The sequence below is a fragment of the Chenopodium album genome, chromosome 19 (genome assembly GCF_948465745.1).
Source record: "Chenopodium album chromosome 19, dcCheAlbu1.1, whole genome shotgun sequence".
Lineage (NCBI taxonomy): Eukaryota > Viridiplantae > Streptophyta > Magnoliopsida > Caryophyllales > Amaranthaceae > Chenopodium > Chenopodium album.
This window is the reverse complement of record NC_137852.1, coordinates 24,279,330-24,351,418: the sequence shown is the minus strand read 5'-3', so window position 1 is coordinate 24,351,418 and position 72,089 is coordinate 24,279,330.

The following is a 72,089-nucleotide window of genomic DNA, read 5'->3' as shown; positions in this document are numbered from 1 at the left end:
GTTTGACTTTCATTTGACTCAATTAGCTTTGTTGGATTCATTTGATTTTCATTTGATTCAAAAAGCTTTGTTTGAATGTGTTTGACTTTCATTTGATTCTAAAAGCTTTGTTGAAAGTGTTTGACTTTCATTTGACTCAATTAGCTTTGTTGAATGCATTTGTCTTTCATTTGAATCAAAAAGCTTTGTTTAATTGTGTTTTACTTTCATTTGACTCAATTAGCTTTGTTGAAAGTGTTTGACTTTAGTTTGACTCAATTAGCTTTGTTGAATGCATTTGACTTTCATTTGATTCAAAAAGCTTTGTCTCAATGTGTTTGACTTTCTTTTGACTCAATTAGCTTTGTTGAATGTGTTTGACTTTCATTTGACTTAATTAGCATTGTGGAATGCAATTGACTTTCATTTGATTCAAAAAGCTTTGATTGAATGTATTTGACTTTCATTTGATTCTATTTGATTCTAAATGCTTTGTTGAAAGTGTATGACTTTCATTTGACTCAATTAGCTTTGTTTAATGCATTTGACTTTCATTTGAATCAAGAAGCTTTATTTGAATGTGTTTGACTTTCATTTGACTCAATTGGCTTTGTTGAATGCATTTGACTTTCATTCGATTCAAAAAGCTTTGTTTGAATGTGTTTGACTTTCTTTTAACTCAATTAGCTTTGTTGAATGTGTTTGACTTTCATTTGACTCAATTAGCTTTGTTGAATGCATTTGACATTCATTTGATTCAAAAGCGTTGTTTGAATGTGTTTTACTTTCATTTGATTCTAAAAGCTTTGTTTAAAGTGTTTGACTTTCATTTGACTCAATTAGCTTTGTTGAATGCATTTGACTTTCATTTGAATGAAGAAGCTATGTTTGAATGTGGTTGACTTTCATTTGACTCAATTGGCTTTGTTGAATGCATTTGACTTTCATTTTATTCAAAAACCTTTGTTTGAATGTATTTGACTTTCATTTGATTCTAAAAGCTTTAATAAAAGTGTTTGACTTTCATTTGACTCAATTAGCTTTGTTGAATGTATTTGACTTTCATTTGAATTAAGAAGATATGTTTGAATGTGTTTGACTTTCATTTGACTCAATTGGCTTTGTTGAATGCATTTGACTTTCATTTGATTCAAAAAGCTTTGTTTGAATGTGTTTGAGTTTCATTTGACTCAATTAGCTTCGTTGATTGTGTTTGACTTTCATTTGACTCAATTACCATTGTCGAATGCAATTGACTTCGATTTGATTCAAAAAGCTTTGTTTGAATGTATTTGACTTTCATTTTATTCTAAAAGCTTTGATGAAAGTGTTTGACTTTCATTTGACTCAATTAGCTTTGTTGAATTCATTTGATTTTCGTTTGATTCTAAAAGCTTTGTTGAAAGTTTTTGACTTTCATTTAACTCAATTAGCTTTGTTGAATGTATTTGACTTTCATTAGAATCAAAAAGCTTTTTTTGAATGTGTTTGACTTTGATTTGACTCAATTAGCTTTGTTGAAAGTGTTTAACTTTCATTTGACTCAATTAGCTTTGTGGAATGCATTTGACTTTCATTTGACTCAATTGGCTTTGTTGAATGCATTTGACTTTCATTTGATTCAAAAAGCTTTGTTTGAATGCATTTGACTTTCATTTGACTCAATTAGCTTTGTTGAAAGTGTTTGACTTTCGTTTGACTCAATTAGCTTTGTGGAATGCATTTGACTTTCATTTGATTTAAAAAGCTTTGTCTGAATGTGTTTGACTTTCATTTAACTCAATTAGCTTTGTTGAATGTGTTTGACTTTCATTTGACTTAATTAGCATTGTGGAATGCAATTGACTTTCATTTGATTCAAAAAGCTTTGATTGAATGTATTTGACTTTCATTTGATTCTAAACGCTTTGTTGAAAGTGGTTGACTTTCATTTGACTCAATTAGCTTTGTTGAATGCATTTGACTTTCACTTTATTCAAAAAGCTTTGTTTGAATGTGTTTGACTTTCATTTGACTCAATTAGCTTTGTTGAAAGTGTTTGACTTTCATTTGACTCAATTAGCTTTGTTGAATGCATTTGACTTTCATTTGAATCAAGAAGTTTATGTGAATGTGTTTGACTTTCATTTGACTCAATTGGCTTTTTTGAATGCATTTGACTTTCATTTGATTCAAAAAGCTTTGTTTGAATGTGTTTGACTTTCATTTGACTCAATTAGCTTCGTTGAATGTGTTTGACATTCATTTGACTCAATTAGCATTGTGGAATGCAATTGACTTCGATTTGATTCAAAAAGCTTTGTTTGAATTTATTTGACTTTCATTTCATTCTAAAAGCTTTGATGAAAGTGTTTGACTTTCATTTGACTCAATTAACTTTGTTGAATTCATTTGATTTTCATTTGATTCAAAAAGCTTTGTTTGAATGTCTTTTACATTCATTTGATTCAAAAACCTTTGTTGAAAGTGTTTGACTTTCATTTAACTCAATTAGCTTTGTTGAATGCATTTGACTTTCATTTGAATCAAAAAGCTTTGTTTGAATGTGTTTGATTTTCATTTGACTCAATTAGCTTTGTTAAAAGTGTTTGACTTTCGTTTGACTCAATTGGCTTTGTTGAATGCATTTGACTTTCATTTGAATCAAGAAGCTTTATTTGAATGTGTTTGACTTTCATTTGACTCAATTAGCTTTGTTGGATTCATTTGATTTTCATTTGATTCAAAAAGCTTTGTTTGAATGTGTTTGACTTTCATTTGATTCTAAAAGCTTTGTTGAAAGTGTTTGACTTTCATTTGACTCAATTAGCTTTGTTGAATGCATTTGTCTTTCATTTGAATCAAAAAGCTTTGTTTAATTGTGTTTTACTTTCATTTGACTCAATTAGCTTTGTTGAAAGTGTTTGACTTTAGTTTGACTCAATTAGCTTTGTTGAATGCATTTGACTTTCATTTGATTCAAAAAGCTTTGTCTCAATGTGTTTGACTTTCTTTTGACTCAATTAGCTTTGTTGAATGTGTTTGACTTTCATTTGACTTAATTAGCATTGTGGAATGCAATTGACTTTCATTTGATTCAAAAAGCTTTGATTGAATGTATTTGACTTTCATTTGATTCTATTTGATTCTAAATGCTTTGTTGAAAGTGTATGACTTTCATTTGACTCAATTAGCTTTGTTTAATGCATTTGACTTTCATTTGAATCAAGAAGCTTTATTTGAATGTGTTTGACTTTCATTTGACTCAATTGGCTTTGTTGAATGCATTTGACTTTCATTCGATTCAAAAAGCTTTGTTTGAATGTGTTTGACTTTCTTTTAACTCAATTAGCTTTGTTGAATGTGTTTGACTTTCATTTGACTCAATTAGCTTTGTTGAATGCATTTGACATTCATTTGATTCAAAAGCGTTGTTTGAATGTGTTTTACTTTCATTTGATTCTAAAAGCTTTGTTTAAAGTGTTTGACTTTCATTTGACTCAATTAGCTTTGTTGAATGCATTTGACTTTCATTTGAATGAAGAAGCTATGTTTGAATGTGGTTGACTTTCATTTGACTCAATTGGCTTTGTTGAATGCATTTGACTTTCATTTTATTCAAAAACCTTTGTTTGAATGTATTTGACTTTCATTTGATTCTAAAAGCTTTAATAAAAGTGTTTGACTTTCATTTGACTCAATTAGCTTTGTTGAATTCATTTGATTTTCATTTGATTCAAAAAGCTTTGTTTGAATGTGTTTGACTTTCATTTGATTATAAAAACTTTGTTGAAAGTGTTTGACTTTCATTTGACTGAATTAGCTTTGTGAATTGCATTTGACTTTCATTTGAATCAAAAAGCTTTGTTTGAATGTGTTTGACTTTCATTTGACTCAATTAGCTTTGTTGAAAGTGTTTGACTTTCATTTGACTCGATTAGCTTTGTTGAATTCATTTTACTTTCATTTGATTCAAAAAGCTTTGTTTGAATGTGTTTGACTTTCTTTTGACTCAATTAGCTTTGTTGAATGTGTTTGACTTTCATTTGATTCAATTAGCATTATGGAATGCAATTGACTTTAATTTGATTCAAAAAGCTTTGATTGAATGTTTTTGACTTTCATTTGATTCAAAACGCTTTGTTGAAAGTGTTTGACTTTCATTTGACTCAATTAGCTTTGTTGAATGCATTTTACCTTTCATTTGATTCAAAAAGCTTTGTTTGAATGTGTTTGACTATCATTTGATTCTAAAAGCTTTGTTGAATGTGTTTGACTTTCATTTGACACAATTAGCTTTGTTGAATGCATTTGACTTTCATTTGAATCAAGAAGCTTTATTTGAATGTGTTTGACTTTTATTTAACTTAATTGGCTTTGTTGAATGCATTTGACTTTCATTTGATTCAAAAAGCTTTGTTTGAATGTGTTTGAGTTTCATTTGACTCAATTAGCTTCGTTGATTGTGTTTGACTTTCATTTGACTCAATTACCATTGTGGAATGCAATTGACTTCGATTTGATTCAAAAATCTTTGTTTGAATGTATTTGACTTTCATTTTATTCTAAAAGCTTTGATGAAAGTGTTTGACTTTCCTTTGACTCAATTAGCTTTGTTGAATTCATTTGATTTTCGTTTGATTCTAAAAGCTTTGTTGAAAGTTTTTGACTTTCATTTAACTCAATTAGCTTTGTTGAATGTATTTGACTTTCATTAGAATCAAAAAGCTTTGTTTGAATGTGTTTGACTTTGATTTGACTCAATTAGCTTTGTTGAAAGTGTTTAACTTTCATTTGACTCAATTAGCTTTGTGGAATGCATTTGACTTTCATTTGACTCAATTGGCTTTGTTGAATGCATTTGACTTTCATTTGATTCAAAAAGCTTTGTTTGAATGTGTTTGACTTTCATTTGACTCAATTAGCTTTGTTGAAAGTGTTTGACTTTCGTTTGACTCAATTAGCTTTGTGGAATGCATTTGACTTTCATTTGATTTAAAAAGCTTTGTCTGAATGTGTTTGACTTTCATTTGACTCAATTAGCTTTGTTGAATTTGTTTGACTTTCATTTGACTCAATTAGCTTTGTTGAATGTGTTTGACTTTCATTTGACTTAATTAGCATTGTGGAATGCAATTGACTTTCATTTGATTCAAAAAGCTTTGATTGAATGTATTTGACTTTCATTTGATTCTAAACGCTTTGTTGAAAGTGGTTGACTTTCATTTGACTGAATTTGCTTTGTTGAATGCATTTGACTTTCACTTTATTCAAAAAGCTTTGTTTGAATGTGTTTGACTTTCATTTGACTCAATTAGCTTTGTTGAAAGTGTTTGACTTTCATTTGACTCAATTAGCTTTGTTGAATGCATTTGACTGTCATTTGAATCAAAAAGCTTTTTTTGAATGTGTTTGACTTTGATTTGACTCAATTAGCTTTGTTGAAAGTGTTTAACTTTCATTTGACTCAATTAGCTTTGTGGAATGCATTTGACTTTCATTTGACTCAATTGGCTTTGTTGAATGCATTTGACTTTCATTTGATTCAAAAAGCTTTGTTTGAATGCATTTGACTTTCATTTGACTCAATTAGCTTTGTTGAAAGTGTTTGACTTTCGTTTGACTCAATTAGCTTTGTGGAATGCATTTGACTTTCATTTGATTTAAAAAGCTTTGTCTGAATGTGTTTTACTTTCATTTAACTCAATTAGCTTTGTTGAATGTGTTTGACTTTCATTTGACTTAATTAGCATTGTGGAATGCAATTGACTTTCATTTGATTCAAAAAGCTTTGATTGAATGTATTTGACTTTCATTTGATTCTAAACGCTTTGTTGAAAGTGGTTGACTTTCATTTGACTCAATTAGCTTTGTTGAATGCATTTGACTTTCACTTTATTCAAAAAGCTTTGTTTGAATGTGTTTGACTTTCATTTGACTCAATTAGCTTTGTTGAAAGTGTTTGACTTTCATTTGACTCAATTAGCTTTGTTGAATGCATTTGACTTTCATTTGAATCAAGAAGTTTATTTGAATGTGTTTGACTTTCATTTGACTCAATTGGCTTTTTTGAATGCATTTGACTTTCATTTGATTCAAAAAGCTTTGTTTGAATGTGTTTGACTTTCATTTGACTCAATTAGCTTCGTTGAATGTGTTTGACTTTCATTTGACTCAATTAGCATTGTGGAATGCAATTGACTTCGATTTGATTCAAAAAGCTTTGTTTGAATTTATTTGACTTTCATTTCATTCTAAAAGCTTTGATGAAAGTGTTTGACTTTCATTTGACTCAATTAACTTTGTTGAATTCATTTGATTTTCATTTGATTCAAAAAGCTTTGTTTGAATGTCTTTTACATTCATTTGATTCAAAAACCTTTGTTGAAAGTGTTTGACTTTCATTTAACTCAATTAGCTTTGTTGAATGCATTTGACTTTCATTTGAATCAAAAAGCTTTGTTTGAATGTGTTTGATTTTCATTTGACTCAATTAGCTTTGTTAAAAGTGTTTGACTTTCGTTTGACTCAATTGGCTTTGTTGAATGCATTTGACTTTCATTTGAATCAAGAAGCTTTATTTGAATGTGTTTGACTTTCATTTGACTCAATTACCTTTGTTGGATTCATTTGATTTTCATTTGATTCAAAAAGCTTTGTTTGAATGTGTTTGACTTTCATTTGATTCTAAAAGCTTTGTTGAAAGTGTTTGACTTTCATTTGACTCAATTAGCTTTGTTGAATGCATTTGTCTTTCATTTGAATCAAAAAGCTTTGTTTAATTGTGTTTGACTTTCATTTGACTCAATTAGCTTTGTTGAAAGTGTTTGACTTTAGTTTGACTCAATTAGCTTTGTTGAATGCATTTGACTTTCATTTGATTCAAAAAGCTTTGTCTCAATGTGTTTGACTTTCTTTTGACTCAATTAGCTTTGTTGAATGTGTTTGACTTTCATTTGACTTAATTAGCATTGTGGAATGCAATTGACTTTCATTTGATTCAAAAAGCTTTGATTGAATGTATTTGACTTTCATTTGATTCTAAATGCTTTGTTGAAAGTGTATGACTTTCATTTGACTCAATTAGCTTTGTTGAATGCATTTGACTTTCATTTGAATCAAGAAGCTTTATTTGAATGTGTTTGACTTTCATTTGACTCAATTGGCTTTGTTGAATGCATTTGACTTTCATTTGATTCAAAAAGCTTTGTTTGAATGTGTTTGACTTTCTTTTAACTCAATTAGCTTTGTTGAATGTGTTTGACTTTCATTTGACTCAATTAGCTTTGTTGAATGCATTTGACATTCATTTGATTCAAAAGCGTTGTTTGAATGTGTTTTACTTTCATTTGATTCTAAAAGCTTTGTTGAAAGTGTTTGACTTTCATTTGACTCAATTAGCTTTGTTGAATGCATTTGACTTTCATTTGAATGAAGAAGCTATGTTTGAATGTGGTTGACTTTCATTTGACTCAATTGGCTTTGTTGAATGCATTTGACTTTCATTTTATTCAAAAACCTTTGTTTGAATGTGTTAGACTTTCATTTGACTCAATTAGCTTCGTTGAATGTGTTTGACTTTCATTTGACTCAATTAGCATTGTGGAATGCAATTGACTTTCATTTGATTCAAAAAGCTTTGTTTGAATGTATTTGACTTTCATTTGATTCTAAAAGCTTTAATAAAAGTGTTTGACTTTCATTTGACTCAATTAGCTTTGTTGAATTCATTTGATTTTCATTTGATTCAAAAAGCTTTGTTTGAATGTGTTTGACTTTCATTTGATTATAAAAACTTTGTTGAAAGTGTTTGACTTTCATTTGACTCAATTAGCTTTGTGAATTGCATTTGACTTTCATTTGAATCAAAAAGCTTTGTTTGAATGTGTTTGACTTTCATTTGACTCAATTAGCTTTGTTGAAAGTGTTTGACTTTCATTTGACTCAATTAGCTTTGTTGAATTCATTTTACTTTCATTTGATTCAAAAAGCTTTGTTTGAATGTGTTTGACTTTCTTTTGACTCAATTAGCTTTGTTGAATGTGTTTGACTTTCATTTGATTCAATTAGCATTATGGAATGCAATTGACTTTAATTTGATTCAAAAAGCTTTGATTGAATGTTTTTGACTTTCATTTGATTCAAAACGCTTTGTTGAAAGTGTTTGACTTTCATTTGACTCAATTAGCTTTGTTGAATGCATTTTACCTTTCATTTGATTCAAAAAGCTTTGTTTGAATGTGTTTGACTATCATTTGATTCTAAAAGATTTGTTGAATGTGTTTGACTTTCATTTGACACAATTAGCTTTGTTGAATGCATTTGACTTTCATTTGAATCAAGAAGCTTTATTTGAATGTGTTTGACTTTTATTTGACTCAATTGGCTTTGTTGAATGCATTTGACTTTCATTTGATTCAAAAAGCTTTGTTTGAATGTGTTTGAGTTTCATTTGACTCAATTAGCTTCGTTGATTGTGTTTGACTTTCATTTGACTCAATTACCATTGTGGAATGCAATTGACTTCGATTTGATTCAAAAAGCTTTGTTTGAATGTATTTGACTTTCATTTTATTCTAAAAGCTTTGATGAAAGTGTTTGACTTTCATTTGACTCAATTAGCTTTGTTGAATTCATTTGATTTTCGTTTGATTCTAAAAGCTTTGTTGAAAGTTTTTGACTTTCATTTAACTCAATTAGCTTTGTTGAATGTATTTGACTTTCATTAGAATCAAAAAGCTTTGTTTGAATGTGTTTGACTTTCATTTGACTCAAATAGCTTTGTTGAAAGTGTTTAACTTTCATTTGACTCAATTAGCTTTGTGGAATGCATTTGACTTTCATTTGACTCAATTGGCTTTGTTGAATGCATTTGACTTTCATTTGATTCAAAAAGCTTTGTTTGAATGTGTTTGACTTTCATTTGACTCAATTAGCTTTGTTGAAAGTGTTTGACTTTTGTTTGACTCAATTAGCTTTGTGGAATGCATTTGACTTTCATTTGATTTAAAAAGCTTTGTCTGAATGTGTTTGACTTTCATTTGACTCAATTAGCTTTGTTGAATGTGTTTGACTTTCATTTGACTCAATTAGCTTTGTTGAATGTGTTTGACTTTCATTTGACTTAATTAGCATTGTGGAATGCAATTGACTTTCATTTGATTCAAAAAGCTTTGATTGAATGTATTTGACTTTCATTTGATTCTAAACGCTTTGTTGAAAGTGGTTGACTTTCATTTGACTGAATTTGCTTTGTTGAATGCATTTGACTTTCATTTTATTCAAAAAGCTTTGTTTGAATGTGTTTGACTTTCATTTGACTCAATTAGCTTTGTTGAAAGTGTTTGACTTTCATTTGACTCAATTAGCTTTGTTGAATGCATTTGACTTTCATTTGAATCAAGAACCTTTATTTGAATGTGTTTGACTTTCATTTGACTCAATTGGCTTTTTTGAATGCATTTGACTTTCATTTGAATCAAGAAGATATGTTTGATTGTGTTTGACTTTCATTTGACTCAATTGGATTTGTTGAATGCATTTGACTTTCATTTGATTCAAAAAGCTTTGTTTGAATGTGTTTGAGTTTCATTTGACTCAATTAGCTTCGTTGATTGTGTTTGACTTTCATTTGACTCAATTACCATTGTGGAATGCAATTGACTTCGATTTGATTCAAAAAGCTTTGTTTGAATGTATTTGACTTTCATTTTATTCTAAAAGCTTTGATGAAAGTGTTTGACTTTCATTTGACTCAATTAGCTTTGTTGAATTCATTTGATTTTCGTTTGATTCTAAAAGCTTTGTTGAAAGTTTTTGACTTTCATTTAACTCAATTAGCTTTGTTGAATGTATTTGACTTTCATTAGAATCAAAAAGCTTTGTTTGAATGTGTTTGACTTTGATTTGACTCAATTAGCTTTGTTGAAAGTGTTTAACTTTCATTTGACTCAATTAGCTTTGTGGAATGCATTTGACTTTCATTTGACTCAATTAGCTTTGTTGAATGCATTTGACTTTCATTTGATTCAAAAAGCTTTGTTTGAATGCGTTTGACTTTCATTTGACTCAATTAGCTTTGTTGAAAGTGTTTGACTTTCGTTTGACTCAATTAGCTTTGTGGAATGCATTTGACTTTCATTTGATTTAAAAAGCTTTGTCTGAATGTGTTTGACTTTCATTTGACTCAATTAGCTTTGTTGAATGTGTTTGACTTTCATTTGACTTAATTAGCATTGTGGAATGCAATTGACTTTCATTTGATTCAAAAAGCTTTGATTGAATGTATTTGACTTTCATTTGATTCTAAACGCTTTGTTGAAAGTGGTTGACTTTCATTTGACTCAATTAGCTTTGTTGAATGCATTTGACTTTCACTTTATTCAAAAAGCTTTGTTTGAATGTGTTTAACTTTCATTTAACTCAATTAGCTTTGTTGAAAGTGTTTGACTTTTATTTGACTCAATTAGCTTTGTTGAATGCATTTGACTTTCGTTTGAATCAACAAGCTTTATTTGAATGTGTTTGACTTTCATTTGACTCAATTGGCTTTTTTGAATGCATTTGACTTTCATTTGATTCAAAAAGCTTTGTTTGAATGTGTTTGACTTTCATTTGACTCAATTAGCTTCGTTGAATGTGTTTGACTTTCATTTGACTCAATTAGCATTGTGGAATGCAATTGACTTCGATTGGATTCAAAAAGATTTGTTTGAATTTAATTGACTTCCATTTTATTCTAAAAGCTTTGATGAAAGTGTTTGACTTTCATTTGACTCAATTAGCTTTGTTGAATGCATTTGACTTTCATTTGACTCAATTAGCTTTGTTTGAATGTGTTTGACTTTCATTTGATTATAAAAGCTTTGTTGAAAGTGTTTGACTTTCATTTGACTCAATTAGCTTTGTTGATTGCATTTGACTTTCATTTGAATCAAAAAGCTTTGTTTGAATGTGTTTGACTTTCATTTGACTCAATTAGCTTTGTTGAAAGTGTTTGACTTTCATTTGACTCAATTAGCTTTGTTGAATTCATTTTACTTTCATTTGATTCAAAAAGCTTTGTTTGAATGTGTTTGACTTTCTTTTGACTCAATTAGCTTTGTTGAATGTGTTTGACTTTCATTTGATTCAATTAGCATTATGGAATGCAATTGACTTTCATTTGATTCAAAAAGCTTTGATTGAATGTATTTCATTTGATTCAAAACGCTATGTTGAATGTGTTTGACTTTCATTTGACTCAATTGGCTTTGTTGAATGCATTTGACTTTCATTTCATTCAAAAAGCTTTGTTTGAATGTGTTTGACTTTCATTTGACTCAATTGGCTTCGTTGAATGTGTTTGACTTTCATTTGACTCAATTAGCATTGTGGAATGCAATTGACTTTCATTTGATTCAAAAAGCTTTGTTTGAATGTATTTGACTTTCATTTGATTCTAAAAGCTTTGATGAAAGTGTTTGACTTTCATTTGACTCAATTAGCTTTGTTGAATTCATTTGATTTTCATTTGATTCAAAAAGCTTTGTTTGAATGTGTTTGACTTTCATTTGATTATAAAAGCTTTGTTGAAAGTGTTTGACTTTCATTTGACTCAATTAGCTTTGTTGATTGCATTTGACTTTCATTTGAATCAAAAAGCTTTGTTTGAATGTGTTTGACTTTCATTTGACTCAATTAGCTTTGTTGAAAGTGTTTGACTTTCATTTGACTCAATTAGCTTTGTTGAATTCATTTTACTTTCATTTGATTCAAAAAGCTTTGTTTGAATGTGTTTCGGGGTTTTTTGAGTCCCTCGGGAGAGTTACAACTCTAAGTCTGATCGCTCCACTTGGATGCCTGTACCTGCAAAACAACGAGCCACCGAATGGTCGGTGGTCCGCCTCCGAAGCTTAAGTTAGTCAAAGTCCAGAGTTTAAGGTGCGGAACGTAAAGGATATCTGCTCGGGTTCCGAGCTCAAGTGTACTGTACCCTTGGGGGTGACAGTTCTAACAATGATTGATAATCACTGAGTGTAAAACGTTAAACGTCAGAGTCAACGTCAACGGGTCAAAAGGTGTTTTGGTGTATCCGAAGTTCTGAATCATCCCCCCCCATAAATGAGGAGGTCAACTCCTACTTATAGGTTTCTCGAAAAGCGTGCACTTACTAGGGTTTCGTGCAGCTTAGCAGACCTCGGGATTTGGGCCTAAAAGCCGCCAATCCCAGATCCTTTTATCTGTCTGCCACGTGTCATTTCCTGATTGGTCCATGGTGGCGCCCCTTTCAGTGACACGTGGCGGACTCTGAGTGGGCCAACTGGCCTTGGGTATTTTTACCCAAATCATTTGCCCCTCACAGGTAACACGCGCTTGCCACGTGCTGCCTGTGACAGGTGTCGTCATCCGGTTGGTCGGATTCAAAAAATTACTGAGAGGGAAAATTTTTAGGGTTTTTAACCTTTCTATAAATAGAAAGTTTTCACCCCCCTGGAAATATTACACCGTTGCGAATCTTTGGAGAATCTCTGACTTTTGACGTTAAGAATCTCAAAATTCCCCAAGTATTCATCTTCCAAGCATCCGACACTCGGCCTATCTGTCCGACCGTTCTTCAGTCGACCAAACGTCTCTTTTACCCTTCTTCTAAAGGTAACGCCTGTTTCTTCTTTTATTTTTCATTTTTTCTTTGTTGTCGAAAAAATGGTTTCCTAATCGCATGCGGCACAGTATAGGATAGTGATCAGCCGGTCACCGGGGACGGCTGAATCTAGAACTTGCAGTGCCGACTGCTTGGCCAGCGACTGTACTTTGCGAACTTCTCCGAATCCGACTGGTTTCGTGTCTGTGCAGGACACAATGGCCAGAACAAAAAGAACAGCAAGATTATCCGACTCTGACAGATCTTTTTTCCCGTCAGACGGATCAACTCTATATTCTGACGGCTCCATGAGGGTACCTCGAAGTGAGGTGTCAGAAAACCCTGATAGCCCTTCTTATCTCCCTCCTACCCCCACCTATTACCATTCGTCCACTTCAAGCGGTACTCCTAGTGATAGGATACTGGAGGAGGCGGATGAAACTTATGCAGCCGGGCCTTCTGGACAGGCGCCGGAAGAGAGTCTAAGGGAGGACCCTGTCGGCCCTATCTGGCAGTCCCTTAGCTCTGATGACAATTCTGATGACGGGTCGGCCTCGTCATCTTCTTCAGATAATGCTCCTGCCTCTTCAGGGGAGGCAAGGTCTAAATTACATGATGCAAGGGAATCCCTGGCAGCTGAGAAGGGGGAATCTTGGGCCGAGCCGAGCGCTTCCAGGCGCTTGGAGAAAGCCCCCTATTATCATCATGTTTCGCAGAGCAGGCGGAACACCATGGCGAACAGCCTTGCAAATTTTAGACGCAAGGTTGTGCTGGGCCATGGCTTTACTTTGTGCGTCCCAAATAAGGACGACACTATTACTTGGCCGAGCATGGCCAGCTACCAAGACCGAGCATTCGGTTGTTATGAGGCGGCCTTTCAGGCTGGCTTGCGCTTCCCTCTCCATCCGGCTGTGGAGAAGATTTTGGATGGATACCAACTTGGTATCTGGCAACTTGTACCCAATTCCTGGATAAACATTCTGGGGTATGTTGCCGCCTGCGAGATGCTAGAGGTGGAGGCGAGCTTTGAAGCCTTCGCCCATATGCATTATCTTAGTAGGGCGCCTGCTAGGGGTGGCGAGGGCTGGTACACCTTGACTACTTGCAAGGGGTACATGATGGCTGTCGGCAAAGAGAATAAATGGAAAGACTGGAGAACTAAGTTCTTTATAGTCAAAGCTGCCGACTGCCGCCTGAACCAAAAGTATAACAGGTGGAACAAGGATCCACCTCTCCTAGCAGGCAGGGGTGCATTGCCAGCTCTTCCTAGACGAGCAAAGGAGGAGATCATGGATGCGGGTTTGTTTACCGTATCTGTGAAGACGAATGATGTGGGGGACAAAATAGTCACCCCCCAAAGCTATCTCCCTTTGTACAAATGGTTTGAGGAAAGGACATTCTTGGCCGCTTGTGGGCTAAGCACTGAGATGCCGAGAGGTAGTCGGCCGTCTGTTTAGTATGCCGCATGTTATTTTTCTTGTCTTCACGTCTCATGTTTCTAACACTTGATTCTTTTTGCAGATAAAGCAATGGAGAAACTCTCGGCCTCCAGGAAGCCGGCTGTATCTGCTGCCAGATACAGATCAAATGCCCTTAACAGGGCGGATGCCACCACTGCAAGGGTGGAAGGGCAGCAACCAGCCGGTACCCCAGGGGTGAGATTTTGCATACTCAGCACCCATCTTGATTAATGCCAAGTTTGTGCCGAATGTTATCTGACCTTGTTTTGTCTTCAATGATACAGGGTACCTCCTCTAAATCCCCGTCCAAACCATCCGACCCTAAGCTCCAAAAGACTAGGGCGGGTGATGTGAGCGCCTCCGGCCTGGGTGGCCGGAAGCACGTTGCTCAGAAGCCCAAGAGGCCCTCAGATGCCCCTGCTGGTGAGGCGAGGTTTTTGGGGGAAAAACCCCCCTCTTCTGGTAAGGAGAGGTTTCTGGGGAAAAGACCCGCCTCTTCTGCTGGTCAGAAGAGGTCTCTGGGGGAAGAGGAGTTGGACGAGGGCGACGGTAAGATCATTCGTCCTCCCTTTCTTTTATGTAGGTTATGCATAGTATTTTTTCTAACTCTTTCATGTTGCAGTTCCTGTGCAGAGGCCGACTGTAGTTCAAATGGCCAAGTCCATGCTGAGGGCGGTTGATCCGGATGATAAAGCATCCGTCAGAGGAGTCGGCACCCTAGACCTTGATGGCATCCTAGGGAACCTTTGTGAGGTATAGACTTAGCTTTGAATCTCTTTTTTCATTCGGCTTTTTCTGTTATCCGTCTGGTTCTCAACCATCCGGCTTCATTTTTGCAGGCTATGCTACGCGTCCAAGGACTTGGACGACCCCTCAAGGAGAAGTCCAAAGAGGTAAAAGCTGCTAAGGCTCAGGCCGAGTCCGCCTTGGATAGAGCTCAATTTGATATTGCTCAGAATGAATTACTGACGCTTGATATGATGTATTCGCAGTCGGAGGCCAACCTGCAGGTGAAGAAGGACCTGGACTCGGCCAAGCTTCAGATCTCCCACCTTAAGAAGGAGATTAAGTCTCTTAAGGAGGAGTTCGAGCCTCTCAAGGAAGCCAAGGACGAGGCCGAGAGAGCCAAGCAGATGGTGACCCGCCTGAAACAACACCTCTCAAATCAGGAGCATCAGCTGAAGGCCAAGTATGAGTCCCTTGCTGAGCAAGAACGGTCTGACCTGGTCAAGCAAATGATCAGGGATAATGAGGTCGTCATGCGGGACACTTGGGCGGCTGTTCAGCCAGACTTGGATTATCAGGTTTGGAAATCCAAGTTTGAGGAGCTTAGCAAAGCTTTCGACGATCGCCTCCTTGAGGAGATGGAAGAAGCTTCCAAGGCTGATGCTGAGGCCGAGGCTGCTGAAGGCTCTGGGTCCGACTCTTCTGAGGAGTCTTCCTCTGGGGAGGAAGAGGAAGATCAGGCGGAGGAGCGAGAGGAAAATGCTGAAGAGCAGCCGAAGGGCAACAGTCCGGCTGCCAACAAAGAGGCTCTCCCCTGATCACTTAAGCTTTTTATTGTTGTTTCTGCGGCCGAATGGCCAAGTACCTGCTTTTCCGGCCTGTGTGCCGAGTATTTCTGTATTTTTACCGACCGAGGGGTCGGGTAATTTGACAATTTCCCTGGCTTTGCCAGATAACAATTTTTACCAATCGTCTGGTGGCGATTGGTCATTTTAATTTGAATCATTCGGCCATTTGGCTGATGTTCTTCATATTCCGCCTTTTGCCAAATCTTTGAATTTTTGCATGTTTTTTGACCAAGTATTATAACCTGTATAGTATGCGAATGTTCTTGCCCCTGGACGGATGTCGAGTGGTTTCGGTTTATGAGATTGATTGACTTGGAAATTATTGATACTTAGAAGAGTATTTATGGTTTCTAAGTCAATCAATCACTATGGTGATTGCCCCAAACCACGCGGCAGACGTCCATCCAGAGTTGAGCAAGAGTAAGTGTTCGTTCGGCCCGTTGGCTGAACAGAACTCAAATTTCCAACTTAGCTGATTTGCTAAGGAAAAATCCCCGCCTGTTCTGCCCCATAGGCAAAAGCAGGCGCATCCGGCCATTGGCCTCATTGAGATTAAAATGGTAAGTCTTGGGACTTATCTTTTTATCGTTTAAAACAATTCATCCGCCTGTTTTGCCCCATAGGGTAGGGTCAGGCGGCATCCGGCTAATAGCCTTAAATAATTGCCAAGTAATTAGTCTTAACGGACTTTATTAAATCGTTCCGCCTGTTTCACCCTTGAGCTAAAACAAGCGCATCCGGCTTGATGCCTCAGTTAGCCTCTACTTGTGAAACAGTGACCATTTCTGAACTGTGTTTGAACAGAGAAAATTTTGGCCTTTTAGATTCCACTTTCGATTAAAACAAATGACTGCGAGTGCTAAGTTAGCATTCGGTAGGGCCGCTTGATATATTCGTAGAGCAATGTACCACCCAAATGGGAGATGCTCTCCTCGACGAATGAATGTCGCCGGTTATCTGACTCATGTTGGAGCAGACGGCCATACTCATGTTGGAGCAGACTGTGACCTTTCGGTAGTAATATCCGGCCATTGGCCTCATGTCACTGGGACGTTAGTTTATCTACTAATTTTCAAACTTAGTTCATTATCCGGCCATTGGCCTCAATAGCCTCTAATCACGAAACATTAGCTGTTTTCCATTCGTACTAGAATAGTTGGAAAACTTATGCTTTTTAGATTTCATGTTTAGATTAAGTCAAACAACTGCGAGTGCAACACTCCAACGGCCCGGACACCTGCAAAACAACGGACCCCGGGGGGGCCGGAGGTCCGCCTCCGACGATCAAGTCAGTGATTGAAATAATGTATTTTTGAGAGAGAAAGTAGAGAGAAGGGAGAGTAATTGTGGGGGCATTGCCCTTTTTGGAGAGAATTGGATCCCTTGAAACTGATGTAAAGATCAGTATTTATAGAACATTGGGATGCGTGCCTCTTAGGTTATTTAACCTAAGTAGATTGGCTTTCCCATCATTTTATGGTTTCTAGGGTTGTGGGCTTAGAGCCCATTTTCACCCTTCTATCATTGAGTGACACGTGTCATGCTCTAATTGGCTCATTGAGCGCTGAGCTTGCGGACAGGTGTCGCGGTGGCATTGGTCCACATATAGGGGGTATTTTTACCCCAAACATTAGCCCCTCGAAAGGGGTAATTTCTCTCTTTAAGAGGAGTTACTCCTTTCGAAATCAAGGCTTTATTATCCGCTTTTTCAAAAGCTCGATGGGCGGCATATGTCTAGTTCAACAAAAGAGAGATTTGATTAACTTGGAAAATTTGATACCTTAAGGGGTATGACATTTTCTAAGTTAATCAATCATAATAATGATTGCCGCCTGAACTAGACAGATGACGACTTTTATTTCTTTTAGCCCCCATTATGGTGGCAATATGACCTTTGGGTGACTTAGAATATTTTTTGAGACGTTTGACGTCCCATAAGGCAGGAGGCGAATGGCCGCCTGGGGGCAGGAAGCAAATGGCCGCCTGACTTTTCATAGGGCAGGAAGCGAATGCCGCCTGACTTTTCATAGGGCAGGAAGCGAATGCCGCCTGGGAGCAGGAGGCAAATGGCCGCCTGACTTTTCATAGGGCAGGAAGCGAATGCCGCCTGACTTTTCATAGGGCAGGAAGCGAATGCCGCCTGGGAGCAGGAGGCAAATGGCCGCCTGACTTTTCATAGGGCAGGAAGCGAATGCCGCCTGGGAGCAGGAGGCAAATGGCCGCCTGGGGTGTTTTGTTATCCAATTATACTTTCAATGTCCTTTTACCCCATTGGGAAGACTTGTATAATTTCAGAAGGTAATCTAAGTAGGAACTTCGGTCGGCCACCGGCTGATGTCTTTTTGGACATCCGGTTGTCGAAACTTGGTCGTTCCTTAGATTGCTCAGGTCAGACGGCTATGGATGGCTGATTCAGCCGTCCAATTGTGGTCGCCTGTATTGGTACGTAGAGTAAGCAGGTTGGCTTCTCTCTGCGACGATTGCACCCGGAGGGGTGTCGCCGGACGCCATATTTCTCATTGGAGCAGGCGAATTTGTGAAAAAAGCAGCCATCCGGCCATTGGCCTCTGGTCTAGGTTGAGACCGGCTGTATAGCCACTAAGCAGTTTTGTGCTCAGCTTTTTTATCCGGCCATTGGCCTCACGTCACTTGGACGTTAATTTAGCTACTAAGTTTCAAACTTAGTTTGTTATCCGGCCATTGGCCTCATTGAAATCAAAGTGCTGAGTCTGGGACTTAGCTAATTTATGTTAAAGTAATTCGTCCGCCTGTCTTGCCCCATAGGTAAGGTTCAAGCGGCATCCGGCTGATAGCCTCAAATAAGTGCTAAGTAAACTTAACGCATTTTTTATTAAATTATTCCGCCTGTTTTGCCTTTGAGCTAAACCAGGTGCATCCGGCTTTATGCCTCGGTTAGCCTCTACTTATGAAACAGTGACCATTTCTGAACTGTGTTTGAACAGATAGAAAGTTTTGGCCTTTTAGATTCCACTTTCGATTAAAACAAACGACTGCGAGTGCTATCTTAGCATTCGGTAGGGCCGCTTGATATATTCGTAGAGCAATGTGCCACCCAAATGGGAGATGCTCTTCTCAACGAATTCGCCCAAATGGACGTCGCCGGTTATCTGACTCATGTTGGAGCAGACTGTGACCATTCGGTCTCTTTTATAATAATATCCGGCCATTGGCCTCACGTCACTTGGACGTTAGTTTATCTACTAAGTATCAAACTTAGTTCATTATCCGGCCATTGGCCTCGGTAGCCTCTAATCATGAAACAGTAGCCGTTTTCCATTTGTACTAGAACAGTTGGAAAACTCTATGCCTTTTAGATTTCACTTTCGACTAACACAAACGACTGCGAGTGCTGCCTTAGCATTCGGTTGGGCCGCTTGTTTGTTCGTAGAGCAATGTGCCACCCAAATGGGAGATGCTCTCCTCGACGAATTCGCCCAAATGGACGTCGCCGGTTATCTGACTCATGTTGGAGCAGACGGCCATACTCATGTTGGAGCAGACTGTGACCATTCGGCCTCTTATAATAATATCCGGCCATTGGCCTCACGTCACTTGGACGTTTGTTTAGCTACTAAGTTTCAGACTTAGTTTATTATCCGGCCATTGGCCTCACGTAGAGTAAGCAGGTTGGCTTCTCTCTGCGACGATTGCACCCGGAGGGGTGTCGCCGGACGCCTTTGTCCATGTTGGGACAGACGAATTTGTGAAAAAAGCAGCCATCCGGCCATTGGCCTCTGGTCTAGGTTGAGACCGGCTGTATAGCCACTAAGCGGTTTTGTGCTTAGCTTAATTATCTGGCCATTGGCCTCACGTCACTTGGACGTTAATTTAGCTACTAAGTTTCAAACTTAGTTTATTATCCGGCTTGGTGCCTCAGTTAGCCTCTACTTATGAAACAGTGACCATTTCTGAACTGTGTTTGAACAGATAGAAAATTTTGGCCTTTTAGATTCCACTTTCGATTAAAATAAACGACTGCGAGTGCTATCATAGCATTCGGTAGGGCCGCTTGATATATTCGTAGAGCAATGTACCACCCAAATGGGAGATGCTCTCCTCGACGAATGAATGTCGCCGGTTATCTGACTCATGTTGGAGCAGACGACCATACTCATGTTGGAGCAGACCTTGACCTTTCGGTAATAATATCCGGCCATTGGCCTCACGTCACTGGGACGTTAGTTTATCTACTAAGTATCAAACTTAGTTCATTATCCGGCCACTGGCCTCACGTCACTTGGACGTTTGTTTAGCTACTAAGTTTCAAACTTAGTTTATTTAATTAATGAATCAATATTCAATAACAATAGTAATAATAATAATAATATTCAAATAAGCTTTAACCGTCTTACTTGAAGGACCATGAAAGGCCAGTTGCCGAGCGTAACCGAATACGAGGGTTGCTTGACATTTATGCCGCTTGACCAAGATTAAAATCGAACACAGGCGGGCTGACATCATTGATAATGCTGACCGGCTGATATGCTTGATGATGGTAACCGGCTGACACCATTAATAACGGAGACCGGCTGACACCACATTATTTTTTTTTTTTTTTTTTTTTTTTGAATCATAATCATAATAATGATAATTGTTGTCTTCAACAACTCTCATGCGGCCTCGTTAGCCGAATGTAGGAAGTGTATGAGTACACTCTTGCCTCATGTATCTTACCGATAACATGAGTAAATATATATGATAGTATCAATCATTCTTATTAAGCTCTCTGGTTGAACCAATGCAAGCTCCGAGTGAATAGGTGAACAAAACAGCCACGCAGCCGGACCTGGGGATAAACAAGGAAGCCCCTGCAGCTTTATATATGCTAATATGCATATATACATAGAAAAAAGGTAGAACCTCAATTAAGTAGGCGGCTTCCCACTTTCTTCTTCCTTAAATAATGATTGAATAATGATAATGATGAGCAAAACAGCTGCATGCGTTGATGAAGAAAGCCCCATGCGGCCCTTCAATTAAAGAAATAGTGGACAAGTATAAGCCTACAAGCTTTGCCATATTGGTACCTCTCGTACCATAACAAATGCATGCAGCCACTTTGACTTAGCAATGATGAATATAGCAGCCACGCAGCCGGCTTTGAGCCATTGTAGCCGCTTAATTGAGGCATAAAACAACCGCACTTAATTGTGGCAGGCGGCAGCCCCACTGCCAGCTTGATTGATAAATAAAACAGGCCTACAACCGGCCTTAATTTGAGAGCAAAGCTGCCCCATTTCGCCTGCATTACAGTTGTTGGACTGACTGGTTGCCACTTGAACTAGCTTACAATCGAGCTCTTATTAGCTCTCCTCACAGCCGTTTGTCCAAGAGTACAATCATGCGCAACCCGGCTAACACCATTGATTATGGTAACCGGCTGCTATAATATGAGTCGGCATATTCGCCGCTCGTATTGAAGTTAGCTTGGGTCATTTGATTGCTCTCATGAGATTACACAGACGACATTTCTTGTCATTTGATCAAACGCCCAGCCCAAGCGTGAGTCCTCCTATGAAGCTGCCGCTTGTATATGCGGGGTCGAAAGCTTGTTGGAGGCGGAGCATACATGGCCGGTTGTATACATGGCCGGCTGTAACGCTCAGGCATCCACCTTCTAAGTGCCGCCTGACCACCATTATATAAGTCGGCATATTTGCCGCTTGTATTTGCGGAACCTGGGCTTCAATTCTCCGTAGTTGCCGCTTCTATTAATGAAACAACCAAGCAGCCGGCTTTGAGGTTGAACAAGGCAACCATGGCAGCCGGCTTTGAACAGAGCAGCCGCATGTGATAGTGCATGACAGCACTTTGTTGGTTTAATTAAAAACCATTAGTTTGTTATTCTTTACAAAATTCCATTAGTTGTTAGTGGAAAGTAGGAATGCTTTGGCCGCATGTCCCCCACTAATTTCAAGAGTTTATTCTTGAGAAAACCATTTGCATAATACAACTATTAACATATATTTGTTAATATATGTGATATTGACAGTATCAAATCATCAATCACAATGATTGGCCGCATGCCGCCTGCTTTATTGCATACGGATGCTGCCTGTCCTGTCTTCAAGCAAAAATCTTGGATAGGTTTGAATTAATTTTGCTAGATGTCATGGTCTCACGGTGGAGTACGAATGTTGCATCTAGCAGGCTCAATAAATGAGCAATGATTAAAATAGCATGCGGCTACCGCTTGTATGCATCCGGCTGGTTGAGGTGACCTGAGCATGCGGCCGACTCATGGAATGAGTCGGGGTATAATAGCGGAGGTGGCCAATTTAGCCGTCTCTTCCCTAGCTAATACAATGTAGATTAAACGGCATTGCCCTTTAACCTTCAAATATGCACGACTTAGTCTGACAGGCCTTTTAGGCTGCCTGACTCTCGACATTCAGCTTCATGACGCCTGATGTACTTGATATCCGGCCTTATGACGCCTGCTGCCTCCCAAAGGAGGCTCCTCTCTTGAGTCGGTGATCCACAACCGTTGTGCCATTACTGATGTGTCTCCCCACAGACGGCGCCAAATGTTTCGGGGTTTTTTGAGTCCCTCGGGAGAGTTACAACACTAAGTCTGATCGCTCCACTTGGATGCCTGTACCTGCAAAACAACGAGCCACCGAATGGTCGGTGGTCCGCCTCCGAAGCTTAAGTTAGTCAAAGTCCAGAGTTTAAGGTGCGGAACGTAAAGGATATCTGCTCGGGTTCCGAGCTCAAGTGTATTGTACCCTTGGGGGTGACAGTTCTAACAATGATTGATAATCACTGAGTGTAAAACGTTAAACGTCAGAGTCAACGTCAACGGGTCAAAAGGTGTTTTGGTGTATCCGAAGTTCTGAATCATCCCCCCCCATAAATGAGGAGGTCAACTCCTACTTATAGGTTTCTCGAAAAGCGTGCACTTACTAGGGTTTCGTGCAGCATAGCAGACCTCGGGATTTGGGCCTAAAAGCCGCCAATCCCAGATCCTTTTATCTGTCTGCCACGTGTCATTTCCTGATTGGTCCATGGTGGCGCCCCTTTAAGTGACACGTGGCGGACTCTGAGTGGGCCAACTGGCCTTGGGTATTTTTACCCAAATCAGAATGTGTTTGACTTTCTTTTGACTCAATTAGCTTTGTTGAATGTGTTTGACTTTCATTTGATTCAACTAGCATTATGGAATGCAATTGACTTTAATTTGATTCAAAAAGCTTTGATTGAATGAATTTGACTTTCATTTGATTCAAAACGCTTTGTTGAAAGTGTTTGACTTTCATTTGACTCAATTAGCTTTGTTGAATGCATTTTACCTTTCATTTGATTCAAAAAGCTTTGTTTGAATGTGTTTGACTATCATTTGATTCTAAAAGCTTTGTTGAATGTGTTTGACTTTCATTTGACACAATTAGCTTTGTTGAATGCATTTGACTTTCATTTGAATCAAGAAGCTTTATTTGAATGTGTTTGACTTTTATTTGACTCAATTGGCTTTGTTGAATGCATTTGACTTTCATTTGATTCAAAAAGCTTTGTTTGAATGTGTTTGAGTTTCATTTGACTCAATTAGCTTCGTTGATTGTGTTTGACTTTCATTTGACTCAATTACCATTGTGGAATGCAATTGACTTCGATTTGATTCAAAAAGCTTTGTTTGAATGTATTTGACTTTCATTTTATTCTAAAAGCTTTGATGAAAGTGTTTGACTTTCATTTGACTCAATTAGCTTTGTTGAATTCATTTGATTTTCGTTTGATTCTAAAAGCTTTGTTGAAAGTTTTTGACTTTCATTTAACTCAATTAGCTTTGTTGAATGTATTTGACTTTCATTAGAATCAAAAAGCTTTGTTTGAATGTGTTTGACTTTCATTTGACTCAATTAGCTTTGTTGAAAGTGTTTAACTTTCATTTGACTCAATTAGCTTTGTGGAATGCATTTGACTTTCATTTGACTCAATTGGCTTTGTTGAATGCATTTGACTTTCATTTGATTCAAAAAGCTTTGTTTGAATGTGTTTGACTTTCATTTGACTCAATTAGCTTTGTTGAAAGTGTTTGACTTTCGTTTGACTCAATTAGCTTTGTGGAATGCATTTGACTTTCATTTGATTTAAAAAGCTTTGTCTGAATGTGTTTGACTTTCATTTGACTCAATTAGCTTTGTTGAAAGTGTTTGACTTTCGTTTGACTCAATTAGCTTTGTGGAATGCATTTGACTTTCATTTGATTGAATTGGCTTTGTTGAATGCATTTGACTTTCATTTGATTCAAAAAGCTTTGTTTGAATGCGTTTGACTTTCATTTGACTCAATTAGCTTTGTTGAAAGTGTTTGACTTTCGTTTGACTCAATTAGCTTTGTGGAATGCATTTGACTTTCATTTGATTTAAAAAGCTTTGTCTGAATGTGTTTGACTTTCATTTGACTCAATTAGCTTTGTTGAATGTGTTTGACTTTCATTTGACTTAATTAGCATTGTGGAATGCAATTGACTTTCATTTGATTCAAAAAGCTTTGATTGAATGTATTTGACTTTCATTTGATTCTAAACGCTTTGTTGAAAGTGGTTGACTTTCATTTGACTCAATTAGCTTTGTTGAATGCATTTGACTTTCACTTTATTCAAAAAGCTTTGTTTGAATGTGTTTGACTATCATTTGACTCAATTAGCTTTGTTGAAAGTGTTTGACTCTCATTTGACTCAATTAGCTTTGTTGAATGCATTTGACTTTCATTTGAATCAAGAAGCTTTATTTGAATGTGTTTGACTTTCATTTGACTCAATTGGCTTTTTTGAATGCATTTGACTTTCATTTGATTCAAAAAGCTTTGTTTGAATGTGTTTGACTTTCATTTGACTCAATTAGCTTCGTTGAATGTGTTTGACTTTCATTTGACTCAATTAGCATTGTGGAATGCAATTGACTTCGATTTGATTCAAAAAGCTTTGTTTGAATTTATTTGACTTTCATTTTATTCTAAAAGCTTTGATGAAAGTGTTTGACTTTCATTTGACTCAATTAAATTTGTTGAATTCATTTGATTTTCATTTGATTCAAAAAGCTTTGTTTGAATGTCTTTTACATTCATTTGATTCTAAAACCTTTGTTGAAAGTGTTTCACTTTCATTTAACTCAATTAGCTTTGTTGAATGCATTTGACTTTCATTTGAATCAAAAAGCTTTGTTTGAATGTGTTTGATTTTCATTTGACTCAATTAGCTTTGTTAAAAGTGTTTGACTTTCGTTTGACTCAATTGGCTTTGTTGAATGCATTTTACTTTCATTTGATTCAAAAAGCTTTGTTTGAATGTGTTTGACTTTCTTTTGACTCAATTAGCTTTGTTGAATGTGTTTGACTTTCATTTGATTCAATTAGCATTGTGGAATGCAATTGACTTTAATTTGATTCAAAAAGCTTTGATTGAATGTTTTCGACTTTCATTTGATTCAAAACGCTTTGTTGAAAGTGTTTGACTTTCATTTGACTCAATTAGCTTTGTTGAATGCATTTGTCTTTCATTTCATTCAAAAAGCTTTGTTTGAATGTGTTTGACTTTCATTTGATTCTAAAAGCTTTGTTGAAAGTGTTTGACTTTCATTTGACACAATTAGCTTTGTTGAATGCATTTGACTTTCATTTGAATCAAGAAGCTTTATTTGAATGTGTTTGATTTTCATTTGACTCAATTGGCTTTGTTGAATGCATTTGACTTTCATTTGATTCAAAAAGCTTTGGTTGAATGTGTTTGACTTTCATTTGACTCAATTAGCTTCGTGGAATGTGTTTGACTTTCATTTGACTCAATTAGCATTGTGGAATACAATTGACTTCGATTTGATTCAAAAAGCTTTGTTTGAATGTATTTGACTTTCATTTTATTCTAAAAGCTTTGATAAAAGTGTTTGACTTTCATTTAACTCAATTAACTTTGTTGAATTCATTTGATTTTGGTTTGATTCAAAAAGCTTTGTTTGAATGTATTTGACATTCATTTGATTCTAAAAGCTTTGTTGAAAGTGTTTAGCTTTCATTTGACTCAATTAGCTTTGTTGAATGCATTTGACTTTCATTTGAATCAAAAAGCTTTGTTTGAATGTGTTTGACTTTCAATTGATTCTAAAAGCTTAGTTGAAAGTGTTTGACTTTCATTTGACACAATTAGCTTTGTTGAATGCATTTGACTTTCATTTGAATCAAGAAGCTTTGTTTGAATGTGTTTGACTTTCATTTGACTCAATTGGATTTGTTGAATGCATTTGACTTTCATTTGATTCAAAAAGCTTTGTTTGAATGTGTTTGACTTTCATTTGACTCAATTAGCTTCGTTGAATGTGTTTGACCTTCATTTGACTCAATTAGCATTGTGGAATGCAATTCACTTTCATTTGATTCCAAAAGCTTTGTTTGAATATATTTGACTTTAATTTGATTCTAAAAGCTTTGACGAAAGTGTTTGACTTTCATTTGACTTAATTAGCTTTGTTGAATTCATTTGATTTTTATTTGATTCAAAAAGCTTTGTTTGAATGTGGTTGACTTTCATTTGATTCTAAAAGCTTTGTTGAAAGTGTTTGACTTTCATTGGACTCAATTAGCTTGGTTGAATGCATTTGACTTTCATTTGAATCAAAAAGCTTTGTTTGAATGTCTTTGACTTTCATTTGACTCAATTAGCTTTGTTGAAAGTGTTTGACTTTCGTTTGACTTAATTAGCTTTGTTGAATGCATTTGACTTTCATTTGATTCAAAAAGCTTTGTCTTAATGTGTTTGACTTTCTTTTGACTCAATTAGCTTTGTTGAATGTGTTTGACTTTCATTTGACTTAATTAGCATTGTGGAATGCAATTGACTTTCATTTGATTCAAAAAGCTTTGATTGAATTGAAAGGAATGGTGTCCTTCGAACAAGTGTACTATTCCGTTAGCGGGTTCAGAATTATTAGAAAGCTAATATATTCAGTAAGGTCAAGTGATCGGAATGCCTGGGTGGAGGCCGCTTCCGATCAGTAATATTAATGGAAAATTAATGTTACAGCTTAATCTTGACTGAACCCTTCGGGTCACACCCAAGCATTCAACAAACCGAAACGACGAATTAATTCGGAAGGAATTAATGAGTCGACCGAGTAATATTTATTTAGACGTAAGAAATTCGAGCTTAGAGCGTCGAAACCGAGCGTCGGAAGTCGAGTCGAAAAATAGTGAAAGACGAGACGAGAAATAGTAATAAATCAACAAAAGACCAAAATACCCCTAGCATCAGAATGCCCTAGCAAACCGAGTGCTAAGGGCGTATGGCCTAGCATGGTGGCTAGCATGCGCACCAAGCCGAGCCTAGGCTGGCTGGTGCGTGCTAGCGCACTCATGCTAGCATCGCAAGGCTAGGCGCAGCCTAGTGCGTGCTAGCATGCTAGGCGCAGCCTTGTGCGCGCAATGGCTAGCAAGCCATGCCGCAACAAGCTGCTGGAGCTAGCACGCTAGGCGCGCCAGCTCGCCACAGCTAGCAGCAGCATGGCTAGGCCATTGCTTGCTGCCTAGCAGCGCTGGCCGAGGCACAAGGCCAGCAGCAGCAGCCCGCACAAGCATGCTGGGCGTGCTGGCCAGCAGCAGCAGCAGCCCGCATGCAAGTGCTGGGCTTGCTGGGCTTGCTGGGCGTGGCTGCCACGGACAGCAGCACATGGCAGCCCACCTTGGCTGCCTTGGTGCCCAAGGGTGGGTGCCATGTGGCTTGTGGTCCTTGAGTGTGTGGGGAGTGAGTTGGCCGGTTATGGGAGAGGGAGTGGGGAGCAAGTTTGGTCCCCCCCCTTCTCCAAATGGTCCTCACCTAACCACTCACATGAGCTTGCCACTTGTTGATTTATTACTAGCTTGATTATTGATTTTATTTTAGCTTTAAAATAAAATGGAAAAATCATACTATCCCACATTGATGGGAGAGTAAATGATACTCCCATCATTTCCTATAAATACCCAAGTATGGGCATTGGAAAAGATGCTTGAGTAAGAGGTGGAAAAGGCATCACAATTAGTGAAAACCTTTGAACTCAATATTATTACTCGGGTTTTGTTGGTCGGGTCTTGCTAACTCCAAGACATTGGACCTAGTCGGTTTTGTTGGTGCGGGTGGACTTCGTTGGAGGTCTCCGTGCGAGCGGGACTTGAAGCTTTCAAGTAAGAGCTCATTTGGAGCGAAGCACGCGTCAAGGGTAATTAGCTTATCTTAATCTTGTGATTAATTTAATTATGTTTATGGTTTTATTTATTGCGAGTGCGGTCTTGGTTTTGGGTTTGTTTCCGCGGTGAGTCGGACTCACCAAACCCCAACAGCGGTATCGGAGCCTCGCTCGTTTATTTTAAAATCATAATATTTTCAAGGTGTTATTATGGCTTATTTTTTCTGGTTTTAAGTTGCTAATTATATTAGTAACTCGTTTTTCAAATTTTACCTCGTTTTAGAGCTATCTTCAGCCCCGAACCCAGATTTCGACCCAAAAATAGTGAATTTTGGGTGGAAAAGGTGTTCTTGAAATGGTTTTACCCTTTTAGGGCTCGGTTTTTAGCCAGAAAACGACCAGAAATGCATTTTTCGAGGGATTTTTCGTTTAGACGAAAAATTTTAAGTCTTTCTAACCTTGAAAATTGATTGCATATTTATGGTGGTTATGTAAATGGTTCTTTCCTTATTTTATATGCAATTTTTAGACCACTTTAAGCATGATTACTTGGTAGTAATTGGTGCTTGAAAGTTTGGTTTTATTTTTCACATAATTGCAAATTAATTGCATTGAGTGTGAAATAGTTGTTCTTTGATGCTTCCAAGTATTAAAGATTCAATCTTTACTTATGATAAGTGATTGAAACTTTGAGTTACTAAATTCCATGAATTTTGGTTAAACTTTGTTGATTTAATCATTTTTTAGTTGATTGGAATCATAAAGTTTAAAACTTGTGATAGAAATTGGTTTATCTTCATATTGGAAGATATAATTTTTCATGAAGTCACAAGTATTAAAGTTGGAGTCTTTATTGAACTTATGTTCATTTTTCCAACTCACTTTTATTTTGTCAAAATCTCAAGATTAATTTAAAGTGATTAAATTAATAGTGAGAAATGCCCTAATTTATTTTGATACACCAAGTTAAACCAATTTTATTAAAGAATGATTCTTGGTAATAAATTTGGTTAATTGCTTTGGATGAATCATTTAATTTGGACTTGTTATTTTTCATTTTTCCTCAAAATTGATTCTAAAATTAATTTAGAATTGATTTATAATGTCACACACAAAATTCGATAATTTTCGAAGCATTAGCACGCAACACGAGGCCTAAAAGCCCCGAGCTAGCTCTCGGCCAGCTGGGCTGCTCACGCAACCCATATGTGGCTGCCGAGGCTGCTGGGTGCTTCGTGCTTAGGTGCGTGGTGCTGTGCGACTGTGTGTGCGAGGAAGGGCGTGGGCTGCTGCTCGCTGCCAGCCACATAGCGCACCAGCCAGCAACAAGCAGCAGCATGGCGCAGCAGCAGCATAGTGCTGTGCGCGCTGTGCGTGCTGCTACGCTTGGCTTGGCTGGGCGTGGCGTGGGCGAGCACAAGCAGCCCATAGGCATGCTTGGTGTTGCGGGGGTGCGAATGGGTATGTTACGAGCTTGTTGTACGGTACGTACGATCCCATAATTGGCACAATAACCCCGGGTTGTTAAGGCGATGCTATTTTAAAGTTAATTTTAGCATTGCTTAATATGTAAATAAGGGCAATTTTGGGTTCCAAGTCTTAGTGCTAGGCACTTAGACATTATGGAATTCGTAATTTTGCTTAGATTGTCGTTTTAATTATTTTAATTATTTTGTTTATTTAATTAAAATTTTGGAGGCTAGGCCTCGGGTTTTTTGAACGACATTTGCAAAATTAATTTTGACAAATATTTGGGTTCACCGACTTAATTAATTGGATTAGTTAAGATTGGATGCGGAATTTAGTGGGAGCGTCTCTTAGTTATTACCATAACCGGTTAAAACAACTTTGACTAGTTTAATTAGGCGTGTTAATTGAATTAACCACCTAGATTAATTACTAGTTCCCGCGCGGTTTTATGCATTGTTACTTGTTTGATCGTTGTAAAATGCATGGGCCTTTCACAGATAGTGAATGGATGAATGGAATGTAAAATTCTCTCACAGGTTTTATGAAATGGCAACTAGTGGGGCCCGATTAGGATAGAAAATACGGACTGTGATCCGTGATGTATTTTTGTAAATCTAAATACGGTCTGCGAACCGTTGAGTATTTTTGTACCTTAATATTTAGATTAGTCCTAATCGTAGTAACTAGCAAATATATTATTTGGTCAAGTCTTGAAGACGGAGAAGACGAAGCCATGAAGTTGCAAAAGAAGACCTTTTGAAGACTTGAAGATCTCAAGGGGTCATGCTAGTTGCCAAATGCATCTCTATTTATGTTTTCGATATATATTTATGTTTATATATTTGAATTATATGTTAGATGCATGGTTAGGATTTCGAATGTTGAGATGATTAATTAAGTTCACTTAAATCAATCAACATAGAAACCCTAGGTCCCTTTAAAATTGAGTAAAACTTGCCATTCCAAAACACACTTACCAACCGAACGAGGGTAGTGATGGGCTACGCCAAAGCGAGGCATCACTACTTCTCCAAGGAACGTAAGGCGTACTAGGTATGCAAGTGGTTTTGGTTATACTCAACGATATGAGTGATGGAGTCCTAACATGTCGTGGCAAAGTGAATAAATTGTTTAGAGAGCATTGGATGCGACGATTTATTCAACCAAGAGTGGCTTGGAGCCATTAGCAAAGCGTTGCTTACCTTAGGAGATTGAGTGTTAAGACAAGCCAAAGCATGCTTAACCACTCTTTGTTTCTTTGGATCTTGGAATCGACTTATTCTCACCAAAATTGGGGACAATCTTTAATGTGTGAATAAGACGTTTTAAATAAGTTTGATTAAAATGCATGATTTCAATATTATTTAAGTATAATGAATGGTTTTTCATTTTAAATTCTTTCAATTGTAGAATCATGTCTTCAAATAACTCGAACAACCAATTCTCGTTACGCTCAATTCTCGACAAGGAGAAACTGAGTGGGCCAAATTTTCTTGATTGGCAAAGGAATTTGCGAATTGTTCTCATGCAAGAGCAAAAGGAATATGTCCTTGATGAGGAAATGCCCGAGACTCCCAATGAGGAGGTAACTCAAGCTGCCCTAAATCGATGGCAAAGTGCCAATCGAGATGTCAAATGTATCATGTTGGCCACAATGTCTCCTGAGCTTCAAAAGACTTTCTTTGAAAAGGATACGGCTTTTGAGATCATTTCTGAATTGCAGAATATGTTCCAAGAGCAGGCCCGAACTGAAAGGTTTGAAACCCAAAGGCAGATCCTTGAGAGCAAGCTCAAGAAAGGAGAGCCAGTCAGCCCACATGTACTCAAAATGATTGGATTGTTTGAAAACATGGGAAGGCTTGATGCGGGGTATTCAACCGAGATGGCAATTGACATCATTCTCCACTCGCTGCACAAAGGCTATGATCAGTTCAAGATGAACTATAATATGCACAGCATGGAGAAAACCCTCACCGAGCTTCATGGTATGTTGAAGCAAGCTGAGCAAACGCTCAAGGATGAGGGAAAGCATGATATGCTCATGATTAAAAAGGGCAAGCCGTTCAAATTTTCGGGCAAGAAGAAGAAAGGCTTTAAGGGGAAAGGTAAGAAGAAAACTTTTCTGCCTAAGTCTAAAGCTACCAAGGATAAGAGGGTAGCGTCTTCTAAATCTGATTCCGAATGTTTCTACTGTAAGAAGAAGGGACATTGGAAGAGAGATTGCCTCAAGTTCAAGGAAGATAAGAAGAACGGAACCGTTGCTTCTGAATCAGGTATATTCGTTATAGACTTTAACTTCACTAGCTTAACATCATGGGTATTAGATACCGGATGTGGCTCACACCTTTGTTCCAACTCTCAGGGACTAAGGAACGCTAGAAGGCTAGAGAAGGGAGAGATTGAACCCCGGGTCGGCAATGGAGCCAGAATTGGTGCCGTATCCGTAGGAACTCTCAGTTTGTCTTTGCCCACCGGGCTAGTTTTGGAACTCGATAATGTTTATTATGTTCCTAACATTACCAAAAACATTATTTCAATTTCGGCGTTGGACGCCAAAGGTTTTGAATTTCGAGTAAAGAACAAAGAATATTCATTTTATCTCGATAATGTTTTATATGGTATTGCACATTCTGAAAATGGTCTTTATGTGCTTTCATCAGACAAACAAGTTTATAATGTGAATAATGATACCAAAAGAGCTAAGACCATGGAGTCAAATCAGACTTACTTGTGGCATTGTCGTCTTGGCCACATTAACATCAAACGCATCAAGAAACTTCTACAAGAAGGTGTTCTTGACTCTTTCGATTTAGAATCGTTTCAGAATTGCGAAGGATGTCTATTAGGCAAGATGATTAAACAGCCATTCTCCAAGTTGGGAGAAAGGGCAAGTGACTTATTGGGTCTTATACACACCGATGTATGTGGACCAATGAGCTCAACCACAAGAAATGGACATTGATATTTCATCACTTTCACAGACGACTATAGTAGATATGGCTATGTCTACCTCATGTCGCACAAATCTGAATCATTTGAAAAGTTCAAAGAATTTCAGAGTGAAGTTGAAAATCAGCTTGGCAAGAAAATCAAAGCCCTTTGATCGGATCGAGGTGGTGAATACTTGAGCCAAGAATTCGATGACCATCTGAAAGAAAAGGGTATACTTTCAGAATTGACACCTCCAGGAACTCCACAATGGAACGGAGTATCCGAAAAGAGAAATCGGACCTTGTTAGACATGGTACGATCAACAATGGGTCTTAGTGATCTTCCTATCTCTTTCTGGGGACACGCACTTCTAACTGCGGCACTTACACTGAACCGTGCTCCATCAAAAGCTGTAGAAAAGACTCCATATGAATTATGGACGAAGAAACCTCCTAGGTTATCTTTTCTAAAGATATGGGGATGCGAAGCATATGTCAAGAAATTAGTCTCTGACAAACTTCATCCCAAATCTGACAAGGTTTACTTTGTGGGCTACCCAAAAGAAACCAAAGGGTATTACTTCTACAACAAATCGGAGAACAAAGTGTTTGTTGCTCGCGATGGTGTCTTTTTGGAGAAGGAGCACCTTTCCAAAATGACAAGTGGGAGGAAAATCGAACTCGACGAAGTTCGTGAGGATGAGCAACAAAATCATAATGACAGTCAGAGTGCTCAAACAGCATCTGTTGACGCAGGTCAAAATGATCAAAATGTGCAAAGTCGAACCGACAATGCAAATGCTCAATCCATTACCCTACGTAGGTCTCTGAGGCCGAGATCTCAACCTGATAGATATCTTGGTTTAGTATTAACCGAGAATCAGGACATCCTGATTATGGATGGAGATGAACCGGCAACCTACAAGCAAGCGATGGCAAGCACCGACTCTGCTAAATGGCAAGAGGCCATGAGATCTGAAATGGACTCCATGTTTGAAAATCAAGTCTGGGACTTGGTTGACTTACCCGAAGGTTATACACCGATCGGATGTAAGTGGATTTTCAAGTTGAAAACCGACAAAGATGGAAATGTATTCATTTACAAAGCTAGATTGGTGGAAAAAGGTTACAGACAAGTTCATGGTATTGATTACGATGAAACCTTTTCACCAGTTGCAATGCTTAAATCCGTTCGGATCCTCCTAGCGATTGCTGCATATTACGACTATGAAATATGGCAGATGGACGTCAAAACCGCCTTCCTTAATGGTTATTTGGAAGAAACTGTGTATATGACACAGCCTGAAGGTTTTGTCGACCAGATCAATGCTGGGAAAGTTTATAAGCTTAAGAAGTCCATTTATGGATTAAAGCAAGCAAGCAGAAGTTGGAATCTGCGTTTTGATGAAGCCATCAGTAAGTTTGGTTTTATCAAGAATCCAGATGAATCTTGTGTTTACAAGAAGGTCAGTGGGAGTGACATCGCCTTCCTAGTCTTATATGTCGATGACATATTGCTCATTGGAAACAGCATTCCGTTGTTAGAGTCTGTAAAGGCCTGGCTTGGAAAGTGCTTCTCAATGAAAGACTTGGGAGAGGCTCAGTACATACTAGGCATCAAGATCTATAGGGATAGATCAAAAAGGATGATTGGATTGAGTCAAAGTACTTATATTGATAAGGTACTTGCTCGATTTGGCATGGAGGAGGCCAAAAGAGGTCACCTGCCAATGTCACATGGCATAACCCTAAGCAAGAAGCAGTGTCCACAGACACCTGATGAGCGGGTAAGAATGAATCAGATTCCATATGCTTCGCTTATTGGATCTATCATGTATGCCATGATATGTACTAGGCCAGATGTGTCGTGTGCCTTGAGTGCTACGAGCCGTTACCAATCAGACCCAGGAGAGGCGCATTGGACTGCGGCCAAAAATATCCTAAAGTACCTGAAAAGGAACAAGGATAAATTCCTGGTGTATGGTGGTACAAAGGATTTGGTTGTGGAAGGTTATACCGACGCAAGCTTCCAGACAGGCAGAGACGATTTCAAATCGCAATCTGGATATGTGTTCTGTCTAAATGGAGGGGCGTTTAGTTGGAAGAGCGCAAAGCAGAGTACAACTGCAGATTCTACAACTGAAGCCGAATATTTGGCAGCTGCTGAAGCAGCTAAGGAGGCTGTTTGGATTCGTAAGTTCGTTGGCGAACTTGATGTTGTACCCTCTATAAAGGGTCCAATAGCCCTCTATAAAGGGTCCAATAGCCAGAGAGCCTAGAGAACATCAGAAGGTCAAACATGTCAAGCGGCGATTTCACATGATTCGAGAATGGAAATCAGAGGGTGAAATCAGAATTTGCAAAGTTGGAACGGATGACAATGTAGCCGATCCACTTACTAAACCTTTGCCTCAAGTGAAGCACAACAAGCACGTTGAGGCAATGGGAATCAAGCATGTAGGAGACTGGCTTTGATTTCCTTGTTTAGTGTTTTAGTTAATTTTGAGAAAAGTTAATGTAAGACACTAAGGAAAACCATTCATGTTTTGGAGTAATATAAAATTTCATGCAACATTTTATTACTCCATTATGCTATTTAATTGTGGTTTAGGATTAAATAATGAGTCCATTTGATTCTGAGAATATTCAAAATAGGGTATCAAGACCAGTCTTGGTAAGGAAACACCTATTAAGTGAACATTGAATATTATAATCGAAAATTATCCCTAATCAAGGTCATTTAAACGATGGACGATTAATGACCAATTGAGATTAGTGTGTAGTCTGATTTATAGCACCGTTTCATGTGCTACGAGGACATGATTGTCGTAAATCATTTGCACATGTATTGGTTTAGAACCATACTGGATCGACCTATGAGAATACTTTAAGAAATTAAAAATTTGTCATAAGTATACTTCTCATTATGGCTATCGGAACCTATTTCCTCGACCATGAGTAGTGTGAGTTCTCTTGTTTGAGTACTAGTTCGCTTTGATGTTGTCAAACGTCTGCCGTAATAGGGGATTATAACGGCAACACTCGGGCGGCTAGGTCCTCTCAGTAAGAGGAGCTACATTACAAGACTGGGAATGTCCCCCTAGTAAAATAGGGAAGATGTCTTTGTTGTATACAAGGCCTCTCGAGAGCGAGACTGTAAAATGCATGGCCGTGCTCGGATGGATTTTAGAAATCATCTGTTTATTGACAGTCGGACTCGGAATCGGGAAACACTTCTGGACGTAATAAGGATGACAAAATAAATCTTACCTTATAGTTCATGAAGAGACATTAAGCGACATAGGAAAGGGCTGTACACAAAATGAGCACTTGTCCGGAAGGACAAGTGGGAGATTGAAAGGAATGGTGTCCTTCGAACAAGTGTACTATTCCGTTAGCGGGTTCAGAATTATTAGAAAGCTAATATATTCAGTAAGGTCAAGTGATCGGAATGCCTGGGTGGAGGCCGCTTCCGATCAGTTATATTAATGGATAATTAATGTTACAGCTTAATCTTGACTGAACCCTTCGGGTCACACCCAAGCATTCAACAAACCGAAACGACGAATTAATTCGGAAGGAATTAATGAGTCGACCGAGTAATATTTATTTAGACGTCGGAAATTCGAGCTTAGAGCGTCGAAACCGAGCGTCGGAAGTCGAGTCGAAAAATAGTGAAAGACGAGACGAGAAATAGTAATAAATCAACAAAAGACCAAAATACCCCTAGCATCGGAATGCCCTAGCAAACCGAGTGCTAAGGGCGTATGGCCTAGCATGGTGGCTAGCATGCGCACCAAGCCGAGCCTAGGCTGGCTGGTGCGTGCTAGCGCACTCATGCTAGCATCGCAAGGCTAGGCGCAACCTAGTGCGTGCTAGCATGCTAGGCGCAGCCTTGTGCGCGCAATGGCTAGCAAGCCATGCCGCAACAAGCTGCTGGAGCTAGCACGCTAGGCGCGCCAGCTCGCCACAGCTAGCAGCAGCATGGCTAGGCCATTGCTTGCTGCCTAGCAGCGCTGGCCGAGGCACAAGGCCAGCAGCAGCAGCCCGCACAAGCATGCTGGGCGTGCTGGCCAGCAGCAGCAGCAGCCCGCATGCAAGTGCTGGGCTTGCTGGGCTTGCTGGGCGTGGCTGCCACGGACAGCAGCACATGGCAGCCCACCTTGGCTGCCTTGGTGCCCAAGGGTGGGTGCCATGTGGCTTGTGGTCCTTGAGTGTGTGGGGAGTGAGTTGGCCGGTTATGGGAGAGGGAGTGGGGAGCAAGTTTGGTCCCCCCCCTTCTCCAAATGGTCCTCACCTAACCACTCACATGAGCTTGCCACTTGTTGATTTATTACTAGCTTGATTATTGATTTTATTTTAGCTTTAAAATAAAATGGAAAAATCATACTATCCCACATTGATGGGAGAGTAAATGATACTCCCATCATTTCCTATAAATACCCAAGTATGGGCATTGGAAAAGATGCTTGAGTAAGAGTTGGAAAAGGCATCACAATTAGTGAAAACCTTTGAACTCAATATTATTACTCGGGTTTTGTTGGTCGGGTCTTGCTAACTCCAAGACATTGGACCTAGTCGGTTTTGTTGGTGCGGGTGGACTTCGTTGGAGGTCTCCGTGCGAGCGGGACTTGAAGCTTTCAAGTAAGAGCTCATTTGGAGCGAAGCACGCGTCAAGGGTAATTAGCTTATCTTAATCTTGTGATTAATTTAATTATGTTTATGGTTTTATTTATTGCGAGTGCGGTCTTGGTTTTAGGTTTGTTTTCGCGGTGAGTCGGACTCACCAAACCCCAACATGAATGTATTTGACTTTCATTTGATTCTAAACGCTTTGTTGAAAGTGTGACTTTCATTAGACTCAATTAGCTTTGTTGAATGGATTTGACTTTCATTTGATTCAAAAAGCTTTGTTTGAATGTGTTTGACTTTCATTTGACTCAATTAGCTTTGTTGTAAGTGTATGACTTTCATTTGACTCACTTAGCTTTGTTGAATGCATTTGACTTTCATTTGATTCAAGAAGCTTTATTTGAATGTGTTTGACTTTCATTTGACTCAATTGGCTTTATTGAATGCATTTGACTTTCATTTGATTGAAAAAGCTTTGTTTGAATGTGTTTGACTTTCTTTTAACTCAATTAGCTTTGTTGAATGTGTTTGACTTTCATTTGACTCAATTAGCTTTGCTGAATGCATTTGACATTCATTTGATTCAAAAAGCTTTGTTTGAATGTGTTTTACTTTCATTTGATTCTAAAAGCTTTGTTGAAAGTGTTTGAATTTCATTTGACTCAATTAGCTTTGTTGAATGCATTTGACTTTCATTTGAATCAAGAAGCTATGTTTGAATGTGTTTGACTTTCATTTGACTCAATTGGCTTTGTTGAATGCATTTGACTTTCATTTGATTCAAAAAGCTTTGTTTGAATGTGTTAGACTTTCATTTGACTCAATTAGCTTCGTTGAATGTGTTTGACTTTCATTTGACTCAATTAGCATTGTGGAATGCTATTGACTTTCATTTGATTCAAAATGCTTTGTTTGAATGTATTTGACTTTCATTTGATTCTAAAAGCTTTGATGAAAGTGTTTGACTTTCATTTGACTCAAATAGCTTTGTTGAATGCGTTTTACTTTCATTTTATTCAAAAAGCTTTGTTTGAATGTGTTTGACTTTCTTTTGACTCAATTAGCTTTGTTGAATGTGTTTAACTTTCATTTGATTCAATTAGCATTGTGGAATGCAATTGACTTTCATTTGATTCAAAAAGCTTTGATTGAATGTATTTGACTTTCATTTGATTCAAATCGCTTTGTTGAAAGTGTTTGACTTTCATTTGACTCAATTAGCTTTGTTGAATGCATTTGACTTTCATTTGATTCAAAAAGCTTTGTTTGAATGTGTTTGACTTTCATTTGATTCTAAAAGCTTTGTTGAAAGTGTTTGACTTTCATTTGACACAATTAGCTTTGTTGAATGCATTTGACTTTCATTTGAATCAAGAAGATTTATTTGAATGTGTTTGACTTTCATTTGACTCAATTACCTTTGTTGAATACATTTGACTTTCATTTGATTCAAAAAGCTTTGTTTGAATGTGTTTGACTTTCATTTGACTCAATTAGCTTCGTTGAATGTGTTTGACTTTCATTTGACTCAATTAGCATTGTGGAATGCAATTGACTTTCATTTGATTCAAAAAGCTTTGTTTGAATGTATTTGACTTTCATTTGATTATAAAAGCTTTGATGAAAGTGTTTGACTTTCATTTGACTCAATTAGCTTTGTTGAATTCATTTGATTTTTATTTGATTCAAAAACTTTTGTTTGAATGTGTTTGACTTTCATTTGATTCTTAAAGCTTTGTTGAAAGTGTTTAACTTTCATTTGACTCAATTAGCTTTGTTGAATGCATTTGACTTTCATTTGAATCAAAAAGCTTTGTTTGAATGTGTTTGACTTTCATTTGACTCAATTAGCTTTGTTGAAAGTGTTTGACTTTCATTTGACTCAATTAGCTTTGTTAAATGCCTTTTACTTTCATTTGATTCAAAAAGCTTTGTTTGAATGTGTTTGACTTTCTTTTGACTCAATTAGCTTTGTTGAATGTGTTTGACTTTCATTTGACTCAATTAGCATTGTGGAATGCAATTGACTATCATTTGATTCAAAAAGCTTTGATTGAATGTATTTGGCTTTCATTTGATTCTAAACGCTTTGTTGAAAGTGTTTGACTTTCATTTGACTCAATTAGCTTTGTTGAATGCATTTGACTTTCATTTGACTCAATTAGCTTTGTTGAATGCATTTGACTTTCATTTGAATCAAAAAGCTTTGTTTGAATGTGTTTGACTTTCATTTGACTCAATTAGCTTTGTTGAAAGTGTTTGGCTTTCATTTGACTCAATTAGCTTTGTTGAATGCATTTTACTTTCATTTGATTCAAAAAGTTTTGTTTGAATGTGTTTGACTTTCTTTTGACTCAATTAGCTTTGTTGAATGTGTTTGACTTTCATTTGACTCAATTAGCATTGTGGCATGCAATTGACTTTCATTTGATTCAAAAAGCTTTGATTGAATTTATTTTATTTTCATTTGATTCTAAACGCTTTGTTGAAAGTGTTTGACTTTCATTTGACTCAATTAGCTTTGTTGAATGCATTTGACTTTCATTTGACTCAATTGGCTTTGTTGAATGCATTTGACTTTCATTTGAATCAAAAAGCTTTGTTTGAATGTGTTTGACTTTCATTTGACTCAATTAGCTTTAATGAAAGTGTTTGACTTTCATTTGACTAAATTAGCTTTGTTGAATGCATTATTCTTTCATTTGATTCAAAAAGCTTTGTTTGAATGTGTTTGACTTTCTTTTGACTCAATTAGCTTTGTTGAATGTGTTTGACTTTCATTTGAATAAATTAGCATTGTGGAATGCAATTGACTTTCATTTGATTCAAAAAGCTTTGATTGAATGTATTTGACTTTCATTTAATTCTAAACGCTTTGTTGAAAGTGTTTGACTTTCATTTGACTCAATTAGCTTTGTTGAATGCATTTGACTTTCATTTGATTCAAAAAGCTTTGTTTGAATGTGTTTGACTTTCATTTGACTCAATTACCTTTGTTGAAAGTGTTAGACTTTCATTTGACTCAATTAGCTTTGTTGAATGCATTTGACTTTCATTTGAATCAAGAAGCTTTATTTGAATGTGTTTGACTTTCATTTGACTCAATTGGCTTTGTTGAATGCATTTGACTTTCATTTGATTCAAAAAGCTTTGTTTGAATGTGTTTGACTTTCTTTTAACTCAATTAGCTTTGTTGAATGTGTTTCACTTTCATTTGACTTAATTAGCTTTGTTGAATGCATTTGACATTCATTTGATTCAAAAAGCTTTGTATGAATGTGTTTTACTTTCATTTGATTCTAAAATCTTTGTTGAAAGTGTTTGACTTTCATTTGACTCAATTAGCTTTGTTGAATGCATTTGACTTTCATTTGAATCAAGAAGCTATGTTTGAATGTGTTTGACTTTCATTTGACTCAATTGTCTTTGTTGAATGCATTTGACTTTCATTTGATTCAAAAAGCTTAGTTTGAATGTGTTTGACTTTCATTTGACTCAATTAGCTTCGTTGAATGTGTTTGACTTTCATTTGACTCAATTAGCTTCGTTGAATGTGTTTGACTTTCATTTGACTCAATTAGCATTGTGGAATGCAATTGACTTTCATTTGATTCAAACAGCTTTGTTTGAATGTATTTGACTTTCAATTGATTCTAAAAGCTTTGATGAAAGTGTTTGACTTTCATTTGACTCAATTATCATTGTTGAATTCATTTGATTTTCATTTGATTCAAAAAGCTTTGTTTAAATGTGTTTGACTTTCATTTGATTCTAAAAGCTTTGTTGAAAGTGTTTGACTTTCATTTGACTCAATTAGCTTTGTTGAATGCATTTGACTTTCATTTGAATCAAGAAGCTTTGTTTGAATGTGTTTGACTTTCATTTGACTCAATTAGCTTGGTTGAAAGTGTTTGACTTTCATTTAACTCAATTAGCTTTGTTGAATGCATTTTACTTTCATTTGATTCAAAAAGCTTTGTTTGAATGTGTTTGACTTTCTTTTGACTCAATTAGCTTTGTTGAATGTGTTTGACTTTCATTTGACTCAATTAGCATTGTGGAATGCAATTGACTTTCATTTGATTCAAAAAGCTTTAATTGAATGTATTTGACTTTCATTTGATTCAAAACACTTTGTTGAATGTGTTTGACTTTCATTTGACTCAATTAGCTTTGTTGAATGCATTTGACTTTCATTTGATTCAAAAAGCTTTGTTTGAATGTGTTTGACTTTCATTTGATTATTAAAGCTTTGTTGAAAGTGTTTGACTTTCATTTGACACAATTAGCTTTGTTGAATGCATTTGACTTTCATTTTAATCAAGAAGCTTTATTTGAATGTGTTTGATTTTCATTTGACTCAATCGGCTTTGTTGAATGCATTTGACTTTCATTTGATTCAAAAAGCTTTGTTTGAATGTGTTTGACTTTCATTTGATTCAATTAGCTTCGTTGAATGTTTTTGACTTTCATTTGACTCAATTAGCATTGTGGAATGCAATTGACTTAGATTTGATTCAAAAAGCTTTGATTGAATGTATTTGACTTTCATTTTATTCTAAAAGCTTTGATGAAAGTGTTTGACTTTCATTTGACTCAATTAGCTTTGTTGAATTCATTTGATTTTCGTTTGATTCAAAAAGCTTTGTTTGAATGTATTAGACTTTCATTTGATTCTAAAAACCTTGTTGAAAGTATTTGACTTTCATTTGACTCAATTAGCATTGTGGAATGCAATTGACTTTCATTTGATTCAAAAAGCTTTGATTGAATGTATTTGACTTTTATTTAATTCTAAACGCTTTGTTGAAAGTGTTTGACTTTCATTTGACTCAATTAGCTTTGTTGAATGCATTTGACTTTCATTTGATTCAAAAAGCTTTGTTTGAATGTGTTTGACTATCATTTGATTCTAAAAGCTTTGTTGAAAGTGTTTGACGTTCATTTGACACAATTAGCTTTGTTGAATGCATTTAATTTTCATTTTAATCAAAAAGCTTTATTTGATTGTGTTTGACTTTCATTTGACTCAATTGGCTTTGTTGAATGCATTTGACTTTCATTTGATTCAAAAAGCTTTGTTTGAATGTGTTTGACTTTCATTTGACTCAATTACTTCGTTGAATGTGTTTGACTTTCATTTGACTCAATTAGCATTTTGGAATGCAATTGACTTCAATTTGATTCAAAAAGCTTTGATTGAATGTATTTGACTTTCATTTTATTCTAAAAACTTTGATGAAAGTGTTTCACTTTCATTTGACTCAATTAGCTTCGTTGAATTCATTTGATTTTCGTTTGATTCTAAAAGCTTTGTTTGAATGTATTTGACTTTCATTTGATCCTAAAAGCTTTGTTGAAATTGTTTGACTTTCATTTGACTCAATTAGCTTTGTTGAATGCATTTGACTTTCATTTGAATCAAAAAGCTTTGTTTGAATGTCCGACTTTCATTTGACTCAATTAGCTTTGTTGAAAGTGTTTGACTTGCATTTGACTCAATTAGCTTTGTTGAATGCAATTGACTTTCATTTGATTCAAAACGCTTTGTTTGAATGTGTTTGACTTTCTTTTGACTCAATTAGCTTTGTTAAATGTGTTTGACTTTCATTTGACTTAATTAGCATTGTGGAATGCAATTGACTTTCATTTTATTCAGAAAGCTTTGATTGAATGTATTTGACTTTCATTTGATTCTAAACGCTTTGTTGAAAGTGTTTGACTTTCATTTGACTCAATTAGCTTTGTTGAATGCATTTGACTTTCATTTGATTCAAAAAGCTTTGTTTGTATGTGTTTGACTTTCTTTTAACTCAATTAGCTTTGTTGAATGTGTTTGACTTTCATTTGACTCAATTAGCTTTGTTGAATGCATTTGACTTTCATTTGATTCAAAAAGCTTTGATTGAATGTATTTGACTTTCATTTGACTCAATTGGCTTTGTTGAATACATTTGACTTTCATTTGATTCAAAAAGCTTTGTTTGAATGTGTTAGACTTTCATTTGACTCAATTAGCTTCGTTGAATGTGTTTGACTTTCATTTGACTCAATTAGCATTGTGGAATGCAATTGACTTTCATTTGATTCAAAAACCTTTGTTTGAATGTATTTGACTTTCATTTGATTCTAAAACCTTTGATGAAAGTGTTAGACTTTCATTTGACTCAATTAGCTTTGTTGAATTCATTTGATTTTCATTTGATTCAAAAAGCTTTGTTTGAATGTGTTTGACTTTCATTTGATTCTAAAAGCTTTGTTAAAAGTGTTTGACTTTCATTTGACTCAATTAATTTTTGTTAAAAGTGTTTGATTGCATTTGACTTTCATTTGAATCAAAAAGCTTTGTTTGAATGTGTTTGACTTTCATTTGACTCAATTAGCTTTGTTGAAAGTGTTTGACTTTCATTTGACTCAATTAGCTTTGTTGAATGCATTTTACTTTCATTTGATTCAAAAAGCTTTGTTTGAATGTGTTTGACTTTCTTTTGACTCAATTAGCTTTGTTGAATGTGTTTGACTTTCATTTAATTCAATTAGCATTGTGGAATGCACTTGACTTTAATTTGATTCATAAAGCTTTGATTGAATGTTTTTAACTTTTATTTGATTCAAAACACTTTGTTGAAAGTGTTTAGCATTCATTTGACTCAATAAGCTTTGTTGAATGCATTTGACTTTCATTTGATTCAAAAAGCTTTATTTGAATGTGTTTGACTTTCTTTTGATTCTAAAAGCTTTGTTGAAAGTGTTTGACTTTCATTTGACACAATTAGCTTTGTTGAATGCATTTGACTTTCATTGGAATCAAGAAGCTTTATTTGAATGTGTTCGACCTTCATTTGACTCAATTGGCTTTGTTGAATGCATTTGACTTTCATTTTATTCAAAAAGCTTTGTTTGAATGTGTTTGACTTTCATTTGACTCAATTAGCTTCGTTGAATGTGTTTGACTTTCATTTGACTCAATTACCATTGTGGAATGCAATTGACTTTTATTTGATTCAAAAAGCTTTGTTTGAATGTATTTGACTTTCATTTGATTCTAAAAGCTTTGATGAAAGTGTTTGACTTTCATTTGACTCAATTAGCTTTGTTGAATGCATTTGACTTTCATTTGAATCAAAAAGCTTTGTTTGAATGTGTTTGACTTTCATTTGACTCAATTAGCTTTGTTGAAAGTGTTTGGCTTTCATTTGACTCAATTAGCTTTGTTGAATGCATTTTACTTTCATTTGATTCAAAAAGTTTTGTTTGAATGTGTTTGACTTTCTTTTGACTCAATTAGCTTTGTTGAAAGTGTTTGACTTTCATTTGACTCGATTAGCTTTGTTGAATGCATTTTACTTTCATTTGATTCAAAAAGCATTGTTTGAATGTGTTTGACTTTCTTTTGACTCAATTAGCTTTGTTGAATGTGTTTGACTTTTTATTTGACTCAATTAGCATTGTGGAATGCAATTGACTTTCATTTGATTCAAAAAGCTTTGATTGAATGTATTTGACTTTCATTTGATTCTAAACGCTTTGTTGAAAGTGTTTGACTTTCATTTGACTCAATTAGCTTTGTTGAATTCATTTGATTTTCATTTCATTCAAAAAGCTTTGTTTAAATGTGTTTGACTTTCATTTGATTCTAAAAGCTTTGTTGAAAATGTTTGACTTTCATTTGACTCAATTAGCTTTGTTGATTGCATTTGACTTTCATTTGAATCAAAAAGCTTCGTTTAAATGTGTTTGACTTTCATTTGACTCAATTAGCTTTGTTGAAAAGTGTTTGACTTTCATTTGACTCAATTAGCTTTGTTAAATGCATTTTACTTTCATTTGATTCAAAAAGCTTTGTTTGAATGTGTTTGACTTTCTTTTATTCAATTAGCTTTGTGGAATATGTTTGACTTTCATTTGATTCAATTAGCATTGTGGAATGCAATTTACTTTAATTTGATTCAAAACGCTTTGTTGAAAGTGTTTAGCTTTGATTTGACTCAATTAGCTTTGTTGAATGCATTTGACTTTCATTTGATTCAAAAAGCTTCGTTTGAATGTGTTTGACTTTCATTTGATTCTAAAAGCTTTGTTGAAAGTGTTTGACTTTCATTTGACACAATTAGCTTTGTTGAATGCATTTGACTTTCATTTGAATCAAGAAGCTTTATTTGAATGTGTTTGACTTTCATTTGACTCAATTGGCTTTGTTGAATGCATTTGACTTTCATTTGATTCAAAAAGCTTTGTTTGAATGTGTTTGACTTTCATTTGACTCAATTAGCTTCGTTGAATGTGTTTGACTTTCATTTGACTCTATTACCATTGTGGAATGCAATTGACTTTCATTTGATTCAAAAAGCTTTGTTTGAATGTATTTGACTGTCATTTGATTCTAAAAGCTTTGATGAAAGTGTTTGACTTTCATTTGACTCAATTAGCTTTGTAGAATTCATTTGATTTTCATTTCATTCAAAAAGCTTTGTTTGAATGTGTTTGACTTTCATTTGATAAAAGCTTTGTTGAAAGTGTTTGACTTTCATTTGACTCAATTAGCTTTGTTGAATTCATTTGATTTTCATTTGATTCTAAAAGCTTTGTTTGTATGTGTTTGACTTTCATTTGACTCTAAAAGCTTTGTTGAAAGTGTTTGACTTTCATATGACTCAATTAGCTTTGTTGAATGCATTTGATTTTCATTTGATTCAAAAAGCTTTGTTTGAATGTGTTTGACTTTCATTTGATTCTAAAAGCTTTGTTGAAAGTGTTTGACTTTCATTTGACTCAATTAGCTTTGTTGAATGCATTTGACTTTCATTTGAATCAAAAAGTTTTGTTTGAATGTGTTTGACTTTTTTTTGACTCTATTAGCTTTGTTGAAAGTGTTTGACTTTCATTTGACTCGATTAGCTTTGTTGAATGCATTTTACTTTCATTTGATTCAAAAATCATTGTTTGAATGTGTTTGACTTTCTTTTGACTCAATTAGCTTTGTTGAATGTGTTTGACTTTTTATTTGACTCAATTAGCATTGTGGAATGCAATTGACTTTCATTTGATTCAAAAAGCTTTGATTGAATGTATTTGACTTTCATTTGATTCTAAACGCTTTGTTGAAAGTGTTTGACTTTCATTTGACTCAATTAGCTTTGTTGAATTCATTTGATTTTCATTTCATTCAAAAAGCTTTGTTTGAATGTGTTTGACTTTCATTTGATTCTAAAAGCTTTGTTGAAAATGTTTGACTTTCATTTGACTCAATTAGCTTTGTTGATTGCATTTGACTTTCATTTGAATCAAAAAGCTTTGTTTAAATGTGTTTGACTTTCATTTGACTCAATTAGCTTTGTTGAAAAGTGTTTGACTTTCATTTGACTCAATTAGCTTTGTTAAATGCATTTTACTTTCATTTGATTCAAAAAGCTTTGTTTGAATGTGTTTGACTTTCTTTTATTCAATTAGCTTTGTGGAATATGTTTGACTTTCATTTGATTCAATTAGCATTGTGGAATGCAATTTACTTTAATTTGATTCAAAACGCTTTGTTGAAAGTGTTTAGCTTTCATTTGACTCAATTAGCTTTGTTGAATGCATTTGACTTTCATTTGATTCAAAAAGCTTCGTTTGAATGTGTTTGACTTTCATTTGATTCTAAAAGCTTTGTTGAAAGTGTTTGACTTTCATTTGACACAATTAGCTTTGTTGAATGCATTTGACTTTCATTTGAATCAAGAAGCTTTATTTGAATGTGTTTGACTTTCATTTGACTCAATTGGCTTTGTTGAATGCATTTGACTTTCATTTGATTCAAAAAGCTTTGTTTGAATGTGTTTGACTTTCATTTGACTCAATTAGCTTCGTTGAATGTGTTTGACTTTCATTTGACTCAATTACCATTGTGGAATGCAATTGACTTTCATTTGATTCAAAAAGCTTTGTTTGAATGTATTTGACTGTCATTTGATTCTAAAAGCTTTGATGAAAGTGTTTGACTTTCATTGGACTCAATTAGCTTTGTAGAATTCATTTGATTTTCATTTCATTCAAAAAGCTTTGTTTGAATGTGTTTGACTTTCATTTGATAAAAGCTTTGTTGAAAGTGTTTGACTTTCATTTGACTCAATTAGCTTTGTTGAATTCATTTGATTTTCATTTGATTCTAAAAGCTTTGTTTGTATGTGTTTGACTTTCATTTGATTCTAAAAGCTTTGTTGAAAGTGTTTGACTTTCATATGACTCAATTAGCTTTGTTGAATGCATTTGACTTTCATTTGAATCAAAAAGCTTTGTTTGAATGTGTTTGACTTTCATTTGACTCAATTAGCTTTGTTGAAAGTGTTTTGACTTTCATTTGACTTAATTAGCTTTGTTGAATGCATTTTACTTTCATTTGATTCAAAAAGCATTGTTTGAATGTGTTTGACTTTCTTTTGATTCAATTAGCTTTGTTGAATGTATTTGACTTTTTATTTGACTCAATTAGCATTGTGGAATGCAATTGACTTTCATTTGATTCAAAAATCTTTGATTGAATGTATTTGACTTTCATTTGATTCTAAACGTTTTGTTGAAAGTGTTGGACTGTCATTTGACTCAATTAGATTTGTTGAATGCTTTTGACTTTCATTTGATTCAAAAAGTTTTGTTTGAATGTGTTTTACTTTCATTTGATTCAAAACGCTTTGTTGAAAGTGTTAGACTCATTTGACACAATTAGCTTTGTTGAATGCATTTGACTTTCATTTGATTCAAAAAGCTTTGTTTGAATGTGTTTGACTTTCATTTGATTCCAAAAGCTTTGTTGAAAGTGTTTGACGTTCATTTGATACAATTAGCTTTGTTGAATGCATTTAACTTGCATTTTAATCAAGAAGCTTTATTTGAATGTGTTTGACTTTCATTTGACTCAATTGGCTTTGTTGAATGCATTTGACTTTCATTTGATTCATAAAGCTTTGTTTGAATGTGTTTGACTTTCATTTGACTCAATTAGTTTCGTTGAATGTGTTTGACTTTCATTTGACTCAATTAGCATTGTGGAATGCAATTGACTTCGATTTGATTTAAAAAGCTTTGATTGAATGTATTTGACTTTCATTTTATTCTAAAAGCTTTGATGAAAGTGTTTGACTTTCATTTGACGCAAATAGCTTTGTTGAATTCATTTGATTTTCGTTTGATTCATAAAGCTTTGTTTGAATGTATTTGACTTTCATTTGATTTTAAAAGCTTTGTTGAAAGTGTTTGACTTTCATTTGACTCAATTAGCTTTGTTGAATGCATTTAACTTTCATTTGAATCAAAAAGCTTTGTTTGAATGTGTTTGACTTTCATTTGACTCAATTAGCTTTGTTGAAAGTGTTTGACTTTCATTTGACTCAATTAGCTTTGTTGAATGCATTTGACTTTCATTTGATTCAAAAAGCTTTGCGTGAATGTGTTTGACTTTCTTTTGACTCAATTAGCTTTGTTGAATGTGTTTGACTTTCATTTGACTTAATTAGCATTGTGGAATGCAATTTACTTTCATTTGATTCAAAAAGCTTTGATTGAATGTATTTTACTTTCATTTGATTCCAAACGCTTTGTTGAAAGTGTTTAACTTTCATTTGACTCAATTAGCTTTGTCGAATGCATTTGACTTTCATTTGTATCAAGAAGCTTTATTTGAATGTGTTTGACTTTCATTTGACACAATCGGCTTTGTTGAATGCATTTGACTTTCATTTGATTCAAAAAGCTTTGTTTGAATGTGTTTGACTTTCTTTTAACTCAATTAGCTTTGTTGAATGTGTTTGACTTTCATTTGACTCAATTATCTTTGTTGAATGCATTTGACATTCATTTGATTCAAAAAGCTTTGTTTGAATGTGTTTTACTTTCATTTGATTCTAAAAGCTTTGTTGAAAGTGTTTGACTTTCATTTGACTCAATTAGCTTTGTTGAGTGCATTTGACTTTCATTTGAATCAAGAAGCTATGTTTGAATGTGTTTGACTTTCATTTGACTCTATTGGCTTTGTTGAATGCATTTGACTTTCATTTGATTCAAAAAGCTTTGTTTGAATGTGTTTGACTTTCATTTGACTCAATTAGCTTCGTTGAATGTGTTTGACTTTCATTTGACTCAATTAGCATTGTGGAATGCAATTGACTTTCATTTGATTCAAAAAGCTTTGTTTGAATGTATTCGACTTTCATTTGATTCTAAAAGCTTTGATGAAAGTGTTTGACTTTCATTTGACTCAATTAGCTTTGTTGAATTCATTTGATTTTCATTTGATTCAAAAAGCTTTATTAGAATGTGTTTGACTTTCATTTGATTTTAAAAGCTTTGTTGAAAGTGTTTGACTTTTATTTGACTTAATTAGCTTTCTTGAATGCATTTGACTTTCATTTGAATCAAAAAGCTTTGTTTGAATGTGTTTGACTTTCATTTGACTCAATTAGCTTTGTTGAAAGTGTTTGACTTTCATTTGACTCAATTAGCTTTGTTGAATGCATTTTACTTTCATTTGACTCAAAAAGCTTTGTTTGAATGTGTTTGACTTTATTTTGACTCAATTAGCTTTGTTAAATGTGTTTGATTTTCATTTGACTCAATTAGCATTGTGGAATGCAATTGCCTTTCATTTGATTCAAAAAGCTTTGATTAAATGTATTTGACTTTCATTTGATTCTAAACGCTTTGTTGAAAGTGTTTGACTTTCATTTGACTCAATTAGCTTTGTTGAATGCATTTGACTTTCATTTGATTCAAAAAGCTTTGTTTGAATGCGTTAGACTTTCATTTGACTCAATTAGCTTTGTTGAAAGTGTTTGACTTTCATTTGACTCAATTAGCTTTGTTGAAAGTGTTTGACTTTCATTTGACTCAATTAGCTTTGTTGAATGCATTTGACTTTCATTTGAATCAAGAAGCTTTATTTGAATGTGTTTGACTTTCATTTGACTCAATTGGCTTTGTTGAATGCATTTGACTTTCATTTGATTCAAAAAGCTTTGTTTGAATGTGTTAACTTTCTTTTAACTCAATTAGCTTTGTTGAATGTGTTCGACTTTCATTTGACTTATGTAGCTTTGTTGAATACATTTGACATTCATTTGATTCAAAAATCTTTGTTTGAATGTGTTTTACTTTCATTTGATTCTAAAATCATTGTTGAAAGTGTTTGACTTTCATTTGACTCTATTGGCTTTGTTGAATGCATTTGACTTTCATTTGATTCAAAAAGCTTTGTTTGAATGTGTTTGACTTTCATTTGACTCAATTAGCTTCGTTGAATGTGTTTGACTTTCATTTGACTCAATTAGCATTGTGGAATGCAATTGACTTTCATTTGATTCAAAAAGCTTTGTTTGAATGTATTCGACTTTCATTTGATTCTAAAAGCTTTGATGAAAGTGTTTGACTTTCATTTGACTCAATTAGCTTTGTTGAATTCATTGGATTTTCATTTGATTCAAAAAGCTTTATTAGAATGTGTTTGACTTTCATTTGATTTTAAAAGCTTTGTTGAAAGTGTTTGACTTTTATTTGACTCAATTAGCTTTCTTGAATGCATTTGACTTTCATTTGAATCAAAAAGCTTTGTTTGAATGTGTTTGACTTTCATTTGACTCATTTAGCTTTGTTGAAAGTGTTTGACTTTCATTTGACTCAATTAGCTTTGTTGAATGCATTTTACTTTCATTTGACTCAAAATGCTTTGTTTGAATGTGTTTGACTTTATTTTGACTCAATTAGCTTTGTTAAATGTGTTTGATTTTCATTTGACTCAATTAGCATTGTGGAATGCAATTGCCTTTCATTTGATTAAAAAAGCTTTGATTGAATGTATTTGACTTTCATTTGATTCTAAACTCTTTGTTGAAAGTGTTTGACTTTCATTTGACTCAATTAGCTTTGTTGAATGCATTTGACTTTCATTTGATTCAAAAACCTTTGTTTGAATGTGTTTGACTTTCATTTGACTCAATTATTATTATGGAATGCAATTGACTTTCATTTGATTCAAAAAGCTTTGATTGAATGTATTTGACTTTCATTTGATTCAAAACGCTTTGTTGAAAGTGTTAGACTCATTTGACACAATTAGCTTTGTTGAATGCATTTGACTTTCATTTGATTCAAAAAGCTTTGTTTGAATGTGTTTGACTTTCATTTGATTCCAAAAGCTTTGTTGAAAGTGTTTGACGTTCATTTGATACAATTAGCTTTGTTGAATGCATTTAACTTTCATTTTAATCAAGAAGCTTTATTTGAATGTGTTTGACTTTCATTTGACTCAATTGGCTTTGTTGAATGCATTTGACTTTCATTTGATTCATAAAGCTTTGTTGGAATGTGTTTGACTTTCATTTGACTCAATTAGTTTCGTTGAATGTGTTTGACTTTCATTTGACTCAATTAGCATTGTGGAATGCAATTGACTTCGATTTGATTTAAAAAGCTTTGATTGAATGTATTTGACTTTCATTTTATTCTAATAGCTTTGATGAAAGTGTTTGACTTTCATTTGACGCAAATAGCTTTGTTGAATTCATTTGATTTTCGTTTGATTCATAAAGCTTTGTTTGAATGTATTTGACTTTCATTTGATTTTAAAAGCTTTGTTGAAAGTGTTTGACTTTCATTTGACTCAATTAGCTTTGTTGAATGCATTTAACTTTCATTTGAATCAAAAAGCTTTGTTTGAATGTGTTTGACTTTCATTTGACTCAATTAGCTTTGTTGAAAGTGTTTGACTTTCATTTGACTCAATTAGCTTTGTTGAATGCATTTGACTTTTATTTGATTCAAAAAGCTTTGCGTGAATGTGTTTGACTTTCTTTTGACTCAATTAGCTTTGTTGAATGTGTTTGACTTTCATTTGACTTAATTAGCATTGTGGAATGCAATTTACTTTCATTTGATTCAAAAAGCTTTGATTGAATGTATTTTACTTTCATTTGATTCAAAACGCTTTGTTGAAAGTGTTTAACTTTCATTTGACTCAATTAGCTTTGTTGAATGCATTTGACTTTCATTTGTATCAAGAAGCTTTATTTGAATGTGTTTGACTTTCATTTGACTCAATTGGCTTTGTTGAATGCATTTGACTTTCATTTGATTCAAAAAACTTTGTTTGAATGTGTTTGACTTTCTTTTAACTCAATTAGCTTTGTTGAATGTGTTAGACTTTCATTTGACTCAATTATCTTTGTTGAATGCATTTGACATTCATTTGATTCAAAAAGCTTTGTTTGAATGTGTTTTACTTTCATTTGATTCTAAAAGCTTTGTTGAAAGTGTTTGACTTTCATTTGACTCAATTAGCTTTGTTGAATGCATTTGACTTTCATTTGAATCAAGAAGCTATGTTTGAATGTGTTTGGCTTTCATTTGACTCTATTGTCTTTGTTGAATGCATTTGACTTTCATTTGATTCAAAAAGCGTTGTTTAATGTCTTTGACTTTCATTTGACTCAATTAGCTTCGTTGAATGTGTTTGACTTTCATTTGACTCAATTAGCATTGTGGAATGCAATTGACTTTCATTTGATTCAAAAAGCTTTGTTTGAATGTATTCGACTTTCATTTGATTCTAAAAGCTTTGATGAAAGTGTTTGACTTTCATTTGACTCAATTAGCTTTGTTGAATTCATTTGATTTTCATTTGATTCAAAAAGCTTTATTAGAATGTGTTTGACTTTCATTTGATTTTAAAAGCTTTGTTGAAAGTGTTTGACTTTTATTTGACTCAATTAGCTTTCTTGAATGCATTTGACTTTCATTTAAATCAAAAAGCTATGTTTGAATGTGATTGACTTTCATTTGACTCAATTAGCTTTGTTGAAAGTGTTTGACTTTCATTTGACTCAATTAGCTTTGTTGAATGCATTTTACTTTCATTTGACTCAAAAAGCTTTGTTTGAATGTGTTTGACTTTATTTTGACTCAATTAGCTTTGTTAAATGTGTTTGATTTTCATTTGACTCAATTAGCATTGTGGAATGCAATTGCCTTTCATTTGATTCAAAAAGCTTTGATTGAATGTATTTGACTTTCATTTGATTCTAAACGCTTTGTTGAAAGTGTTTGACTTTCATTTGACTCAATTAGCTTTGTTGAATGCATTTGACTTTCATTTGATTCAAAAAGCTTTGTTTGAATGTGTTTGACTTTCATTTGACTCAATTAGCTTTGTTGAAAGTGTTACACTTTCATTTGACTCAATTAGCTTTGTTGAAAGTGTTTGACTTTCATTTGACTCAATTAGCTTTGTTGAATGCATTTGACTTTCATTTGAATCAAGAAGCTTTATTTGAATGTGTTTGACTTTCATTTGACTCAATTGGCTTTGTTGAATGCATTTGACTTTCATTTGATTCAAAAAGCTTTGTTTGAATGTGTTAACTTTCTATTAACTCAATTAGCTTTGTTGAATGTGTTCGACTTTCATTTGACTTATGTAGCTTTGTTGAATACATTTGACATTCATTTGATTCAAAAATCTTTGTTTGAATGTGTTTTACTTTCATTTGATTCTAAAATCTTTGTTGAAAGTGTTTGACTTTCATTTGACTCAATTAGCTTTGTTGAATGCATTTGACTTTCATTTGAATCAAAAAGCTTTGTTTGAATGTGTTTGACTTTCATTTGACTCAATTAGCTTTGTGGAATGCATTTTACTTTCATTTGATTCAAAAAGCTTTGTTTGAATGTGTTTGACTTTATTTTGACTCAATTAGCTTTGTTGAATGTGTTTGGCTTTCATTTGACTCAATTAGCTTTGTTGAATGCATTTAACTTTCATTTGAATCAAAAAGCTTTGTTTGAATGTGTTTGACTTTCATTTGACTCAATTAGCTTTGTTGAAAGTGTTTGACTTTCATTTGACTCAATTAGCTTTGTTGAATGCATTTGACTTTCATTTGATTCAAAAAGCTTTGCGTGAATGTGTTTGAATTTCTTTTGACTATATTAGCTTTGTTGAATGTGTTTGACTTTCATTTGAATTAACTAGCATTGTGGAATGCAATTGACTTTCATTTGATTCAAAAAGCTTTCATTGAATGTATTTTACTTTCATTTGATTCAAAACGCTTTGTTGAAAGTGCTTAACTTTCATTTGACTCAATTAGCTTTGTTGAATGCATTTGACTTTCATTTGAATCAAGAAGCTTTATTTGAATGTGTTTGACTTTCATTTGACTCAATTGGCTTTGTTGAATGCATTTGACTTTCATTTGATTCAAAAAGCTTTGTTTGAATGTGTTTGACTTTCTTTTAACTCAATAAGATTTGTTGAATGTGTTTGACTTTCATTTGACTCAATTATCTTTGTTGAATGCATTTGACATTCATTTGATTCAAAAAGCTTTGTTTGAATGTGTTTTACTTTCATTTGATTCTAAAAGCTTTGTTGAAAGTGTTTGACTTTCATTTGACTCAATTAGCTTTGTTGAATGCATTTGACTTTCATTTGAATCAAGAAGCTATGTTTGAATATGTTTGACTTTCATTTGACTCTATTGGCTTCGTTGAATGCATTTGACTTTCATTTGATTCAAAAAGCTTTGTTTGAATGTGTTTGACTTTCATTTGACTCAATTAGCTTCGTTGAATGTGTTTGACTTTCATTTGACTCAATTAGCATTGTGGAATGCAATTGACTTTCATTTGATTCAAAAAGCTTTGTTTGAATGTATTCGACTTTCATTTGATTCTAAAAGCTTTGATGAAAGTGTTTGACTTTCATTTGACTCAATTAGCTTTGTTGAATTCATTTGATTTTCATTTGATTCAAAAAGCTTTATTAGAATGTGTTTGACTTTCATTTGATTTTAAAAGCTTTGTTGAAAGTGTTTGACTTTTATTTGACTCAATTAGCTTTCTTGAATGCATTTGACTTTCATTTGAATCAAAAAGCTTTGTTTGAATGTGTTTGACTTTCATTTGACTCAATTAGCTTTGTTGAAAGTGTTTGACTTTCATTTGACTCAATTAGCTTTGTTGAATGCATTTTACTTTCATTTGACTTAAAAAGCTTTGTTTGAATGTGTTTGACTTTATTTTGACTCAATTAGCTTTGTTAAATGTGTTTGATTTTCATTTGACTCAATTAGCATTGTGGAATGCAATTGCCTTTCATTTGATTCAAAAAGCTTTGATTGAATGTATTTGACTTTCATTTGATTCTAAACGCTTTGTTGAAAGTGTTTGACTTTCATTTGACTCAATTAGCTTTGTTGAATGCATTTGACTTTCATTTGATTCAAAAAGCTTTGTTTGAATGTGTTTGACTTTCATTTGACTCAATTAGCTTTGTTGAAAGTGTTTGACTTTCATTTGACTCAATTAGCTTTGTTGAAAGTGTTTGACTTTCATTTGACTCAATTAGCTTTGTTGAATGCATTTGACTTTCATTGGAATCAAGAAGCTTTATTTGAATGTGTTTGACTTTCATTTGACTCAATTGGCTTTGTTGAATGCATTTGACTTTCATTTGATTCAAAAAGCTTTGTTTGAATGTGTTAACTTTCTTTTAACTCAATTAGCTTTGTTGAATGTGTTCGACTTTCATTTGACTTATGTAGCTTTGTTGAATACATTTGACATTCATTTGATTCAAAAATCTTTGTTTGAATGTGTTTTACTTTCATTTGATTCTAAAATCTTTAATGAAAGTGTTTGACTTTCATTTGACTCAATTAGCTTTGTTGAATGCATTTGACTTTCATTTGAATCAAAAAGCTTTGTTTGATTGTGTTTGACTTTCATTTGACTCAATTAGCTTTGTGGAAAGTGTTTGACTTTCATTTGACTCATTTAGCTTTGTTGAATGCATTTTACTTTCATTTGATTCAAAAAGCTTTGTTTGAATGTGTTTTACTTTATTTTGACTCAATTAGCTTTGTTTAATGTGTTTGACTTTCATTTGACTCAATTAGCATTGTGGAATGCAATTGACTTTAATTTGATTCAAAAAGCTTTGATTGAATGTATTTGACTTTCATTTTATTCTAATCGCTTTATTGAAAGTGTTTGACTTTGATTTGACTCAATTAGCTTTGTTGAATGCATTTGACTTTCATTTGAATGAAAAAGCTTTGTTTGAATGTGTTTGACTTTCATTTGACACAATTAGCTTTGTTGAAAGTGTTTGACTTTCATATGACTCAATTAGCTTTGTTGAATAAATTTTACTTTCATTTGATTCAAAAGGCTTTGTTTGAATGTGTTTGACTTTCATTTGACTCAATTAGCTTCGTTGAATGTGTTTGACTTTCATTTGACTCAATTAGAATTGTGGAATGCAATTGACTTTCATATGATTCAAAAAGCTTTGTTTGAACGTATTCGACTTTCATTTGATTCTAAAAGCTTTGATGAAAGTGTTTGACTTTCATTTGACTCAATTAGCTTTGTTGAATTCATTTGATTTTCATTTGATTCAAAAAGCTTTATTAGAATGTGTTTGACTTTCATTTGATTTTAAAAGCTTTGTTGAAAGTGTTTGACTTTTATTTGACTCAATTAGCTTTCTTGAATGCATTTGACTTTCATTTGAATCAAAAAGCTTTGTTTGAATGTGTTTGACTTTCATTTGACTCAATTAGCTTTGTCGAAAGTGTTTGACTTTCATTTGACTCAATTAGCTTTGTTGAATGCATTTTACTTTCATTTGACTCAAAAAGCTTTGTTTGAATGTGTTTGACTTTATTTTGACTCAATTAGCTTTGTTAAATGTGTTTGATTTTCATTTGACTCAATTAGCATTGTGGAATGCAATTGCCTTTCATTTGATTCAAAAAGCTTTGATTGAATGTATTTGACTTTCATTTGATTCTAAACGCTTTGTTGAAAGTGTTTGACTTTCATTTGACTCAATTAGCTTTGTTGAATGCATTTGACTTTCATTTGATTCAAAAAGCTTTGTTTGAATGTGTTTGACTTTCATTTTACTCAATTAGCTTTGTTGAAAGTGTTTGACTTTCATTTGACTCAATTAGCTTTGTTGAAAGTGTTTGACTTTCATTTGACTCAATTAGCTTTGTTGAATGCATTTGACTTTCATTGGAATCAAGAAGCTTTATTTGAATGTGTTTGACTTTCATTTGACTCAATTGGCTTTGTTGAATGCATTTGACTTTCATTTGATTCAAAAAGCTTTGTTTGAATGTGTTAACTTTCTTTTAACTCAATTAGCTTTGTTGAATGTGTTCGACTTTCATTTGACTTATGTAGCTTTGTTGAATACATTTGACATTCATTTGATTCAAAAATCTTTGTTTGAATGTGTTTTACTTTCATTTGATTCTAAAATCTTTGTTGAAAGTGTTTGACTTTCATTTGACTCAATTAGCTTTGTTGAATGCATTTGACTTTCATTTGAATCAAAAAGCTTTGTTTGATTGTGTTTGACTTTCATTTGACTCAATTAGCTTTGTTGAAAGTGTTTGACTTTCATTTGACTCATTTAGCTTTGTTGAATGCATTTTACTTTCATTTGATTCAAAAAGCTTTGTTTGAATGTGTTTTACTTTATTTTGACTCAATTAGCTTTGTTTAATGTGTTTGACTTTCATTTGACTCAATTAGCATTGTGGAATGCAATTGACTTTAATTTGATTCAAAAAGCTTTGATTGAATGTATTTGACTTTCATTTTATTCTAATCGCTTTATTGAAAGTGTTTGACTTTGATTTGACTCAATTAGCTTTCTTGAATGCATTTGACTTTCATTTAAATCAAAAAGCTATGTTTGAATGTGATTGACTTTCATTTGACTCAATTAGCTTTGTTGAAAGTGTTTGACTTTCATTTGACTCAATTAGCTTTGTTGAATGCATTTTACTTTCATTTGACTCAAAAAGCTTTGTTTGAATGTGTTTGACTTTATTTTGACTCAATTAGCTTTGTTAAATGTGTTTGATTTTCATTTGACTCAATTAGCATTGTGGAATGCAATTGCCTTTCATTTGATTCAAAAAGCTTTGATTGAATGTATTTGACTTTCATTTGATTCTAAACGCTTTGTTGAAAGTGTTTGACTTTCATTTGACTCAATTAGCTTTGTTGAATGCATTTGACTTTCATTTGATTCAAAAAGCTTTGTTTGAATGTGTTTGACTTTCATTTGACTCAATTAGCTTTGTTGAAAGTGTTACACTTTCATTTGACTCAATTAGCTTTGTTGAAAGTGTTTGACTTTCATTTGACTCAATTAGCTTTGTTGAATGCATTTGATTTTCATTTGAATCAAGAAGCTTTATTTGAATGTGTTTGACTTTCATTTGACTCAATTGGCTTTGTTGAATGCATTTGACTTTCATTTGATTCAAAAAGCTTTGTTTGAATGTGTTAACTTTCTATTAACTCAATTAGCTTTGTTGAATGTGTTCGACTTTCATTTGACTTATGTAGCTTTGTTGAATACATTTGACATTCATTTGATTCAAAAATCTTTGTTTGAATGTGTTTTACTTTCATTTGATTCTAAAATCTTTGTTGAAAGTGTTTGACTTTCATTTGACTCAATTAGCTTTGTTGAATGCATTTGACTTTCATTTGAATCAAAAAGCTTTGTTTGAATGTGTTTGACTTTCATTTGACTCAATTAGCTTTGTGGAATGCATTTTACTTTCATTTGATTCAAAAAGCTTTGTTTGAATGTGTTTGACTTTATTTTGACTCAATTAGCTTTGTTGAATGTGTTTGGCTTTCATTTGACTCAATTAGCTTTGTTGAATGCATTTAACTTTCATTTGAATCAAAAAGCTTTGTTTGAATGTGTTTGACTTTCATTTGACTCAATTAGCTTTGTTGAAAGTGTTTGACTTTCATTTGACTCAATTAGCTTTGTTGAATGCATTTGACTTTCATTTGATTCAAAAAGCTTTGCGTGAATGTGTTTGAATTTCTTTTGACTATATTAGCTTTGTTGAATGTGTTTGACTTTCATTTGAATTAACTAGCATTGTGGAATGCAATTGACTTTCATTTGATTCAAAAAGCTTTCATTGAATGTATTTTACTTTCATTTGATTCAAAACGCTTTGTTGAAAGTGCTTAACTTTCATTTGACTCAATTAGCTTTGTTGAATGCATTTGACTTTCATTTGAATCAAGAAGCTTTATTTGAATGTGTTTGACTTTCATTTGACTCAATTGGCTTTGTTGAATGCATTTGACTTTCATTTGATTCAAAAAGCTTTGTTTGAATGTGTTTGACTTTCTTTTAACTCAATAAGATTTGTTGAATGTGTTTGACTTTCATTTGACTCAATTATCTTTGTTGAATGCATTTGACATTCATTTGATTCAAAAAGCTTTGTTTGAATGTGTTTTACTTTCATTTGATTCTAAAAGCTTTGTTGAAAGTGTTTGACTTTCATTTGACTCAATTAGCTTTGTTGAATGCATTTGACTTTCATTTGAATCAAGAAGCTATGTTTGAATATGTTTGACTTTCATTTGACTCTATTGGCTTCGTTGAATGCATTTGACTTTCATTTGATTCAAAAAGCTTTGTTTGAATGTGTTTGACTTTCATTTGACTCAATTAGCTTCGTTGAATGTGTTTGACTTTCATTTGACTCAATTAGCATTGTGGAATGCAATTGACTTTCATTTGATTCAAAAAGCTTTGTTTGAATGTATTCGACTTTCATTTGATTCTAAAAGCTTTGATGAAAGTGTTTGACTTTCATTTGACTCAATTAGCTTTGTTGAATTCATTTGATTTTCATTTGATTCAAAAAGCTTTATTAGAATGTGTTTGACTTTCATTTGATTTTAAAAGCTTTGTTGAAAGTGTTTGACTTTTATTTGACTCAATTAGCTTTCTTGAATGCATTTGACTTTCATTTGAATCAAAAAGCTTTGTTTGAATGTGTTTGACTTTCATTTGACTCAATTAGCTTTGTTGAAAGTGTTTGACTTTCATTTGACTCAATTAGCTTTGTTGAATGCATTTTACTTTCATTTGACTTAAAAAGCTTTGTTTGAATGTGTTTGACTTTCATTTGACTCAATTAGCTTTGTCGAAAGTGTTTGACTTTCATTTGACTCAATTAGCTTTGTTGAATGCATTTTACTTTCATTTGACTCAAAAAGCTTTGTTTGAATGTGTTTGACTTTATTTTGACTCAATTAGCTTTGTTAAATGTGTTTGATTTTCATTTGACTCAATTAGCATTGTGGAATGCAATTGCCTTTCATTTGATTCAAAAAGCTTTGATTGAATGTATTTGACTTTCATTTGATTCTAAACGCTTTGTTGAAAGTGTTTGACTTTCATTTGACTCAATTAGCTTTGTTGAATGCATTTGACTTTCATTTGATTCAAAAAGCTTTGTTTGAATGTGTTTGACTTTCATTTGACTCAATTAGCTTTGTTGAAAGTGTTTGACTTTCATTTGACTCAATTAGCTTTGTTGAAAGTGTTTGACTTTCATTTGACTCAATTAGCTTTGTTGAATGCATTTGACTTTCATTGGAATCAAGAAGCTTTATTTGAATGTGTTTGACTTTCATTTGACTCAATTGGCTTTGTTGAATGCATTTGACTTTCATTTGATTCAAAAAGCTTTGTTTGAATGTGTTAACTTTCTTTTAACTCAATTAGCTTTGTTGAATGTGTTCGACTTTCATTTGACTTATGTAGCTTTGTTGAATACATTTGACATTCATTTGATTCAAAAATCTTTGTTTGAATGTGTTTTACTTTCATTTGATTCTAAAATCTTTAATGAAAGTGTTTGACTTTCATTTGACTCAATTAGCTTTGTTGAATGCATTTGACTTTCATTTGAATCAAAAAGCTTTGTTTGATTGTGTTTGACTTTCATTTGACTCAATTAGCTTTGTGGAAAGTGTTTGACTTTCATTTGACTCATTTAGCTTTGTTGAATGCATTTTACTTTCATTTGATTCAAAAAGCTTTGTTTGAATGTGTTTTACTTTATTTTGACTCAATTAGCTTTGTTTAATGTGTTTGACTTTCATTTGACTCAATTAGCATTGTGGAATGCAATTGACTTTAATTTGATTCAAAAAGCTTTGATTGAATGTATTTGACTTTCATTTTATTCTAATCGCTTTATTGAAAGTGTTTGACTTTGATTTGACTCAATTAGCTTTGTTGAATGCATTTGACTTTCATTTGAATGAAAAAGCTTTGTTTGAATGTGTTTGACTTTCATTTGACACAATTAGCTTTGTTGAAAGTGTTTGACTTTCATATGACTCAATTAGCTTTGTTGAATAAATTTTACTTTCATTTGATTCAAAAGGCTTTGTTTGAATGTGTTTGACTTTCATTTGACTCAATTAGCTTCGTTGAATGTGTTTGACTTTCATTTGACTCAATTAGAATTGTGGAATGCAATTGACTTTCATATGATTCAAAAAGCTTTGTTTGAACGTATTCGACTTTCATTTGATTCTAAAAGCTTTGATGAAAGTGTTTGACTTTCATTTGACTCAATTAGCTTTGTTGAATTCATTTGATTTTCATTTGATTCAAAAAGCTTTATTAGAATGTGTTTGACTTTCATTTGATTTTAAAAGCTTTGTTGAAAGTGTTTGACTTTTATTTGACTCAATTAGCTTTCTTGAATGCATTTGACTTTCATTTGAATCAAAAAGCTTTGTTTGAATGTGTTTGACTTTCATTTGACTCAATTAGCTTTGTCGAAAGTGTTTGACTTTCATTTGACTCAATTAGCTTTGTTGAATGCATTTTACTTTCATTTGACTCAAAAAGCTTTGTTTGAATGTGTTTGACTTTATTTTGACTCAATTAGCTTTGTTAAATGTGTTTGATTTTCATTTGACTCAATTAGCATTGTGGAATGCAATTGCCTTTCATTTGATTCAAAAAGCTTTGATTGAATGTATTTGACTTTCATTTGATTCTAAACGCTTTGTTGAAAGTGTTTGACTTTCATTTGACTCAATTAGCTTTGTTGAATGCATTTGACTTTCATTTGATTCAAAAAGCTTTGTTTGAATGTGTTTGACTTTCATTTTACTCAATTAGCTTTGTTGAAAGTGTTTGACTTTCATTTGACTCAATTAGCTTTGTTGAAAGTGTTTGACTTTCATTTGACTCAATTAGCTTTGTTGAATGCATTTGACTTTCATTGGAATCAAGAAGCTTTATTTGAATGTGTTTGACTTTCATTTGACTCAATTGGCTTTGTTGAATGCATTTGACTTTCATTTGATTCAAAAAGCTTTGTTTGAATGTGTTAACTTTCTTTTAACTCAATTAGCTTTGTTGAATGTGTTCGACTTTCATTTGACTTATGTAGCTTTGTTGAATACATTTGACATTCATTTGATTCAAAAATCTTTGTTTGAATGTGTTTTACTTTCATTTGATTCTAAAATCTTTGTTGAAAGTGTTTGACTTTCATTTGACTCAATTAGCTTTGTTGAATGCATTTGACTTTCATTTGAATCAAAAAGCTTTGTTTGATTGTGTTTGACTTTCATTTGACTCAATTAGCTTTGTTGAAAGTGTTTGACTTTCATTTGACTCATTTAGCTTTGTTGAATGCATTTTACTTTCATTTGATTCAAAAAGCTTTGTTTGAATGTGTTTTACTTTATTTTGACTCAATTAGCTTTGTTTAATGTGTTTGACTTTCATTTGACTCAATTAGCATTGTGGAATGCAATTGACTTTAATTTGATTCAAAAAGCTTTGATTGAATGTATTTGACTTTCATTTTATTCTAATCGCTTTATTGAAAGTGTTTGACTTTGATTTGACTCAATTAGCTTTGTTGAATGCATTTGACTTTCATTTGAATGAAAAAGCTTTGTTTGAATGTGTTTGACTTTCATTTGACACAATTAGCTTTGTTGAAAGTGTTTGACTTTCATATGACTCAATTAGCTTTGTTGAATAAATTTTACTTTCATTTGATTCAAAAGGCTTTGTTTGAATGTGTTTGACTTTCATTTGACTCAATTAGCTTTGTTGAATGTGTTTGACTTTCATTTGACTCAATTAGCATTGTGGAATGCAATTGACTTTCATTTGATTCAAAAAGCTTTGTTTGAATGTATTCGACTTTCATTTGATTCTAAAAGCTTTGATGAAAGTGTTTGACTTTCATTTGACTCAATTAGCTTTGTTGAATTCATTTGATTTTCATTTGATTCAAAAAGCTTTATTAGAATGTGTTTGACTTTCATTTGATTTTAAAAGCTTTGTTGAAAGTGTTTGACTTTTTTTTGACTCAATTAGCTTTCTTGAATGCATTTGACTTTCATTTGAATCAAAAAGCTTTGTTTGAATGTGTTTGACTTTCATTTGACTCAATTAGCTTTGTCGAAAGTGTTTGACTTTCATTTGACTCAATTAGCTTTGTTGAATGCATTTTACTTTCATTTGACTCAAAAAGCTTTGTTTGAATGTGTTTGACTTTATTTTGACTCAATTAGCTTTGTTAAATGTGTTTGATTTTCATTTGACTCAATTAGCATTGTGGAATGCAATTGCCTTTCATTTGATTCAAAAAGCTTTGATTGAATGTATTTGACTTTCATTTGATTCTAAACGCTTTGTTGAAAGTGTTTGACTTTCATTTGACTCAATTAGCTTTGTTGAATGCATTTGACTTTCATTTGATTCAAAAAGCTTTGTTTGAATGTGTTTGACTTTCATTTGACTCAATTAGCTTTGTTGAAAGTGTTTGACTTTCATTTGACTCAATTAGCTTTGTTGAAAGTGTTTGACTTTCATTTGACTCAATTAGCTTTGTTGAATGCATTTGACTTTCATTGGAATCAAGAAGCTTTATTTGAATGTGTTTGACTTTCATTTGACTCAATTGGCTTTGTTGAATGCATTTGACTTTCATTTGATTCAAAAAGCTTTGTTTGAATGTGTTAACTTTCTTTTAACTCAATTAGCTTTGTTGAATGTGTTCGACTTTCATTTGACTTATGTAGCTTTGTTGAATACATTTGACATTCATTTGATTCAAAAATCTTTGTTTGAATGTGTTTTACTTTCATTTGATTCTAAAATCTTTGTTGAAAGTGTTTGACTTTCATTTGACTCAATTAGCTTTGTTGAATGCATTTGACTTTCATTTGAATCAAAAAGCTTTGTTTGATTGTGTTTGACTTTCATTTGACTCAATTAGCTTTGTTGAAAGTGTTTGACTTTCATTTGACTCATTTAGCTTTGTTGAATGCATTTTACTTTCATTTGATTCAAAAAGCTTTGTTTGAATGTGTTTTACTTTATTTTGACTCAATCAGCTTTGTTTAATGTGTTTGACTTTCATTTGACTCAATTAGCATTGTGGAATGCAATTGACTTTAATTTGATTCAAAAAGCTTTGATTGAATGTATTTGACTTTCATTTTATTCTAATCGCTTTATTGAAAGTGTTTGACTTTGATTTGACTCAATTAGCTTTGTTGAATGCATTTGACTTTCATTTGAATGAAAAAGCTTTGTTTGAATGTGTTTGACTTTCATTTGACACAATTAGCTTTGTTGAAAGTGTTTGACTTTCATATGACTCAATTAGCTTTGTTGAATAAATTTTACTTTCATTTGATTCAAAAGGCTTTGTTTGAATGTGTTTGACTTTGTTTTGACTCAATTAGCTTTGTTGAATGTGTTTGACTTTCATTTGACTCAATTAGCATTGTGGAATGCAATTGACTTTCATTTGATTCAAAAAGCTTTGATTGAATGTATTTGACTTTCATTTGATTCTAAACGCTTTGTTGAAAGTGTTTGACTTTCATTTGACTCAATTAGCTTTGTTGAATGCATTTGACTTTCATTTGACTCAATTAGCTTTGTTGAATGCATTTGACTTTCATTTGAATCAAAAAGCTTTGTTTGAATGTGTTTGACTTTCATTTGATTCTAAACGCTTTCTTGAAAGTGTTTGACTTTCATTTGACTCAATTAGCTTTGTTGAATGCATTTGACTTTCATTTGATTCAAAAAGTTTTGCTTGAATGTGTTTGACTTTCTTTTGACTCAATTAGCTTTGTTTAATGTGTTTGACTTTCATTTGACTCAATTAGCATTGTGGAATGCAATTGACTTTCATTTGATTCAAAAACCTTTGATTGTATGTATTTGACTTTCATTTGATTCTAAACGCATTGTTGAAAGTGTTTGACTTTCATTTGACTCAATTAACTTTGTTGAATGCATTTGACTTTCATTTGATTCAAAAAGCTTTGTTTGAATGTGTTTGACTTTCATTTGACTCAATTAGCTTTGTTGAAAGTATTTGACTTTAATTTGACTCAATTAGCTTTGTTGAATGCATTTGACTTTCATTTGAATCAAGAAGCTTTATTTGAATGTGTTTGACTTTCATTTGACTCAATTGGCTTTGTTGAATGCATTTGACTTTCATTTGATTCAAAAAGCTTTGTTTGAATGTGTTTCACTTTCTTTTAACTCAATTAGCTTTGTTGAATGTGTTTGACTTTCATTTGACTTAATTAGCTTTGTTAAATGCTTTTGACATTCATTTGATTCATAAAGATTTGTATGAATGTGTTTTACTTTCATTTGATTCTAAAATCTTTGTTGAAAGTGTTTGACTTTCATTTGACTCAATTAGGTTTGTTGAATGCATTTGACTTTCATTTGAATCAAGAAGCTATGTTTGAATGTGTTTGACTTTCATTTGACTCAATTGCCTTTGTTGAATGCATTTGACTTTCATTTGATTAAAAAAGCTTTGTTTGAATGTGTTTGACTTTCATTTGACTCAATTACCTTCGTTGAATGTGTTTGACTTTCATTTGACTCAATTAGCATTGTGGAATGCAATTGACTTTCATTTGATTCAAAAAGCTTTGTTTGAATGTATTTGACTTTCAATTGATTCTAAAAGCTTTGATGAAAGTGTTTGACTTTCATTTGACTCAATTAGCTTTGTTGAATTCATTTGATATTCATTTGATTCAAAAAGCTTTGTTTGAATGTGTTTGACTTTCATTTTATTCTAAAAGCTTTGTTGAAAGTGTTTGACTTTCATTTGACTCATTTAGCTTTGTTGAATGCATTTAAATTTCATTTGAATCAAAAAGCTTTGTTTGAATGTGTTTGACTTTCATTTGATTCTAAACGCTTTGTTGAAAGTGTTTGACTTTCATTTGACTCAATTAGCTTTGTTGAATGCATTTGATTTTCATTTGAATCAAAAAGCTTTGTTTGAATGTGTTTGACTTTCATTTGACTCAATTAGCTTTGTTGAAAGTGTTTGACTTTCATTTGACTCAATTAGCTTTGTGGAATGCATTTTACTTTCATTTGATTCAAAAAGCTTTGTTTGAATGTGTTTGACTTTATTTTGACTCAATTAGCTTTGTTGAATGTGTTTGGCTTTCATTTGACTCAATTAGCATTGTGCAATACATTTGACTTTCATTTGACTCAATTAGCTTTGTTGAAAGTGTTTGACTTTTATTTGACTCAATTAGCTTTGTTGAATGCATTTGACTTTCATTTGAATCAAGAAGCTTTATTTGAATGTGTTTGACTTTCATTTGACACAATTGGCTTTGTTGAATGCATTTGACTTTCATTTGATTCAAAAAGCTTTGTTTGAATGTGTTTGACTTTCTTTTAACTCAATTAGCTTTGTTGAATGTGTTTGACTTTCATTTGACTTAATTAGCTTTGTTGAATGCATTTTACATTCATTTGATTCAAAAAGATTTGTATGAATGTGTTTTACTTTCATTTGATTCTAAAATCTTTGTTGAAAGTGTTTAACTTTCATTTGACTCAATTAGCTTTGTTGAATGCATTTGACTTTCATTTGAATCAAGAAGCTATGTTTGAATGTGTTTGACTTTCATTTGACTCAATTGGCTTTGTTGAATGCATTTGACTTTCATTTGATTCAAAAAGCTTTGTTTGAATGTGTTTGACTTTCATTTGACTCAATTACCTTCGTTGAATGTGTTTGACTTTCATTTGACTCAATTAGCATTGTGGAATGCAATTTGTTTCGGGGTTTTTTGAGTCCCTCGGGAGAGTTACAACACTAAGACTGGTCGCTCACTCGGATGCCTGTACCTGCAAAACAACGGAGCACCGAATGGTCGGTGGTCCGCCTCCGAAGCTTAAGTAAGTCAAAGTTCGAAGAATAAGGTGCGGAACGTAAAGGATATCTGCCCGGATTCCGAGCTCAAGTGTACTGTACCCTTGGGGGTGACAGTTCTAACAATGATTGGTAATCACTGAGTGTAAAGTGTAAAACGTCAATGTCAACGTCAACTGTTAAAAAAGTGTGTGTGTGTACCCATAAATGAGGAGGTCAACTCCTACTTATAGGCTTCTCGAAAAGCGTGCACTTACTAGGGTTTCGTGCGGCTTAGCAGACCTCGGGATTCGGGCCTAAAAGCCGCCAATCCCAGATCCTTTTATCTGTCTGCCACGTGTCATTTCCTGATTGGTCCATGGTGGCGCCCCTTTCAGTGACACGTGGCGGACTCTGAGTGGGCCAACTGGCCTTGGGTATTTTTACCTGAATCATTTGCCCCTCACAGGTATCACGCGCTTTGCCACGTGCTGCCTGTGACAGGTGTCGGCATCCGGCTGGTCGGATTCAAAAAATTACTGAGGGGGAAAGTTTTAGGGTTTTTAACCCTCTATAAATAGAAAGTTTTCACCCCCCTGGATTTGTTACACCGTTGCGAATCTTTGGAGAATCTCTGACTTTTGACTTTAAGAATCTCAAAATTCCCCAAGTATTCATCTTTCAAGCATCCGACACTCGGCCTACTTGTCCGACCGTTCTTCAGTCGACCAAGCGTCTCTTTTACCCTTCTTCTAAAGGTAACGCCTGTTTCTTCTTTTATTTTTCATTTTTTCTTTGTTGTCGAAAAAATGGTTTCCCAATCGCATGCGGCACAGTATAGGATAGTGATCAGCCGGTCACCGGGGACGGCTGAATCTAGAACTTGTAGTGCCGATTGCTTGGCCAGCGACTGTACTTTGCGAACTTCTCCGAATCTGACTGGTTTCGTGTCTGTGCAGGACACAATGGCCAGAACAAAAAGAACAGCAAGATTATCCGACTCCGACAGATCTTTTTTCCCGTCGGATGGTTCAACTCTTTACTCTGACGGCTCAATGAGGGTGCCTCGAAGTGAGGTTTTAGAACACCCTGATAGCCCTTCTTATCTTCCTCCTACCCCCACCTATTACCATTCGTCCACTTCAAGCGGTACTCCTAGTGATAGGATACTGGAGGAGGCGGATGAAACCTATGCAGCCGGGCCTTCTGGACAGGCGCCGGAAGAGAGTCTAAGGGAGGACCCTGCCGGCCCTATCTGGCAGTCCCTTAGCTCCGATGACAACTCTGATGACGGGTCGGCCTCGTCATCTTCTTCAGATAATGCTCCTGCCTCTTCAGGGGAGGCAAGGTCAAAATAAAATGATGCCAGGGAATCCCTGGCAGCTGAGAAGGGGGAATCTTGGGCCGAGCCGAGCGCTTCCAGGCGCTTGGAGAAAGCCCCCTATTATCATCATGTTCCGCTGAGCAGGCGGAACACCATGGAAAACGGCCTTGCAAGTTTTAGGCGCAAGGTTGTGCTGGGCCATGGCTTTACGTTGTGCGTCCCAAATAAGGACGACACTATTACTTGGCCGAGCATGGCCAGCTACCTAGACCGAGCATTCGGTTGTTATGAGGCGGCCTTTCAGGCTGGCTTGCGCTTCCCTCTCCATCCGGTCGTGGAGAGGATCTTAGATGGATACCAACTTGGTATCTGGCAACTCGTACCTAATTCATGGATCAATATTCTGGGGTACGTTGTCGCGTGTGAGTTGCTGGAAGTGGAGGCGAGCTTTGAAGCATTCGCCCACATGCATTATCTTAGCAGGGCGCCTGCTAGGGGTGGCGAGGGCTGGTACACCTTGACTACTTGCAAGGGGTACATGATGGCTGTCGGCAAAGAGAACAAGTGGAAAGACTGGAGAACTAAGTTCTTTATAGTCAAAGCTGCCGACTGCCGCCTGAACCAAAAGTATAACAGGTGGAACAAGGATCCACCTCTCCTAGCAGGCAGGAGTGCATTGCCAGCTCTTCCTAGACGAGCAAAGGAGGAGATCATGGATGCGGGCTTGTTTACCGTATCTGTGAAGACGAATGATGTGGGGGACAAAATAGTCACTCCCCAAAGCTATCTCCCTTTGTACAAATGGTTTGAGGAAGGGACATTCTTGGCCGCTTGTGGGCTAAGTACTGAGATGCCGAGAGGTAGTCGGCCGTCTGTTTAGTATGCCATGTTTTTCTTGTCTTCACTTGTTACATGTTTCTAACACTTGATTCTTTTTTGCAGACAAAGCAATGGAGAAACTCTCGGCCTCCAGGAAGCCGGATGTATCTGCTGCCAGATACAGATCAAATGCCCTTAACAGGGCGGATGCCACCACTGCAAGGGTGGAAGGGCAGCAACCAGCCGGTACCCCAGGGGTGAGATTTGCATACTCAGCACCCATCTGATTAATGCCGAGTTTGTGCCGAATGTTTTCTGACCTTGTTTTGTCTTCAATGATACAGGGTACCTCCTCTAAATCCCCGTCCAAACCATCCGACCCTAAGCTCCAAAAGACTAGGGCGGGTGATGTGAGCGCATCCGGCACGGTTGGCCGGAAGCATGTCGCTCATAAGCGCAAGAGGCCCACAGACGCCCCTGCTGGTGAGGCGAGGTTTTTGGGGGACAAACCCCCCTCTTCTGATAAGGGGAGGCTTCTGGGGAAAAGGCCCGCCTCTTCTTCTGGTCAGAAGAGGTTTCTGGGGGAAGAGGATTTGGATGAGGGCGACGGTAAAGACCATTCGTCCTCCCTTTCTTTTCTGCAAGTTTATCATAGCACTTTTTCTAACTTTTTCCTCTTGCAGTTCCTGTGCAGAGGCCGACTGTAGTTCAAATGGCCAAGTCCATGCTGAGGGCGATTGATCCGGATGATAAAGCATCCGTCAGAGGAGTCGGCACCCTAGACCTTGATGGTATTCTAGGGAACCTTTGTGAGGTATAGACTTAGTGTTGAATCTCTTTTTCATTCGGCTCTTTCTCAAATCCGTCTGGTTCTCAACCATTCGGCTTCATTTTTGCAGACCATGCTGCGCGTCCAAGGACTCGGACGACCCCTCAAGGAGAAGTCCAAAGAGGTAAAAGCTGCTAAGGCTCAGGCTGAGTCCGCCTTGGATAGAGCTCAATTTGATATTGCTCAGAATGAATTACTGACGCTTGATATGATGTATTCGCAGTCGGAGGCCAACCTGCAGGTGAAGAAGGACCTGGACTCGGCCAAGCTTCAGATCTCCAACCTTAGGAAGGAGATTAAGTCTCTCAAGGAGTCCTTCGAGCCTCTCCAGGAGGCCAAGGACGAGGCCGAGAGAGCCAAGCAGATGGTGACCCGCCTGAAACAGCGCCTCTCAAATCAGGAGCATCAGCTGAAGGCCAAGTATGAGTCCCTTGCCGAGCAAGAACGATCTGAACTGGTCAAGCAAATGATCAGGGATAATGAGATCGTCATGTGGGATACTTGGGCGGCTGTTCAGCCAGACTCGGACTATCAGGTTTGGAAGTCCAAGTTTGAGGAGCTTAGCAAAGCTTTTGACGATCGCCTCCTTGAGGAGATGGAAGAAGCTTCCAAGGCTGATGCTGAGGCCGAGGCTGCTGAAGGCTCTGGGTCCGACTCTTCTGAGGAGTCGTCCTCTGGGGAGGAAGAGGAAGATCAGGGGGAGGAGCGAGAGAAAAATGCTGAAGAGCAGCCGAAGGGCAACAGTCCGGCTGCCAACAAAGAGGCTCTCCCCTGATCACTTAAGCTTTTTATTGTTGTTTCTGCGGCCGAATGGCCAAGTACTTGCTTTTCCGGGCTGCGTGCCGAGTATTTCTGTATTTTTACCGACCGAGGGGTCGGGTAATTTGACAATTTTTGGTCACTTTAATTTGAATCATTCGGCCATTTGGCTGATGTTTTTTCATATTCTGCCTTTTGTCAAATCTTGAAATTTTTGCATGTTTTTTTTTTTACCAAGTATTATAACCTGTATACCATGCAAATGTTATTGCCCCTGGACGGATGTCGAGTGGTTTCGGTTTATGAGATTGATTGACTTGGAAATTATTGATACTTAGAAGAGTATTTATGGTTTCTAAGTCAATCAATCACTATGGTGATTGCCCCAAACCACGCGGCAGACGTCCATCCAGAGTTGAGCAAGAGTAAGTGTTCATTCGGCCATTTGGCTGAACAGAACTCAAATTTCCAACTTAGCTGATTTGCTAAAGAAAAATCCCCGCCTGTTCTGCCCCATAGGCAAAAGCAGGCGCATCCGGCCATTGGCCTCATTGAGATTAAAGTGGTAAGTCTTGGGACTTAACTTTTTATCGTTTAAAACAATTCATCCGCCTGTCTTGCCCCATAGGGTAGGATCAGGCGGCATCCGGCTAATAGCCTCAAATAATTGCCAAGTAATTAGCTTAACGGATTTTATTAAATCGTTCCGCCTGTTTTACCCTTGAGCTAAAACAGGCGCATCCGGCTTGATGCCTCAGTTAGCCTCTACTTACGAAACAGTGACCATTTCTGAACTGTGTTTGAACAGATAGAAAATTTTGGCCTTTTAGATTCCACTTTCGATTAAAACAAACGACTGCGAGTGCTATCATAGCATTCGGTTGGGCCGCTTGATATATTCGTAGAGCAATGTACCACCCAAATGGGAGATGCTCTCCTCGACGAATTCGCCCAAATGGACGTCGCCGGTTATCTGACTCATGTTGGAGCAGACGGCCATACTCATGTTGGAGCAGACTGTGACCTTTCGGTAATAATATCCGGCCATTGGCCTCACGTCACTTGGACGTTAGTTTATCTACTAAGTTTTCAAACTTAGTTCATTATCCGGCCATTGGCCTCGATAGCCTCTAATCACGAAACAGTAGCTGTTTTCCATTCGTACTAGAACAGTTGGAAAACTTATGCTTTTTAGATTTCATGTTTAGATTAAGTCAAACAACTGCGAGTGCTGCCTCAGCATCCGGTAGGGCTGTTTGATGTTTTAGTAGAGCAATGTGCCACCCAAATGGGAGATGCTCTCCTCGACGAATTCGCCCGAATGGACGTCGCCGGTTATCTGACTCATGTTGGAGCAGACTGTGACCATTCGGTCTCTTTTTATCTGGCCTTAGGCCTCATTCTTTATCAAGTATAAACTTAACAAAGTTTTTCGTAGGAACGACTGTTAAAAACAATCGGATCCTTCAAT